The 57,309-nt window shown below is 46.8% G+C and overlaps 3 protein-coding genes across 4 annotated transcripts in view; 1 reads left to right on the top strand and 2 right to left on the bottom strand.

Annotated features, from left to right (window-relative positions):
• LOC129327993 (zinc finger protein 420-like) overlaps positions 1–9,524 on the bottom strand; it is an 11,970-nt gene extending 2,446 nt beyond the window's left edge. Inside the window, exons 1-4 of the mRNA XM_054976735.1 lie at positions 9,504–9,524; positions 5,171–5,297; positions 3,038–3,133; positions 2,761–2,949 (exon numbers count right to left, since the gene is read on the bottom strand). Of these exons, the coding sequence (XP_054832710.1) occupies positions 2,761–2,949; positions 3,038–3,133; positions 5,171–5,297; positions 9,504–9,524 (433 nt within the window). The remainder of the gene's footprint in view (positions 1–2,760; positions 2,950–3,037; positions 3,134–5,170; positions 5,298–9,503) is intronic.
• Positions 9,525–18,229: 8,705 nt separating this feature from the next.
• Positions 18,230–40,595, bottom strand: LOC129329126 (zinc finger protein 501-like). 2 transcript variants are annotated; one of them, XM_054978557.1, is made up of 7 exons: positions 40,407–40,595; positions 40,131–40,230; positions 36,504–36,586; positions 36,149–36,275; positions 35,223–35,315; positions 31,929–33,934; positions 18,230–19,506 (listed from the first exon to the last, which is right to left on the bottom strand). In XM_054978557.1, the coding sequence occupies exons 1-7, from the start codon at positions 40,500–40,502 to the stop codon at positions 18,502–18,504; spliced, it is 3,510 nt and encodes a 1,169-aa protein (XP_054834532.1). In that variant the 5' UTR covers positions 40,503–40,595; the 3' UTR covers positions 18,230–18,501. The 2 variants fall into 2 exon arrangements, with proteins under 2 accessions (XP_054834532.1, XP_054834531.1); XM_054978556.1 differs by lacking the exons at positions 31,929–33,934; positions 35,223–35,315; positions 36,149–36,275; ... (1 more) ...; positions 40,131–40,230; positions 40,407–40,595 and adding an exon at positions 21,006–21,253 and having other exon boundaries at positions 18,230–19,664.
• A 3,804-nt stretch (positions 40,596–44,399) lies between these two features.
• LOC129329120 (zinc finger protein 420-like) lies at positions 44,400–53,662 on the top strand. Its single transcript, XM_054978548.1, has 7 exons — positions 44,400–44,475; positions 45,160–45,286; positions 46,187–46,270; positions 48,017–48,099; positions 48,600–48,726; positions 49,586–49,672; positions 50,659–53,662. Exons 1-7 carry the CDS (start codon positions 44,461–44,463, stop codon positions 52,455–52,457), a joined length of 2,322 nt encoding a protein of 773 aa, XP_054834523.1. The 5' UTR covers positions 44,400–44,460; the 3' UTR covers positions 52,458–53,662.
• The last annotated feature ends 3,647 nt before the right edge of the window (positions 53,663–57,309 follow it).

Here is a 57,309-nt window from a genome sequence, read left to right as displayed (position 1 = left end):
TATACATCCCTACTATGTTGTAAGTGACCTCACAAGAATAAATACACATACACAGGAGGGATTGTTGTGCCATTGTTTCAGTGCACTGGCATAAAGCTGCAGTTTGGATGCTCTTGTATTCATGGCAACTGATTGCCTCTCTCGTTTCCTTCTCTGTGAAGCAGAGGCCTTTTAGTTCCATTGAGATCTCTGCTTTCCATTCCCTTCACATGAGGCCACTTATAGCATTCCACGTACCCCTCTAGGATCTTAACAGAAGCATGGCACCTTTTTTTTAAAAAAGAGCCATATTTGATCCTAAAGGCACAGAAAATTCCTGTGCAGCTTAAATACAGACCATTCATCCCATTATTATTACCTTCCTTTCTGGAATGACAAAGTCCGTTTAGCTGTTCTAAGCTCTCTCTCCAACCATTTAGCTACAATCACAACAGAATACTGTGAATTGTGTAAAGCTTGCTCCTCGTGTACCTTTTGAATTTCATGAAAACCAATCCAGGACATCAAATTGCAGAATCCAACCAGTAAGTAGGAACCCCCCTCCGCCACGTCCCACTCCACGTTTCCTCTTTCCACTTCCTTTTCATCTCTGATCTCTCTTCCTCACTCTCCCCTCCAACTGATGCTATTTTTACAATGAGTAGTTACAGGAGATATGATAGACAGACTCAGGATCCCTAAATAAATACGCAGGGAGGCCCCGATCTCAGAGCAAATTAGCTTCCGGGGGAAAGAACTACAAACTTCTCAAATGGAGGATGTCTTAACCAGCCTCCATTTTCAAAAGTTCCTTCAGGCTTATGTCCATTTCAGGGAAGGGAAGGTGAAGGAAATGCCTGTGAGGGTACAGCATTTTATTTCTTTTTATTAATTCTGTAATTCCCTATAGTTTTTTATATGACATAGGTAAAAGAGGGTTGACCAAGCCTGGTTAAGGCTGAGTAACGAAAGTTCAAGGGTTCTGCCCATGACAGCAGAGGGGGGAAGCTGCATTAGCAGTCCCAGTCAGGGTTACTGCCTGGCTCCAATTTCCTGCTGTACAGCTATTATTAAAGTGTAGGCTCTATTCAGCTTGCTTCAGCAAGACAGTTTTAATGCCATGTTATACATAATTTTGTATAACAACCAACAGCCACAAAAAGAGAAAAGGGTCCCAACAAAGCCAATTACCACCAAGGGCAAGATGCCCTAGGAACCCAATAAATCAATAAATTATTTACTCAAAATATTATTATTCGTGTCTTGCTCACCATGTGAATAAAAGATATACAATCAGTCAAATTTTTACACCTGCTGTAAATTAGCGTTGATTGGAATTGGAAAGTTTCTATCTGGAGAGTGTGACTAGGACTATTATGTGCATAGAGGAGGCCAGGATGAAGGGAAACCGAAACGAGCAACTCTAAGCTGGCGGGCTCGTTGCCACCTACCTGGAGATCCAGAGGGCTCATATCAGGCTCTTCTGACATTGCTGTTTTTGAACACTTACCTCATACTGACCATCCTGTTGGCATCACCACATATTTGGAGTGTGAGGACACGAGGAAGAATCATTCCAAGAACTGTCATTACTCCAGCAAATTTGTATAGGAAGTTATAGAATTATCATTGTCTCTTTGCAGCTATTATGGGACATATGTGTGTATTTATGTAATTGTATATGTACACATTGTAAATATTTGACTGATTGTATATCTTTTATTCACATGGTGAGCAAGACATGAATAATAATATTTTGAGTAAATAATTTATTGATTTATTGGGTTCCTAGGGCATCTTGGTAAAAAAATACATAATTTTGTGCCGGTCTTGTATGGGGGCCTGTATTAAAACACACATCTAGACAAAATGTATGGACATGAAAGGAGCCGGGGCTGGGCCTTGGTGCAGGCAAAAATCCAAGGTGAAGGACCTCACCCTAAGGGTCAGAAAGGCCCAAGAACCAGGAAGCCCAAAGGGGAAGGTCCCTTAGACAGGAGTCGCAGTTAGGAGTGTATGAACACAGGGTGTATGCTACATAGGACAGGGGTGGTAGCCCATCAGAAACAAACAGCCACCCGCCAAGGGTGCCTCAGGGACAGCCCTACATGGGTATTAGGTATGAGGTCAGCAAGAGCGTGGCAGAAATCTTCCCGAGCAGACTTCTTCTTTCCAGTCCTGGCCAGACACTTGGGGAACACTCAAGGCAAGTTTGCAAATGGCTTTGTTTTCGAAGGCACCCTGTTTCCCTTTCTCCTCCTTGGTACCAGCCCCAGTCGGAAGTTATTGCTGACAAGTGGGGCAAGCCCTCCCTCCCGCACGTGGATTCCCCTCCACCTCTTGAGCAAGGACAGCGAGAAGGAAGACAAGGAGGGAACGGATTCTTTAACAGCAGGACGTAGAGATCTGGAGGTGTTACTGAAGTCCTTTCCATGCCCCAGGCATTTCTCCCCATTCTGTGTTCTCCACCATCAGCCAAGGTTGGATTTACTAACTAATAATGTTTTGAGGAAGACGAGAATCCTATTGCTTCCTCCATTTACTCCCCTTTCAGCCCATAACAGTCTTTTGGCTGTCTACCTTCTCCATTCCTGCTTCTTCCTCCTCCCTCCCTCTCTCTCTCTCTCTCTCTCTCCCTTCCTTCTGCCCTCAGTTTGCCTTTCTCCTCCTTTTAACCTGCCCATCACCCCTTTTCACTCCCCCTCCCCCAGCTGATGCCCTGTCCTCCTCCTCTCCTGCTCCTGAGCTCTTCAGAGGCCTTTGCAGCCAGGGCTCACTCACGTCCGGTTTGGTGGCCAAAGACTCTGGCCAGACCTGAAGCAGCTCCTTCAGCCATGGTTCCTATTGGCATGTGCAGCCCATAATAACTGGAGTTTGGAGTGAGGGAATGGAAATAAGCAGCAGACTCCTGTTGGAACATGCTGCCTGGCTTCATGGCACAAATTTCATTGTCTGTGTTGAGCCAGGACTCTGCAAGGAGAGAAAGTGAGTCCCATCTGCCAGGAGAATTCATCACCTGATCTAAGAGAAAGAAGGACCCTCCCGCCACGTTCCTCACCGTCACCTGCTGCTCTCGCTCCTTGCTGAGAGTCCTGCCCAAACGGATCTTCTCCTTCTAGCCAGGAGGGGAAATCAGTGAAGGCAACCACAAGTCCTGCATTGGAAAGAAAGAAAAATATTGCAGAGACTCCCAAACAGCCTGAATGGCTTCTAAAAGGGAAAAGAGTTTTTTGGGTTTTTTTAAAGAAAACATTTTTAATGCTGCATCTGCAAACAAATTTGCTGGAGGGTATTTGCAAGATAAAACAATGCAAATGTTCGTTAAAAGAATAAACAACCCCACTATAAACATTGACCAAAGAACTCATCAGCACCATGGAATCGTCACAATAAAAATAGGCACAGAATTAGTTACCAAAGATGTAAGGCAGTTGTACATACACACACACACACACAAAAGGTAAGAAGTACAAATTAAAAAACTCAAGTTGAGTTGATTGTGCGAAGGCAACATGCTTTTTTTAAAAATCATTGTCAATATTTTTGTTGGTATTCAGATTTTTCTGCTAACATCTGTTTTGTTCCCAAGTGGCCCTGACTTCCTAATTTAAGAATCTGCACATTACAACCACTTGGGAATTAGCTATATGATTGACAACTGCCAGGGGAATTCATAACCTCATCAGGAACATCAGTTATTGCTTGCACTGTCTGGTGCTTTGAACCAGGAAAAAGAGAGAGAAGATTTCCCAACTCAGTAGCTACCTGCCAAGCTGCTTCCCTCCTTGGAAACCTCTCCGAATGGATCTTCTTCTTCTTCTTTCGGCCAAGAGGCACTCTCAGGTTTGGGAATCACAAGCCCTTATTTAAAGGAGCAAAAATACATGAACTATTTAATAACTGTGCTTATAAACTGCTCTTCTAAGCAGACTAGTGCCCCCTCAGCACAGTGAACAAAGTCAGTGTTATTATTATCCCCACAACAGAGCTGGAGAGCTGGGCTGAGAGAACTCCAACTAGCAGTGTGTGGATTCACACCCCAACCACTTCACCACTGTGCTACAGCTGCTCTGACGGAAAAAGCCACAACGAATGTTCAATTCTTGCAAACCAGCCAATAGGCACAACATCCTACCAGGGGACAGTGCACATCTGACCACTTGTGGACTTCACAGAGCAGGACTTTCCCCCTTCCCCTTCCTGCTGCAGTTTTGTCCTTGAGGAAAAGCACAAAGGGCAAGGATGAGCTGTGCAGTGGGATATGAGGAACCGGTGGAAATCACCGTGCTGTTGTCTGCAAGGAGAAAGCTCATTCTGGCAGAGGAATGAGATTTTTATATATATTTTTATAAATATTTTTATATATATTTTATATAATTTATATATATTTATATATTTATATATATATTATATATATATATATTATATAATTTTTTTATATATAAATTTTTTTGATATTTTTACGTTTTGTATTGTTCTTTAACTTCTTGTATTGTGATAGGGTTTTCCATTATTTGTCTATGATCTTCAGATAACTTTTTGATTCTTTGACTTTGTAAGAATTGTTTAATGTCTTTCATATTTGGTGAATTTGTTAAGTATAGTCACGACTAAAATTGCTTAAATGTTTGAGCTATATCCTTTGATTTAGTATATATCTGCCCAGTACAATTTTGAATAGATTTGATGTATCTGGTAGCCAATTTGTCTTTTATTTTCCATGAGATAATGCGGAGTGTTCTTGGGGTACTAAACAATATTTCTGTTTCAAAAATAAGAGGTTTTTTTTGTATTTGGTCTGTTTCAATGTTATCCAAACGTTTACGTTCATTTAAGAGCTGTTGATATATTTTCTTTCCTCCTCTTTCTTTATGTAGCTGTTCTGTGTTTTGAATTCTATTTATTATTTCTTGTTTGAGGGATTGTTTAGTTTTATTTATATAAGAAGTTAGTGATATGATTTGTCCCCTTAAAACTGTTTTTAGTGATCCCACCGTTCATGAACATTTCTAAATGGATTTAGCATTCTCGTTAGGGCTTCCCTTCAAATAACGAAAAAATTTTTTTACAGTTTGCTGGATAGAGATAAAGAAAGCCAGATGTTCTATTTTATATAGTTGGTGACTTCTCTAGCATTCAGTGACAGGCAATAGGAGCAATTTGACTAACGAACAGAAAGGGAGAGTCGTACCGAGAGAGGCCAGGTTCCCGTAATTCTCCTCCGTGACTTCCCTGTGCAGAGCCCTTTGGCCCGGATTCAGCAGGGCCCACTCCTCCTCCGAGAAATCCACAGACACATCCTCAAAGGTCACCAGACCCTGAAAGAAGAAGGAAATATTTTCTCTTCAGCAAGGATAAAGGCAATGAGCCAGGAGTTCTCTGACAGGAACCAAAGAAATTTCGTTTCTTGTGGCACTCACAGCCTTCCTTGTCAGCAGTTTCGATAGAAACAAAGGGAAGAGATTCCTTCAGACACAGGGGTTGTGAAGAGGAATGGGTACGTGGGGTCTCCCATCCCCTCTCCCCACTGTTCCCTACCTGATCTGGTTGCAAAGAGTGCATGTCTGTTCCATTATACTGAAGGGAAGGTCCAGAATATCCACTCGGCATCCTTCCAGGGCCTGCCAGGGAGACGAAGGAAGGGGGAAAGTGTTTAGCTCTCATTGTTAAAGCCCTCTATACACTTGGCCTTGGATGTCTCCAAGGTCTCTTTCTCTTGTACATATGCCGTTGCTCGGCAAAGACATCTAGAGGGGATAGATTTCATTGTGTTTGGAGAGGATGGGCTTTTTCTTGTTATGGCTGCCCCACTCTGTGGAACCCCCTCCCTATGAGATTAGATCAGCCCCTTCTCTATGTGGACTCCTTTCCCAGGTGAAAATAGATGATCTGCAGTCATTATTACTAGTATTTTATTATCCTACTATATAATTGAGTACGTGTGTTTCAGACGACTCACTCTATACCCTGGTGCACCAACAGAGGGTGCTGCTGGGGAGGGAAGCCCAGGCAAGGCACAATATCGCTCCAGAAACCATGCCATGGAGGGAAGCCAGACTGGGATCGGGATGGGAGCAGGTGGCAATACCAGCCCCCACTTCTCCGCACCCACCACCTTAACCCAGCTGGTATTAGGAACAGAGCAAGTGGCAATGCCCAACCCCCTTCAGCCAGCTGGGATCAAGAGCTGAGCAGGTGGCAATGCCCACCCCCGCCTTAACCCAGTTAGTGTTAGGAGTGGAGCACATGGCAGTGCCCACTCCCCACCATAATCGAGCTGGTATTAGGAGTGGAGGAGATGGTAATGCCCACCCCCCTTCACCCAGTTGAGATCAGGAATAGCAGATGGCAATGCCTGCCTCACTTCACCCAGCTGGGATCAGGAGGGGAGCAGGTGGCAATGCCCACCCCACCACCACACAGTTGGGATCAGGAGGGGAGCAGGTGGCAATGTTACACAGGATCATTTTATCATATGTGGTGGACATGTAAAGAAGTCCACAAATTCTGGATAATGGTGCATAACCTGTTACAACAAATTTTACAATGTACAATCCCTTTTAAACCTGAGATATTTTTGTTAAATTGCGTACCAGAAGAAATTGGAAAAAATCAGAAATATTTTATAATTCATGGAGTAACAGCAGCAAGAACTCTATTGGCATCCTTCTGGAAAAGAGCAATAATACCCCGAGAAGAAGAATTGATAGCGAAGATAATGGAAAATGCAGAAATGGACAAACTAACTGCATTAATGAAAGGACAAATAGAAGAAGATTTTGCAGCCCCATGGACACCATTTTATGAATGGATAAAAAACAAATATAGCGACTTGAATGTAGTAACTATATGAAGACACTACTGTAATGTATTATTAATAAGCACAGTTAAATGTCTGATGAAACATTATGATGAAAGAACATAGATAAGGAGAATTCTAACTCGAGCAGACTCTATGATATATATTGGATATTCCCTCCCTACCTTTTCCCTTGTCCTCCCCTATTCCTATATGAGAAAACTAACAAAAAGCTATTTTAAAAAAGGAACAGAGCAAGTGGCAATGCCCAACCCCCTTCAGCCAGCTGGGATCAAGAGCTGAGCAGGTGGCAATGCCCACCCTCGCCTTAACCCAGTTGGTGTTAGGAGTGGAGCACATGGCAGGGCCCATCCCCCGCCATAATGGAGCTGGTATTAGGAGTAGAGGAGATGGCAATGCCCACCCCCCTTCACCCAGCTGAGATCAGGAATAGCAGATGGCAATGCCTGCCCCACTTCACCCAGCTGGGATCAGGAGGGGAGCAGGTGGCAATGCCCACCCCCACCACCACACAGTTGGGATCAGGAGGGGAGCAGGTGGCAATGCCCGCCCCACCTTCACCCTTCCAGAATCAGGCTCCAAGTGGCAGCAATGCCTGTCCCCCTTCAACCTGCCAGAATCAGGAGCAGAGCAAGTGGCAATGCCTGCACACCCTTCACCCATCTGGTTTTAGGATGGGAGTAGGTGACAATGCCTACCCCTTGCCTTAATACAGCTGATATTAGGAGCGGGGCAGATGGCAATGACCACCCCCTGCCTTAACCTAGCTGGTATAAGGAGTAGAGCAGCTAGCAATGCCCATCCCCACTATAACCCAGCTGATAAAAGGAGCAGAGCAAGTGGCAATGCTTGCCTCCCCTTCACCCAGCTGGAATCAGGAGAAGAGAAGATGGAGATGCCCACCCCGGTCTTAACCCAGTGGGGATAGGCGCAGAGGAGGTGGAAATGCCCACACCCACCTGAATTTAGCTGGTATTAGCAGCGGAGCAGGTGGCAATGTCCACTGCCCGCCATAATCCAGCTGTTATTAGGAGCAGACCAAGTGGAAATGCCCACCCCCTCTCATCCAGATGGTATCAGGAGCAGAGTAGATGGCAATGCCCGCCTCCTTCACTTTGCTGGGATCAGAAGTGGAGCAGGTGGCAGTGCCCTCCCCATTCATCACTCAGTTGGGATCAGTAGTGGAGCAGGTGGCAATGCCCATGCCATGCTTTCACCTGGCTGGGATCAGGCGCAGAGCAAGAGGCCATGCTCTTCTTTCCTTCTCCCAGCCAGGATATGGAGCAGAGCAGGTGGCAATGCCCACCCCCTTCAATCTACCGGAATATGTCACTGAGCAGGCGGCTATGCCCACTGCTGCCTTTAGCCAGCTGGTAGTAGGAGTGGATCAGGTGGCAATGCCCATCCTCCACCTTAACACAGCTGGTATTAGGAGCAGAGCAGGTGGCACTGCCCACTCCCACCTTAACACAGCTAGTATTAGGAGTAGAATGAACTACATGTGAGGGGTATAGTAAGTATGCACATATTACAGGATAATGATTATAATGAAAGAATCAATGAATGTATTTACTTAGTGAAAAACTAGTTTATTATATTTCTAATCTGTTCTCTCCACGATGGGGCTCTGAGCAGAATACAACATATATAAAATACATAAACGTATTACTTTAAAATAGGTTTTCTAGGTCCCCTGATTCCGCCAGCAGTAGATTGGGAGCCTGGATCTTACCTTACAGCATTTGTGTGATTTTTTTTCTGCGTGTGATGGCATGCAAGCACCCCCATGTTCACCAAGGGGCTGAATGGGGCCACTGCAGGACGCAATTTAGCCTGAATTGGGCCAAGCAAGTGGAAGGGTTGGGGGGAGCAGGGGATCCTACTTTAAAATCAGTTGAAAACATCAATAAATATATAAAACAATTTCTAAAAGACAGCAGCGTAAAATAAATCTAGCTGTGAGATTCACAGAACACAGGGCCTCAAGACCAACATCAAAACGGAACTCATCAACATATAAAAGATTAGAGCCCCCTAATAGTTTCCAAAAGAGCTGCAACAACCCCCCTGTGAAAGGCAGAAAGGGAAGGAACTTTTCCAGGTTGGCAGGGAAGACGGTGGCATCATCTTAGAACCACCACCTTCAAGGCCCTGCTCCTTCCTCAAGGCAGTCCAGGGCCTGCAACAGCTATTATTGTGTCTGTATGTTTTCATTTCATTTTTGAACATTAATAAATACATTTTAAAGACAGCTTTAATGTTTTAAGTGTTTGTTGTACACCACCACGGGAAACATATTTGGGTGGAAAGCAGCATATAATTATTTTAAATGAATAAATAAAATAAACATGGGCTGTTCAAAATAAATGTGTGCTTTGGGGGGGGGTGTCCCAAGGGGGGAGAGTGCTCCCTGAGAGAACTGTTGGGAAGAAAGCACTAAAAAGAATAAATTATTCTTCCTACAGGTTTCACAATCTGCTCCTTTTAAGAAAGGCCTCTCTCTCCTACCCTGTCCTGGCTGGAATCCCAAGGGCTGGCCTGGGGCTACAAAATGGCTGATATTCCTTGCTAAATTGCAAGAGAAGCTCAAGGCAAGCAAGCATCCCCTCTCCACAGACTGCAGAGGCAGCCCTTGAATTTCAGGAATACTCAAGAGGAGGAAACTAAGCTCAAAGATGCCCCCTATTAAACCCACCCTCCTTACCCAGCGAAGGGGCACCTCCATCGCCCTCCTGCTTGACCTCCCCATGGAGTAACCTCTGCCACGGCACTGCTGGAGCCTCTTTTTCTTCTTCCAATGGGTCCTGAAACAGAAGGGAGAAGGAAAGGGGTCAGGAAAGGAAGGGGGCCAGGGAATGTTTGGGAAAGGGGGCCAAGTGGGCTCTTCTTTGGATGGTTTCCTGAAATCTGAAGCCCTGGGGAAGGAGGGGGGTCATGAGGACAGCCTCCCCCACATCTCTGGGGGTCCCTCACCTGCTCTTCCCGCTTCACGTCCCCCGCCTGGCTCTGGAGGAAGCCTTCTGCCTGGGCGCCGGTCTCTGGCTGGGACTCCCCGGCCCGGCTCTCCATCTCGGGGCTCAGCGGCCGGGACCCCCTGGATCTTCCGCCTCCTTCTTCATCCAGGTGAACAAGAGCAGAAGGGGGGGGGGGCTCAGAGCAGGCGGCAAAAGGCTGGGCGAGAACAAAGAAAGGGGGCTGAATCTTCGCGTGGGGGGGGCAGCAGGGCCTCCTCCGTCCACCGCCTGGGGGGGCCATTGGGTCCTGCCCCCTCCCCCCTTTCGCTCCCACATTCCCGCCTTGCATTGCGTTCCCTCCACCCAGAGCCATGCTTTTGCGGCTCACCCGATCCTAGCAGTGGAAGCAGATGCCGGCATCTGGGGTGGGGGGTCCCAATGTGCATTCCCGCTTGACCTGCTCCCCCGACCCCGCTGCAAAGTTTTTTGGTGAGAACCCGGACTTTTATTCCTGCTGCAGAATCCAGGCGGTAAAAATGCGCGGAGGGGGACGAGTGGAGGAAGCAAGAAAAAAGGGCTGGCGGCGACAAGAGGGTCTTGGCCGAGGGAAGAGACCCCCGAGACGAGGAAGGAGCAGGAGGGTCTTGCAGTGGGAGGCGGGAAAGGCGGCCGAGGGCAGCCGCTGGCCCAGGAGAGGAAGCGCCAGCCCCCCACCCCACCCCCAAGATCCCTGCCGCTGCCCACCCACCACCCGGGCTGCGTGTGTGTGTGCCTTACTCTCTGTAAAGCCGGGAGGTCCCTGCACCGCTCAGCAGCTTCCTCGGGGCAGAGAACCTTGAAGCCCCCCTTTTACGTGTGGATGGCCCGCCGAGACTGCCGTTTCCAACTTGTGAAATGGTGCAGTCCGAGGTTGGGGAAAGGGTGCGGGTCGCTCCGTCTTTGCATCCTCAGGGGCGGGCAGCGAAGGGACCCGCCTCTCCTCTCCTGCCCCTCCTGCAAAGCGGACTCGCTCGGCCAGCTGGATTTCCTGGTGGGATGTTGGGAGGGGGCAGAGAGTTAAGGGTGAAATATTGAGGACGTTAAATGGGGGAAATGGGAGGCGAGTCTAGGGCTTCCTCTTGCTTGTGGCCAATTTGGCACCCACCCCATCTTCCAGGAGGGCGGGAAGGCCACCCACTTGTGGATGGCAAGTGGATCCCACCTTGAAACAGCCCAACCGCTGGAGGAACGGGTCCTTTGGAGCCTCCCTGCAGTGTAGGCCTCAGGTCACTGATGCTAGGAAACCTGGCTCTTGGTTGAGGGACGTTAAGGCTATGGCGGGCTCAGGCCTTCCCATCCTGTTCAAACACAAAGTGGGACCCAAACCTCTTTGTTCTGTTCCACAATCCTCTTGCCAGAGCTGCTGAGCTCCCTCCTGCCTCCATGGGGTGCCTTAATGGGTGTGTGGATGGTTGGGCTGCTTCCATGCTTGGAGGTAGCTGGAGCCTTGACACTGCTGACCTGGCCACTTGGATACAGAGTCTCCTGCAGGGGCCAGGCTGCATACAGGTGAAGTCAGCAGCAGTCTGTACATGGGCTTTCTCTGTGGTGGCCCCTATCCTGTGGAATGACCTGCCTCAGGAAGTCAGAAGAGCCCCCACTCTCCTGGCTTTTCGTAAACAATGCAAAACCAAATTATTCAAATAGGCTTTTTACCAAAATGGGAGGGCTGTATTGTAGGGAGGGGGGGTCTCATATGGACCATAGACTTCGCCACTATATTGCCTTACATATTATCTGCTGCTTTAAATATGTGCTTCTATGTACCACCAGTGGTCCATGTTGTCTAATGTCAGTCCTAGAACTGATTATGTTCTGCTTTATTTATTTATTTTTATTTATGTTATTTATATTCCACCTTTCTCACTGAGACTCAAGACGGATTACATAGTGTGAGGTTAGTACACTTAGTGGCAAGGACAAGGGCAGGCATTTCATACAGTGTCAAGTTTACAAAGATATAGTATTAGCAAGGATCCAGTATGGGTTGAGGAACTGCTGAAATAGAACATAATCAATTCTAGGACTTACACCAAACAACATGGAGGATATAGGAGTACATATTTAAAGCAACAGATAACATGTAAGGCAACATAATGGTGAAATCTATGGTTCTCTAACTCATTAGCAAACATTTGGGATCCCTTTCCTACAATACCACCCTCTTAACTGAGAAAAAAGGCCTTTTTGAGTAATTCAGTTTTGCATTGTTTGTGGAAAGCTGTTGGAATCTGTGCAAGTGTCCTACGCTCAGTCGTGAAAGAGTTAAATTGTTGTTCTGTTTGTTTAGTCAGATTGCTAGTTAGCATAGGACCACTTAGGCCTGGAGAGAAGTTCCCTCCAGAGAAAGAGGGAGTCTTTAGTCTTGATGAGGGAATCCGGGATTGTCTATTGGATAAGCCAGTTTATTGGGGGGCAGGGGAAGGAGGGCAGGGTGGCATGCCCACCTCCGGGCCCCCTGCCCTCGCCCCCATTGTAGCTTGGGGGGAAGTGAGCGAGGTATGCCCACTGCCATGCCCCCCTTTGCCCTTGCGTGGCCCCCTCCCCTCCCCTCCCCTCTGGGACTTGTAGGGTTGCCAGCTCCAGATTGGGACATTCCTGGAGATGGGGGGGAGTGGAGCCTGGAGAGGGTGGGCTTTGAGAGGGGAGGGACCTCAGGTGGAAATAATGCCCGTTGAGCCTACCTTCCAAGGCAGCCATTTTCTCCAGGGGAACTGAACTCTGTCACCTGGAGATATGTTGTAATCCTGAGAGATCTCCAGCCGCCACCTGGAGACTGGCAATTCTAAGCTTTGGGGTGGGGGCAAGGCGGGCAAGTCTCCTCCCCCCCAACCCCAGCCTCTCCAGAATCTCCCCCCCCCCATCATAGCTTTGGGGCGGGAGCAGGTAAGCCATGCTTATCCACCTCTGTGCCCCACCGTTTCCCCCCCCCCCCAGAATCATGGCTTGGGGAGGGAGAGGAAGCCGGGGAGGCTTCCATGGCCACTCGGACGCCCGCCCCCCAGGATCGTGGCTTTGGTGGGGAGAGGAGGTCAGGGATTAGGGCACTGCTGGCAGGGAGCATGAGAGGGGGCTCCAGCCTCGTCCGCCCAGCAGCCACCCTGATCGGGGCACTGCGGGCGGGAGGCACACGGAGGCTGGCAGCTCCAGCCTCCTCCGCCCGGCAGTCATGGCGCTGCAAGAGGGAGGCGCATGGGGGCTGGCGGGTCCAGCCTCCTCCGCCCAGCCGTCACCCTGATCAGGGTGCTGTGGGCGAGAGGCGCACGGGGGCTGGCTGCTCCAGCCTCCTCCTCCCGGGCACGGAGGATGCTGCAAGCGGGAGACGCATGGGGGGCTGGCGGCTCCAGGCTCCTCCGTGCCCGGCCGCTACCTCGATTGGGGCGCTGCGGGTGGGAGGCGGAGGGGGGCCGGCTCCAGGCTCCTCTGCCAGCAGCCACCCCAATTGGGGCGCAAGAGGGCAGTGCTCCAGGCTCCTCCGCCTGGCAGCCACCCCGATCAGGGCGCTGCGGGAGTGAGGCAGCGGTGTGAGGCTCCTTCGCCGGGCAGCCACCCTCCCTATCCCCGCTGGGGGCGCACTTCCGCGCCTGCTCAGTAGAATCAATGTGAGTCGTCAGAAACCCGCTAACACAATTATGTTATAGGATCATCATCATCATCATCATCTCTCGTTGCTGCTGCAACAAAACAAAAACAAAAAAACCCTGAGAGGTTGAGAACAACCCAAATAATAGAAGCGATGCCTGTTGTTTTAAGAGATCAGTGCCTACTGTGGTCTCACAAAACTAAATTCACAGTGGCCATTTGGGTAGATGCTAAACAACCATGACAAATTTCTGAGGCTTCCAAATGTTTAGTCAGTCAAAGGTGGGGAAGGTTTGTCCCCCGTGTGGATTCTTAAATGGAAGGAAGTGATGAGGTAACTGAAAAGCTCTTTCCGTATTCTGAGCATTTATAAGATTTCTCTCCTATGTCGATTCTCTGATTGAAAGTAAAGCATGATAAGTGACTGAAGCTCTTTCCACATTCTGGGCATTTATACGATTTCTCTCCTGTGTGGATTTTTCGATGGTGAGTTGAGCTTAGTGATGAGTTGAGTTTAAAGCTCTTTCCACAATCCAAGCATTTCTATGGTTTCTCTCCGGTATGGATTCTTCAATGGCCATTAAGGCTTGAGCTGTACGTGAAAGCCTTCCCACATTCTGAGCATGTATATGGTTTCCCACCTGTATGGATTCTTTGATGGGAGGAAAGGGCTGAACTTATCCTAAAGCTCTTTCCACATTCAAAGCATTTATATAGTTTCTCCCTGGTATGGATTTTTCAACGGAAAACAAGATTTGAGCTCTGTATGAAAGTCTTCACATTCTGAGCATTTATATGGTTTGTTGCTTGTGTGGATTCTTTGATGGGTAGAAAGGTCTGAATTTTTATTAAAGCTCTTTCCACATTCTGAGCATTTACACAGTTTCTCTCCTGTGTGGATTCTTTGATGGCAGGTCTGAGTTGCATATGAAAGCCTTTCCACATTCTGAGCATTTAAATGGTTTCTCCCTGTGTATATTCTTTGTTGGAAAATTTGTGTGCAAATCTGAAGCCCTTTCTACATTCAGAGCATTTAAATAGGTGCTCCCCTGTGTGGATAGTTAGATGATAAGCCAGGGCAGAGTTGTCTCTGAAGATCTTTCCACACACAGAATTTTTTAAAAAAATTTTAAAATATTTTTTATTTTCTAAACAACAAAGGAGATAGAGAAAAAAATAAGGAAAAACAGAAATACCTATTACACAGGGAAGATTAAGATAATCTTTACACAGATTATCTAGAGCACCATCACTATATAACTTTTGAATATTATGTTCAAGTCCACAGCAACCATTCTCAGAGACATTTCCACTCTCTTCCACTGTGTCTTGCTATTAAACCAAAAATATTATCATAAAGTATTTAACAATATTTACTGCTATACCCCTTCCACTTCCAAATCAATAGCTCAGAACACACCATGATCTATATATATCATTACTATACCACAATGCACCATACTATACTAACTATACTAAACTAATTGCATTAAATAATATATGTTTCCATTTTGGAAAATCTGAGGCTTATAATAAATAATATTTCAATAACCTCTGTCAATCTGAGCTCCTATTTATATTTACTTTATTTACATTATTTATTTCTATCTTTTATTTCTCATCTTTATCTACAATAGGCAAAGTAATTTTCCCATTTCTTTTCAAATTCTCTGGTAGGTCTTCTATTTATATAATTTGTTAATTTTGCCATTGTCACATATTGTCATTTTATCTTTCCAGTTTTCTTTAGTTGGACATTCTTCGTCTTTCCATTTACTTGCAGTTACTAGCACCCTGGCTGCTGTTAGCATATAGCTCAAAGATTCATATAGTATTTTCTCAATATTATCTGGCATTATTCCCAACTTTCAAATCTGGGACCACAATGTAAATTTCCTAGTACTTTTTGTAAAAAAAAACCCATGAAAGATTATCAAGTGCCTTTTCAGTGTCTAAAAACATAAATGCCGCTTTGTATCTCTTCTTCTCCACAAATTCCATTGCATTTATCCCTCATCAATCTCTTAGGTACAACTCCCGTCTGATCTGGGTGTCTTATTTTTGCAATACATTTTCTTAGCCTTTCTGCCAGTATTGAAGTAAAAAGTTTGTAATCTACATTCAATAATGAAATGGGTCTATAAGAGTGGAGTAACATAGGGTCACTATCTTCTTTATGGCAAAGTGTCCAGTAGCACGTTTAAGACTAACCAACTTTACTGTAGCATAAGCTTTGAAGAACGACAGTTCTGTTCATCAAATGAGAATTTTCCGAAAGTATTTTATTTATTTGTCCTGTAGGATTTGTCTTAGAAAATTAAAGTCTTTCCTTTTTTCAGTAAGGTTTCTGGAAGGTCTTGATAAATCTGTATTTCAATATGAAATCTCTAGTTTTCTTATGTGCAAATTTAATCACTACATCTTGGGGTCTTTTGTTCCTAACTGCATATTTTGAGTTAACTCTCTATATTAAATCAATATTTATTTATTTATTAGATTAGATTTTTAGTCCGCCCTCTCTGTGCCGGTTGAGAAGGGGCAGGCAAGAGTTAGTTCACTTCCTAAGCTCTGCCTGGTGCGGGAATATCCACAGTGGTGCAAAAGAGCTATGCCACAGAAAAAGGTGATGTAGCCCATAGAGGCCCATTGCTGGGGAAAACTTGGCCCCTTCCCTGAGCGCCCAGCCTCACCCCCATGGCCTGAAGGAGCATAGGATGGGAACTACCATGGGGGCCAATCCGCATCTGCTTCTGGGGTGGATGAGCCCCCCTCCCTGCACCCAGTCACCTGCTCATGCACCCTACAAAACGTCCGGCTGCGCAGCTCATGACCTCAAGTAAGTGAGCACATGGCCAAAGGCTCTGCCCCTCGGACTTCTGGTGTGGGTACTTTTGAGCATGAGGTGGGAGAGAGGGTGCTCATGGTGGCAGGCACTGAGTGCACTTTGGGGACTTTGCGAGAAAAGTGGGAGAACTGTGCACTCACTCAAGGGAAGAAGGGCAAAGTCCGGAGTGTCTGGCTAACGAACAATAACCACTCACGTTTCCTTGCAGGTTATCTGACTCTGAAGTTCCAGCTCAGTAAGGAGCGAGGTAGAACTTACAGGTAAGAAGGAGATGAGGCGGTGACTAACCCGGCTCGCTGATTTGTGCTGGCTGCCCCATCACCTGAACTCTCCGGACCGCTAGCCTTGGAAGGGGAGAGGACGGTGGCGGCAGCCCTTGCCTGCCCTAGAGGCAGTTGCCCCGAAGACTGCTCTTGACCAGGTGCTTGTAACTACCTGCTCACCTTCTCCCTTAAAGGTAAAATCACCCCAAGGCAGGATGCTTCCTCGCCAGAGGGTCTTGCATCAGCTGGTCGCTAGCTGCACCTGTAGGGCTGCCAGGGCTGCTCTCTACTATGTGCATCTCAGATGTTGGAGTGTGGGCTTTGGCTCAGCCATGGGCTGGGTTACTTGCAACACGTGTATGTCTTTCTCTTGCAGGCATGTCGTGACTCCTCCTGGGAGATGACCTGCCTCAGCCCCCCCCCCCCGTTATCCTCTACAAGTGTCCGCATCTGAGCCTCACCCCTGGGAGCGCAGAATGAGGGCTGCGCAAAATGCCTCAGCTCCCTCACTTTGTCCCGTCTAATAAAACGCGTTGAACAACAAACTTCTGTTTGCATGCCTGATTAACACTGCGATAGCCTCTCTCTCAACTCCCTGTCACACATGTCCACTCACACTTCCCCGCAAATGTATCAAGTGGGGCCCCGTCCAGCCTCCCTGCCCCCTTCCTCCCCTCAATGTAACTTCGGGCAGTGCGGTGGAAATTGAAGTGTGGCCCATGAATGTCTGCGGAGTGGGGGGAGGCGCTGAGGACTTTCATTCTCTGATAGTCTGAGCGGCTGGCATCTGATAAGCCAGGAAGACGGTTGCTGCGCGTGGCAAGCTGCTGCCAGGGGGTGGGGGATCTGTTTGCAGAAGCAGGGATGGACTTGGCCTATCTGGCGTGGGGAGGGCCTGTCAGTCCACGCTGGGGGGGGGCATCTCCCCAGTACTGGGACATGGCTGTCAAGGTCCAGCCCCCGTTCTTGCATTGTGGAGATGCAGTGATGTGTTCAAGTGGTGATGCAGCAAGTGTGTGCGCACTTTTCATTCCCCTTGCTTCCAAACAGCCTCCTGGCCTCCCACGTGGTTCCCAATGGGCGTTCTTGTTACTCATTGAAGACCCCGCCTCCTCCCACCTGCTTCTCTGGAACCTGGGGACTACTTAGGGTTGCCAGTCTCCAGGTAGTAGCTGGAGATCTCCCAGAATTACAACTGATCTCCAGGCAACAGAGATCAGCTTCCTACTATCTGGACCTACTTTTCAGGAAGGGGGAACCTATTTCTTTTGGTAGTGGTGGCGGCGGTGGGTATTTGCAGGTGCACCAAGCTGCAGCCACCAGTCTGGCCCTCATCAGAAATGGGGGCTGGATGGGTGAGAGGGTGGGTGTTTGATCTGAACCTTCACTGTCACCTCTGTCCCCCTCCCTGGCAGGGATGCCTGCTCTCTGATGGGGGGGTGTCTATTGGTGGCAGTGGGGATCACAGCCTCCCCATTGGCTGCACCACTGCTTGCCCCTCACCTGGATGTCAGGGGAAGCGTGTGGCCATTGGCTGGCTTGAGCGGGGTTATCAGGGGAACAGCAGGTGGGCACTCCTCCCAGCAGCCGTGCCTCACTTTGTCATGCTCGGGCACCAGCGGAACTCTCCTGGAAAGTCCATAGGGAGCCGTGTAGCGGCACCCTGTTTACGCAGACGCATGAGCACCGATGCTGTCTTGGAGGTTAGGATTGCACTGTTAAAATGATCTTGTAATAAAGTACAAAATACCTCTTCCATTTTTATTCCCCCCAAATCATCTGGAATGGACCCAAAATGTAAGTTAGATTTTCGGGTTGGAACTTCTAGAGTTTCAGTCTTTTGATTTGATAATTCCAATTGTTGAAACCCAGCTTCTAGATGTACAATCATTGTATTGTTTTTTTAACTTTTTCAGTCTCCTTGGCATTTCTTTGAGTTGCCTTTTGGACCTCTATCAGTCCTGCTGTGAATTCATGCTTCAGGTCTGCTCCAGGTCTGCAATATCTTTTTTGATCTTATCATACACATTCGCTTTTGTGGATAGTAAGATGGGAAACTAGTGACCAGCTGACTGTGAAGCTCTTTCCACATTCAAAGCATTTAAATGGTTTCCCTCCTGTGTGAATTCTTTGATGGGTATTAAGTTCTGAACTTGTCCTAAAGCTCTTTCCACATTCTGAGCATTTATATGGTTTCTCTCCTGTGTGAATTCTTTGGTGGTTATTAAAATCTGAAGTTGTCCTAAAGCTTCTTTCACATTCTGAGCATTTATATGGTTTTTCTCCAGTATGGATTCTTCGATGGGAAGCAAGGGCTGAATTGTGCGTGAAAGACATTCCACATTCTGTGCATTTATATGGTTTCTCACCTCTGTGGATTCTTTGATGGCAAGAAAGGGCTGAACTTGTCCTAAAGCTCTTTCCACATTCTGAGCATTTATATGGTTTCTCTCCAGTATGGATTCTTTGATGGGAAGCAAGGTCTGAGCTGTGCATGAATGCCATTCCACATTCTGAGCATTTAAATGGTTTCCCATCTGTGTGGATGCTTCGATGAGAAATAAGGCGTGTGCTGGATCTGAAGCCCTTTCCACATTCAGAGCATTTAAATGGGCGCTCCCCTGTGTGGATAGTTTGATGGTAAGCCAGGGCGGAGCTCTGTCTGAAGCTCTTTCCACACTCAGAACATTTATAGGGTTTCTCCCCAGTGTGGATTCTTTGATGTAAAACTAGGGCTGAGTTGACTCTGACGCTCTTTCCACAAAACCTGCATGTATATGGTTTCTCTCCTGTGTGGATTCTCTGATGGGAAACAAGGCCTGAGTTGCTTGTGAAAGCCTTTCCACATTCTGAACATTTGTATGGCTTCTCCCCAGTGTGGATCCTTTTATGTAAAACTAGGCAGCTGCTGACTCTGAAGCACTTTCCACATTCTGAACATTTATATGGCTTCTCCCCTGTGTGGATCCTTTGATGGGAACTCAGGTTTTTTTTCCTACTGAAGCTCTTTCCACACTCAGAACAGCTATATGGTTTCTCCCCTGTGTGGATTTTGTCAGGGCCGATAAGGTCAATTTCACTGACATCTGATCTATCCAAAGAAACGGATTTTTTCTGCTGCTTCTGCTGTACTTTGATTTTCTTTCTGTGCTGTTGTTCTTTCTTGTGCTCCCTCATATCACCTGAAGAAATAAGGAAACAATTCCAATGAGAAAGAAAAGGAGACAGGAATTATTGTTATTGAATATACTCAATTCATCCCTTCAGGACAACTTACGCAACTCTCAGAGCCGTTTATGAAATGTGGGCCTCATGACAATCACCCTGTGAGGCGGAAGAGGCCAAGAGAGCTCCAAGAAGCTGTGACTGACCTTAAGTCACCCAGCTGGCTTCAAACAGAGGAGAGGAGAATCAAACCTGGTTCTCCAGATTAGAGTCCTGCCACTCTTAACCACTACACCAAACTGGCTCTCAGTTTCAATTAAAGAGCCAAGCTCTGTCAAATATTCAGAGTAAGAGATCAAAGAAGTAGCATATAAGAAAGCCCATTTGCATGTCTGAATATAAACATCCTAATATTATTAATAATTGACACGCTTAATAATCCATAAAGGTTTTGCAGCCCAAATACTGGCTGTTGTAAGTGACCTGACAAGAATAAATACACATACACAGGCGGGCTTGTTGTGCCATTGTTTCAGTGCACTGGCCTAAATCTGCACATTAATTCTGTAATTCTATGTGCTGTTATATACAAAACGTTTTAGTGCTTAATGCTCTAGTGAATTGAGTAGGGTTGCCATCCTCCAGGTGTGGTCTGGAGTTCTTCTGGAATTACAAGTGATCTCTGGACTAAAGAGATCAAGTCCTCTGGAGAAAATGGATGCTTTGGAGGGTGGGCTCCATGGCATTATACCCTGTCAGTATCTCTCCCCTCCCCGAACTCTGCCCTCTCCAGGCTCCACCCTCAAATCTCCAGAATTTCCCAACCCACAGTTGGCAACCCTGGGACAGAGAGTGTATTTTAGGGAATAAAGATCTTTTCTTTTTAAAGGATCTCAGACTGTGGTCAAAAGTATCTCACCTATGCACCTGACCGCTCAACCCATGCAAAGCAGAAACTTCAGACTTTGAACTTGCTGGGGGAGAGAGAGAGAACACGCACACACACACCCCAAACACACACCGCCCCTTTCAGTGACTCAGAGGAAGGGACGGATTCTTTAATAGGAAGGAGAGGTCTGGGGCTGCCCCTGAAGTCCTTTCCATGCCACAGGGATTTCTCCTCATTTTGTCTTCCCCAACATCAGCCAAGTTTGGATTTACTAACTAATAATGTTTTGGGGAAGACGAGAATCCTATTCCTTCCCCCGTTTACCCCCCTTCAGCTCACTGCAGCCTTCTGGCTGTCTTCTCCCTCCGTTCCCATTTCTTCTCTCTCCCCCCCCCACTTCCTCCCCTACTTTGCCTTTCTCCTCCTTTCAACCTGCGCATCACACTTTTTCATCCCCCCCCCACCTAACCTGATGCCATCTTCTTCTCCGCTCCTGCCAGCTTCACTGCTTTCTTTGTAGGCCTTTAGGGCGAGGGGTCACTCACGTCCGGTCGAGTGGCCAAAGATTCTGGCCAGGCCCCTAAGCAAATCCTCCAGCTGCAGGGCTCATGGGTGTGTGTAGCCCATCATAATCAGGCTTTTCAAAGGAGGGGTCTCAATAAACGGGAATCCTGAGCAGATCCCTGTTGGAAATTTTTGCCTGGCTCTGTTGTGCAAATTTCATTGTCTGTGCTGAGCCAGGACTCTGCAATGAGAAAAAGGGCCAGAGAGTTCATCACCCGATCTAAGAGAAAGGAGGACCCTCCTGCCACGGTACTCACCGTCACCTGCTGCTCTCGCTCCTTGCTGACAGTCCTGCACAAATGGGTCTTCCCCTTCTTCAAGGCAGGAGGGGAGGTCAGTGGGGGCAACCACGAGTCCTGCTTTGGAAAGGAAAAAATATTGCTGCGATTCCAAACCAGCCTGGATAGCCTCAGAAAGGGAATAGAGCTTTTTTAAAAAATAGAAAACATTTTTAATACTGCACCTGTAAACACATTTGCCGGAGGATGTTTGCAAAATAAAATTATGCAAACGTTCATTAACTACCCACTGTAAACATTTTCCTAAAAAGTTATCAGCACTATGAAATCATCACAATAAAAACGGCCACAGAATTAGTTACCAAAGGCATAAGGCAACTGTACTTGCAAACAAATGGCAAGAAGCACAGATTTAAAAAGTTAAATTGAGCTGATGAGAGATGAAGTTGTACATGTGAAGACTATTTGCTGTTGTTTTGTCTCTCTGTGTGTGTTTTTTAAGTCAATATATTTTTATTGATTGTCAACAAAATTAACAACAAATATTTTTGTTGGTTTTCAACAAATCCAACACTTGGGGGCTCCCCTGGGTTGGCAGAAACAACAGTTTTATTCTCAAGTGGCCCCAACTTGCCGATTTAAGTATCTGCACATTACGGCCACGTGGGAGTTAGATACAGGATTGAAGATTTCCAGGGGAACTCATAGCCTCATCAGAAACATCAGTTATTGCTTGTACTGTCTGGTACGTCCAACCAGGAAAAAGGGAGAGAAAATTTCCCATCACACAACTCAGTAGCTACCTGCCAAGCTGCTTCCCTCCTTGGAAACCCCTCCGAACTGATCTTCCTCTTCTTCAGCCCAGGAGAGACACTCAGGTTTGGGAATCACAAGCCCTTTTCGAGAGGAGTAAAATACATGAACAAATTAATAATCGTGCTTTTATAATAACTGCACTTATATACTACTTTTCTTCACAGATTAGTGCCTGCTTTAGCATGGTGAACAAAGTCAGTGTTATTATTGTCCCCATGATACAGCTGGGGAGCTGGGCTGAGAGGAGTGGCCGACTCAAGGCCACCTGCTGCACTCATCACTGCAGTGGGAGTCAAACCAGCAGAGAGCTGGTCCACATCCCAACCACTTCACTATGCTACAGCAGCTCTGGCACATGCAGCCATAACAAATTTTCAGGTCTTGCAAACCAGCCAGTATACATAACATCACCCCAGCCTATCAAAGGATGGCGTGTATCTGACCACCGGTGGACTTCACAGAGCAGGACTTGCCCACTTCCCCTTCCTGCTGCAGTTTTGTCCTTGAGGAACAGCACAGAGGGTACGGCTGAGTTGGCCAGTGGGACACAGGGAACTGGTGGAAATCACCGCACTCTCAGCTGCAAGCAGAAATCTCATTCCAGGAAAAGAATGGCATGTCTGGAGACATCCCACCGTTCTTGAACATTTCTAAACTGATTTTAGCATTCTCGTTAGGGCTTCCCTTCAAATAATGAAAAAAAAATAGATTTTACAGTTTGATAGAGAATAGTAAAGAAAGCCAAATCTTCTATTTTATATGTTTGGTGACTTCTGTGGCATCCATTGACAGACAACAGAAGAAATTCCTGGGTTTAGTATCGATTAACAGAAAGGGAGAGCCGTACCGAGAGAGGCCAGGTTCACATAATTCTCCTCTGTGACTTCCCTGTGCAGAGCCCTTTGGCCCGGATCCAGCAGCGCCCACTCCTCCTCCGAGAAATCCACAGACACATCCTCAAAGGTCACCAGAGCCTGAAAGATGGAGGAAACAATTTCTCTTCAGCCAGGATCCATAAAGACAACGAGCCAGGAGTTCTCTGACAGGAACCAAAGAAACGTCTTTTCTTGTGGCACTCACAGCCTTCCTTGTCAGCAGTTTTGATAGAAACGAAGGGAAGAGAATCCTTCAGACACAGGGGCTGTAAAGAGGACGGGGCCCCTGGGGTCTCCCATCCCTTCTCCCCACTGCTTCCTTCCCTACCTGATCTGGTTGCTCAGTTGTTGTGTCTGCTCCATCACACTGAAGGGAAGGCCCAGAATATCCACCCGGCATCCTCCCAGGGCCTGTGAGGGAGACAAAGGAAGGGGTTTAGCTCTCATTGTTAAACCCCTCTCTACCCTGGGCCTTCCATGTCTCAGATGTCTTGCACATATGTCCTCAGTCAGTAAAGACATGTAGAGAGGACAGATCTCATGGTGTTTGGAGGGAATGGGCCTTCCCTTGTTATGGCTCTCCCTGCTCTGTGGAACTCCTTCCCTGGGATATTAGATGAGCCCCTTCTCTATGTGGCTTCCCTTCCCAGGTAAAAACAGATGATCCACAGCAATTAAAATAAATCCAGCAGTGAGAATCACAAAACAGAGGGCCGAAAAACCAAGACCAGAACAAAACTGATCAGCTTAACTAGTAAAAGGGAGCCCCAACTAGTCTCCAAAAGAGATGCAACAACCCCCTTGTGAAAGGGAATGGACTTTTCTAGGTTGTCAGGGAAGACAGTGGCATCATCTTGGAATCACCACCTCCAAGGCCCTGCTCCTTCCTCAAGGCAGTCCAGGGTCAACGACTGCTATTATTATGTCTGTTTTCATTTGATTTTTAAATATTTATAAATACGTTTTAAAGACAGTTTTAATGTTTTAATCTTTGTTGTACACTGCTTTGGCAACTGCCATGGGGTGGAAAGCGGCACAAAATTATCTTACTATATAATAGAGTAAGCGTGTTTCAGACAACGCACTTTATAAACTGGTGCGCCACCAGAGGGCGCTGCTGCAGAGGAAAGCCCAGGCGACTCACCACATCGCTCCAGAAAACATGCCATAGTGGGAAGCCCAGGCCAGGAACAGGAGCGGAGCAGGTGGCAATGCCCTCCCCACGCCTTAACTCGGCTGGTATTAGTAGCATAGCAGGTGGCAATGCCCATCCCCCCAACTTAACCCAGCTGATATTAGAAGTGACAGAAGTGGGAACCACCCGGGAAAACGCACCAAAAATGTCTAAAATGCAAATAGTAATAATATATTCAAGCAACTCATACAATCCATACGCAGCCACTAAAGTGCAACGTGCTTTTTTACAATATTTGTGCAACTCTACAATTTTAACACAGCTATAATAGCGACAGCTCCAAAATGAATATTTATTAAATCCTTTTAATAGCTCAGATCCCCATCTTGGACGTACATAAGTCTCATCAATTGGGTATGGAACCTAAGAAAATGCAGCATGATATTTGCTAGTGCACACAAGGCTAATAATTGAAACGTCAGGAACTACAATGCCAAGACCACGGCAATACAGCCCGGAAAACCCACAACAACTAAGGCTAATAATTTTTGTTGGTGTAAACAAGGCTATTCATAAAGTCTAGATGTACGTTTCAGGTGGCTGAGAAGATATCAAAGCCCGTGTCTGCATTACCATCATTTGAAGGAGAGGGTTTGACGTGCTTGTTAAATTGTGGAATTGAAATACTTTGAATAGGACCAGTGTTTTTGCCATCTTTGAGAAAGAATCGAAACAGCTTCTTGCATAGGAACGGGTCCATCCGTCAGATGGCTTTTTGTTGATTGGACCCCTCCTCCTCGCTGTTACACCGCGTAGACCCGCCCACAGATTACTCATGGACTTGCATGCTCTTGTGTAAGAGCTCCACGATGATATGAACAGTTTTCTTGCTTAAACACCCAGCACTTCCAGTGTATGTTTGTTGTACATATTGTACCAGCTATCAATGATTTTTGAATTGTATGGTCATAGGCTTAAGCACTTAGCATTTTATATGAGTTTTCACAGTCCGTGTTAATGAATTGTAATGGTTTTACGTTGCTGGGGTCTCCTTTTGTGTGTGCTTATTAATACAGTGAATTACATAGTGAATATTCTTATAAATTGCACTTTAATATTACTGTTTAATTGTAGTATTTCTACTACTTACTATTACTGTTTAATTGTAGTATATCATTGTGTTAACTCTTGGTTCTAGTTAGTCTTCACGAGGTTCTCTGGTTATCGGGATAAGAAGTGGAGCAGGTGGCAATGCCCGTCCCCTTCAGCCTACTGGAATAAGGCACTGAGCAGGCGGCAATGCCCACCCCATCTTCACCCTGTCCGAATCAGGCGCCAAGGAGGCAGCAATCTTTGCTTCCCTTCAACCTGGCGGAATCAGGAGCAGAGAAGGTGGCAATGCTCGCACCCCCATTCAGCTAGGATCAGGCTTGGAAAAGGCAGCAATGCCTGCCCCCCTTGCACATAGCAAAGCCCACTGCCCGCCTTCATCTGTCAGGATCAGGTGAGGAGCAGGAAGTAATGCCTGCTCCCCACTTTAACCAGCAGGGAACAGGTGGCAATGCCCACTCCCCTTCACCCAGCTAGGATGAGGTGCAGAGCAGGCAGCAATGCCTGCCCCCTTTACCCAGCCATAATCAGGCACAGAGCAGAAGGCAATGCCCATTTCCCCTTTACCCAGCTGAGATCAGGAGCGGAGTAGGTGGCAATGCCTGCCCCCCTTTACCTGACCTGTATCAGGCATGCAGCAGATAGCAAAGCCCACCTCTCCTTCAGTTGCTGAGATCAGGTGTGGAGCAGGAGGCAATGTCCACCTCCTTCCTTCACCAGACAGGATCAGTGACAGAGCCCGTTGTATTTTCCCCCACAATGGGCTTTGTTTCTAGTTCTACATAAATAAATAAAATAAATATTATTTGGAGCCAGGTTGCATCTGCTGATCAAAATATGTGTGTGTGTGTGGGGGGGGGGTCTCAAGAGGAGAAAGTGCTCCATGAGAGAACTTGAGAAGGAAGAACTAAAAGGAATAGATTATTCTTCATTCACGTTTCACAATCTGCTCCTTCTATGAAAGCCCTCCCTCTCCTGCCGCCTCCTGGCTGGAATCCCAAGGGCTGGCCTGGACCTAGAAAACGGGATGCGCCTTATTGCATCGCAAGAGAAGCTCAAGGTAAACAAACATCCCTTCTCTACAGGCTGTAGAGGCAGCCCTTGAATTTCAGGAATACTCAAGAGAAGGAAACTAAGCTCAAAGATGCCCCCCCCATTAAATTCACCCTCCTTACCCAGCGAAGGGGCACCTCCATCGCCCTCCTGCTTGACCTCCCCATGGAATAATCTCTGCCATGGCACTGCTGGAGCCTCTTTAGCTTCTTCCGATGGCCCCTGAAACAGCAGAGAAGGGAGAGGGAAAGGGGTCAGGAAAGGAAGGGGGCCGGGGAATGTTTGGGAAAGTGGGCAGAATGGACTCTTCCTTGGGTGGTTTCCTGCAAAGTCCTGGGGAGGGGCCATGAGGACAGCCTCCCCCACATCTCTGGGGGTCCCTCACCTGCTTTTCGCGCTTCAGGGTCCCCGCCCGGCTCTGGGGGAAGGCTTCTGCCTGGGCGCCGGTCTCTGGCTGGGACTCCCCGGCCCGGCTCTCCATCTCGGGGGCTCAGCGGCCCGGACCCCCAGGATCTTCCGCCTCCTTCTCCGTCCAGCAAGAGCAGAAAGGGAGGCTCAGAGCGGGCGGCGAAGGGCTGGGCGAGAACAGAGATGGGGGGCTGAATCCACACGTGGGGGGGGGCAGCATGCCCTCCTCCGTCCACCTCTTGGGGGTGCCTTTGGATGCAGGTCTCCCTCCGGATGCTTCTCAGCCCCTCACCTTCGCCCCCCCCCCTTTTGCACCCACGTCCCTCCCTTGCATTCCCCCCCCCCGACGCATTTCCAGCTCACCCGATCCCAGCGAAGGAGGCTGTTGCCGGGAGCGAGACCACCTCCCTGGGTGGGTGGGTGGGTCTGGCAGGAAGTGACCGCCCGGTCCTCCAGCCCTTTCCCTCTCGGATCGTGCACACTCGCTGCCTTTAACCCTCGGAGGGCCTTTTTTGCAAGGAGCTGAGCGGACGGAGTGGGAAAGGTGTGTGTGTGTGTGTGGGGGGGTCTTCGACAGGGGACGCGCGTCCCCACCTGACCCGCGCCCCGCCCTGCTGCAAAGTTTTCTTGGCGAGAATCTGGACTTTCATTCCTGCTGCAGAATCAAGGAGAGTCGAGGAAGCAAAAGAAAAGGGCGGGGGCGACCAGAAGGGCTCGGCCGAAGGAAAAGCCCCCCAAGCCGAGGAAGGAGGATCTTGCAATGGGAGGCGGGAAAGGAGGCCGAGGGCAGCCGCTGGCCCAGGAGAGGAAGCGACGCAATCCTCTCGCAAGAGCTGCTGAGCTCCCTCCTGCCCCCATCGGGGTCTGGCTTGATGGGCGTGTGGGGAGGGATGTTTGAGCTGATTCCATGCCTTGCAGCTAGGCGAGAGCCGCCCGTCCTTGTCCCAAAGAGGCATTAACCAGTTTCCCTTCTGATGCCCCTGCGAGGGTGGGGGGCATCGGGGTGGGTGTGCCAAATGGCCGGGGCTCTCCTTTGCCTCCTGGAACCGGAGCTGCAGTGCATTCTCTTGACTTGCTGAGCTGGAAAGGGGACCACATCTGGCATCATCACGTGGCACAACTGGTGAGCCAAGCGTGATGGAGCCCCTTCTTCACACCACATCTGGTGCTCAAATGTGCAGCCTCCAAGCCGTCACTAATTTAAGGGGAGGGGCAGAGCATGGGGCAGAGGAGCTGGTGGGCCCGGCGTTCTGGTCCCACAGCTGGAGCCGGCGGCGTTTGCTTTGTGTGGAAAGGCCTGAGAGAATCTTTCTGTGTGGATGAGAAGAGAGTTTGGTGTAGAGAAAATCTGTGTGGAAAATTAGTCTGTGTGTCTGAATTTGTGACCATAGAATTATTTTTCGAGCCATCAAGCTTAAAAACTCTTCGAAAACCAATAAGCCTATCAAAACTCTGCAGCAGTGCTTATAAATAAATTCTTCGTTGGTTATGCAAGAAAGATCCCTTTGCCGTAAACTCTCAGCAAACCAATTTCCCCACCACTTTCTGGGCTTTTTCTGTTTCCCTTAGTTGGCTCTTTGTCCAATGCAGCAACTGTCCTCCTGTAGTTCTACCTTCATCCATGATACATAGACATGCATTTTCTCAAAAGGTATTCTTAAGAGTCTGTGAACTAGGAATATGAAGATTTGGCGGATTTATATGGAAATGTGTGCCATAGACCAGTTCCCTAATTCACCCAAGTTAACACAATTTATTAAACCAAATCACATCAATTATTGACCATTTAAAGATACTATTAATATACCTTCAGCAATAATGTGAATGGGACTTTTCCAAAACAAAAAAAATTAAATGTTTCAGTCTTACAAAGCCCAGTTTTCAAACTATCCCTGTTTCAGAAATTTTCCTTTGGCCAACATTAATCTCCGGGGGTTCTTTGCTTCACTTGTTTCCTGATCTTTCTTGCCCAGATTTCTTCATTGAAACATTAACTACCATCAAGCTTGCAGTCATTTCCCCCCCTCCAGCTGCTATTTGTCTTTAAACTGCTTAATCAATCCTGCACCAATACCCAAATGTCTCTTTTAAGATCCGAATCTCAGGTTTGCTTGCCTTATTCTATCAAAACTAACTAAAGAACATATTCATATGTTTAAAAGGTTCATATGTTTTAAAAAAGAGAGCATCTTCATCAGTCATTTCTTTTCCTCTTTCTGGGTTATTCCAAAACTCATTTTTTACCTTTTTGGACACATTAACACTGTCCAGAGTTAACAAGCTGCCTGGTACTGCTCAAACAAACTCTTATCAATATAATTTTGGCAGTCGAAGCGCAAGAATATTTCTCCTGTGTCAGTTTGAGAGCAGGCTTGAGGCTCAACCTTCCAGATCATAAGGACCACACATTAGAAAAACCGAGAGGATCATGTACATGTTGGCCTATACGTTAACAAGGGGGTAATAAGATTCTTCACACAGTTTCGCTTTTACCTTATAATCCCTGCTTCTTGTTCTTTCAAACATGAAACTGTTCCTACCCACCTGTTCTACAGCTATATCAAATTCCCAACCAGAGCCCTAGAGTGCAAATCAAAAAAATGACACAATGTGCCAGGAAACAGATGAGGGATTTTTCCATGGACCTGTGAGAAGCCTGAGGTTTGCTGACAAATCTGAAATCTTTAAACAAACAAAAATACTGAGACATTGAGAACAACCCAAATAATAGAAGCGATGTCTGTTGCTTTAAGAGATTAATGCCTACTGTGGTCTCAGAAGACTAAGTTCTCAGTGGCCATTTTAGAAGTTGCTAAACAACCATGACAATGGTTGTTGTGGGTTTTCCGGGCTGTATTGCCGTGGTCTTGGCATTGTAGTTTCTGATGTTTCGCCAGTAGCTGTGGCTGGCATCTTCAGAGGTGTAGCACCAAAAGACAGAGATCTCTCAGTGTCACAGTGTGGAAAAGATGTGGGCAGGTCATTTATATCTACTCAGGAGGGGTGGGGTTGAGCTGAGTCATCCTGTAAGAGTTTCCCAGGGTGTGGAATGCTAATGGAGGGAGGCTTCACATCCTGAGGAGGTTCTTTTGCAAATGGATTGGTGCTTGATGTGCTAATCTTCTCTGCAGGGCTATTGTCGGGTATAGAGTGTTTTGTTAGCCTGGTGTTTTTCAGAACTGGAAACCATGCTCTGTTCATTCTTAAGGTTTCTTCTTTCCTGTTGAAGTTTTGCTTGTGCTTGTGAATTTCAATGGCTTCCCTGTGCAGTCTGACAAAGTAGTTGGAAGTGTTGTCCAGTAATTTGGTGTCCTGGAATAAGATACTGTGCTCTGTTTGAGTTAGGCTATGTTCAGCCACTGCTGATTTTTCAGATTGTCCAAGTCTGCAGTGTCTTTCATGTTCTTTTATTCTCTCTGGATGCTACGCTTTGTGGTCCCGATGTAAACTTGTCCACAGCTGCAGGGTATACGGTATACTCCTGCAGAGGTGAGGGGGTCTCTACTGTTTTTTGCTGATCATAGCATCTGTTGTATTTTTTGGGTGGGTCTGAATACTGCTTGAAGGCTATGCTTTTTCATAAGCTTTCCCATCTGATCAGTAATTCCTTTGATATATGGCAAAAACACTTTTCCTGTAGGAGACTGTTTTTCCTTGGTTGTTTGGTTCATCCTGGGTTTGATTGCTCTTCGGATTTCATTTCTGGAGTAGCCATTTGCCTGAAGTGCGTGGTTTAGATGATTAATTTCCTCATTGAGAAAGTGGAAAACTAGGGAAGAGCTGTCTCTGAAGCCCTTTCCACATTCTGGGCATTTATATGGTTTCTCTCCTGTGTGGATTCTTTTATGGCAAGCTAATGATGAGTTGAGCATAAAGCTCTTTCCACATTCTGGGCATTTATTTGGTTTCTCTCCCGTATGGATTCTTAGATGTAAAACAAGGCTTGACCTCTTGTGTGAAAACCTTTCCACATTCTGAGTGTGTATATGGTTTGTCATCTGTGTAGTTTCTTTGTTCGTTAGAAAGGTCTGAAATTCTCCTAAAGCTCTTTCCTGATTCCAGCATTTATACAGTTTCTCTCTGATATGGGTTCTTTGATGGAAAGCAAGGTTTGAGTTGTGCGTGACAGTTTTAACATATTCTGAGCATTTATACGGTATCTCTCCCATGTGGATTCTTTGATGGCAAGCAAGGTCTGAGTTGCACATGTAAGCTTTCCCACATTCTAAGCATTTTTTTAAAAAAATATAAATTTGTATTGGTTTTTATTCCAACTTAGACTAATAACAGATGACTCAAGCTTTACATATGATACATGTAAATACTATACATTTCAGTCAATCTCTTCTATACAATCATAATTATATACTCCTTTCACTGCTATCCTCCTATTATTACTGTAGGTCTACTTTATTTAATTCTAATACTCATTTTCATTCTCATTCTATCAGTTTGTGTCCTGCTAAGTCATACTTGAGTTCTTGTTTTGTATTTTCGTTCCATCCATCTATAGAGCAGACTCCATCTTCCTTTCCAGTTATGTTTGTTTTATTTCTCCTTTTTATTTGTTCTGTTAGTGTATCCAGTTCTGTCAGTATATTTGTTAATTTTAATTCCAGCTTAATCCAGTACCTGGTCGATCAAACCTTACATAGTTAACACATATTTATTACTTTTAGTTCCAGCTTAATCTAGCCTCTGATCGATCAGATCTTACAAATTAATACATATTTCTGCAGTATATTTCCACCCATCCATCTCTACCATTCTCTTTCATTACTATCAACCTATTATTACTATAAGCCTATTTTGATTAGTTCTAGTATTTCTTTCCTTTTCCATCTGTCGGGTGGTGTGGGGTCCACCTTCTTTTCCAATTGTGTCTTTCTTTTTAAGTAATTGCATCATCGTTCAATAATGAGGAGAGGAAGTAATATTCTCTTCTTTTGCGTCATACTCCAAAGTGAATATCTTCACCTCATTACCTTTTGCATTTGCAAATTTATCTCTCATTTCCCTTGATGTTATTTCTCTTTTCCTTCTCTTTGTAAATCTCACATGTACCCCTCCTGGCAATTTAATCTTCCTTTTAGAATTTGGGTTCACTCTATAAGGAATGTCTGTTTTTTAAAAAAAGTTCTCCATTTCCCCTTTTCAATATTGGAGCGGTCACCTCAAAGGATGTCTCAGCATTTATATGGTTTCTCTCCTGTGTGAATTCTTTCATGGGAACGAAGGCCTGTGCTGGATCTGAAGCCCTTTCCACATTCAGAGCATTTAAAGGGGAGCTCCCCTGTGTGAATAGTTAGATGGTAAGCCAGGGAAGAGATGCCTCTATAGCTCTTTCCACACACAGAACATTTATATGGTTTCTCCCCTGTGTGGATTCTTTGATGGGAAACTAATGACGAGCTGAATGTGAAGCTCTTTCCACATTTTGAGCATTTATATGGTTTCTCTCCTGTGTGAATTCTTTGATGGGACTTAAGTTCTGTACTTGTCCTAAAGCTCTTTCCACATTCTGGGCACTTATATGGTTTCTCTCCTGTGTGAATTCTTTGATGGGACTTAAGTTCTTTACTCGTCCTAAAACTCTTACAACATTCTGGGCATTTATGTGGTTTCTCCCCTATGTGGATTCTTTGATGGGAGGTAAGATTTCCACTCATATTGAAGCTCTTTCCACATTCTGTGCATTTATATGGTTTCTCTCCAGTATGGATTCTTCGATGGGAAACAAGGGTTGAGTTCTGCCTGAAACCTTTTCCGCACTCTGAGCATTTATATGGTTTCTCTCCTGTGTGTATTCTTTGATGGTAAACCAGGGAGTTCTTGGCTCTGAAGCTCTTTCCACATTCAGAACATTTATATGGCTTCTGCTCTGTGTGGATTCTTTGATGGGAAGTAAGATTTTTTTTCTGATTGAAGTTCTTTCCACAATCAGAACAGCTATACGGTTTCTCTCCTGTGTGGATTCTTTGATGGGAAACTAGTTCTGACTTGGCTGTGAAGCTCTTTCCACATTCAGAACATTTATATGGCTTCTCCCCTGTGTGGATTCTCTGATGGGAAGACAGGTGAGAACTCTGAGTGAAGCTCCGTCCACACTCTAAACATTTATATGGTTTCTCTCCAGTATGGATTCTTCGATGGAAAGCAAGGGCTGAGATCTGCCTGAAATACTTCCCACATTCTGAGCATTTATATGGTTTCTCTCCGGTATGGATACTTTGATGGGAAGCAAGGCTTGAGTTCTGCCGGAAACCCTTTCCACACTCTGAGCATTTATATGGTTTCTCTCCTCTGTGGATTTTTTGATGGTAAAGCAGGGACTTCCTGGCTCTGAAGCTCTTTCCACACTCAGAGCATTTATATGGCTTCTGGTCTGTGTGGATTCTTTGATGGGAAGTCAGGTTTTTTTTCTGTGTGAAGTTCTTTCCACAATCAGAACAGCTATATGCTTTCTCCCCTGTGTGAATTCTTTGATGGGAAACTAGTTCTGACTTGACTGTGAAGCTCTTTCCACATTCAGAACATTTATATGGCTTCTCCCCTGTGTGGATTCTCTGATGGGAAGACAGGTGAGAATGCTGAGTAAAGCTCATTCTACATTCTGAGCATTTATATGGTTTCTGTCCAGTATGGATTCTTTGATGGAAAGCAAGAGCTGAACTCTGCCTGAAACACTTCCCACACTCTAAGCATTTATATGGTTTCTCTCCAGTATGGATTCTTTGATGGGAAGTAAGGGCTGAGATCTGCCTAAAACACTTTCCACACACTGAGCATTTATATGGTTTATCTCCAGTATGGATTCTTTGATGGGAACTAAGGGCTGAGATCTGCCTGAAACACTTTCCACATTCTGGGCATTGATGTGGTTTCTCTCCTGTGTGGATTCTCTGATGGGAAACAAGGTCTGATTTGTTCCTGAAAGCCTTTCCACATTCTGAACATTTATATGGTTTCTCCCCAATGTGGAGTCTTTTATGTAAAACTAGGGAGCTGTTGGCTCTGAAGCTCTTTCCACGTTCGGAACATTTATACCGTTTCTCCGCTGTGTGGATTCTCTCATGGCCGACAAGGCCAATTACACAGACATCCGCTCTGTCCAATGAAACAGATTTCTTCTGCTGCTTCTGCTGTACTTTGATTTTCCTTCTGTGCTGTTGTTCTTTCTTGTGCTCCCTCCCATCACCTGAAGAAATTAGGAGTAAAATCCAATGAGGAAGAATTGGACCCAGAAATTAATGAACATAATTAATACTTCAACTTAAACACCCGTTTTGGAAGACTGTTCCTGGGACCTGCAAGGGCAGCTTCTCCAAGAAAAAATTATTGGGTGAAAGAGAGATAGGTAAGTATTTACAGGGTCAATAGGGCCCAGCATTGCAACGAACTCAGAGTCCCCAGCCTTAAAAAAAAATACTCGATTTATATACTGCCCTTCAGGGAAACTTGTCACTCTCAGAGTGGCTTACAAAGCAAGTTATTATTATCCTCACTACCCCATGATGTGGGTGGGGCTGAGAGCGCTCCTAGAAGCTGTGACTGGCCCAAAGTCACCCAGCTGGCTTCAAGTGGAGGAGTGGGGAATCAAACCCGGCTCTCTAGACTGGAGCCCCGCGTTCTTAACCACTACACCAAATTGGCTCTCAGTTTTAATTAAGGAGCCAAACATCAAAGAAGATAACATATAAGAAATTCTGTTTGCATGTCTGAATATATAAATCCATAATATCTTACTAAATAATTGGGTAAGTGTGTCAGAGAAGACTCACCTCAATTTCACTGAGCAGGTGCGCTCTCGTTTGCCCCTAGCGGGGATAAGGGGTGAGTCTTCGGAAACAGCTTCCCCAGGCGGCTGGCGCAGCAGTTCAGCATGCTTCTTGCTCCCCTCTCCCCCTCTGCAGCCACATGGTTTGGCCCATAAAGGCCGAAACCAACGGCGGGCAGGCACAGGAGCATGCCCCAGTGCCAGCTTCTTTCCCCCCTGGCCACATTCCCCATGCCACCAGCCCACCTAGTCCAACCCCGAATGGATCCGCATTGGCAGGGCTCTGCCCGGCTGCTTCCTTCCCCCCACACTGACTCGACACCTGTCTCCAGCCCGCCCACCCTTTCCAACCCCAAACAGGGTGCACCAGGTGGCTGGCAGGGGCAGCAGCGCCCAGCTCCCTCCCCGAGCTGCCAACCCACCTGCTCAGTCTGACCCCAATTGGGGAGCACCAGGCAGCTGGCACGTGCAACAGCCTGGCTGGCTGCCTCCTTCCACCCCCCTCTCACCCTGCACCTCCAGCCCGCTCGCCCAGTCTGATCCCATACAGGGTACAATCAGATTTTTCTGCTAACCTCTTTGGTTCCCAAGGTGCCCCAACTTGCTAATTTAAGAATCTGCACATTACGGGCACTTGGCAGTTAGATAAAGGATTGAAGACTGCCAGGGGAACTCATAGCCTCATCACTCCACACAACTCAATAGCTACCTGCCAAGCTGTTTCCCTCCGTGGAGACCTCTCTGAATGGATCTTCCTCTTCTTCTGGCCAGGAGGCACAGTCAGGTTTGGGAATCACAAGCCCTTATTTGAGGAGCAAAAATACATGAAGTATTTAATCACTGTGCTTATGTAATAACTGCACTTATATACTGCTTTTCTAGACAGACTTGTGCCCCTCTCAGCACGGTGAACAAAGTCAGCGTTATTATTATCCCCACGACAGAGCTGGGGAGCTGGGCTGAGAGGAGTGCCTGACACAAGACCACCTGCAGAGTTCATAGCGGTCCTCGGAGTTGAACTAGCAGCATGCTGATTTGCATCCCAACCACTTCACCACTATGCTACAGCAGCTCTGGCTCATACAGCCTCCACAGATATTCAGGTCTTGCAAACCAGCCAGTAGGCACAACATCACCCCATCCTATCAGAGGAAAGTGTGCTTCTGACCACCAGTGGACTTCACAGAGCAGGACTTTCCCCCTTCCCCCTCCTGCTGCAGTTTTGTTCTTGAGGAAAAGCACAGAGGGCACGGCTGAGCTGTGCAGTGGGATATGAGCAGCCAGTGGAAATCACCGCGCTGTCGTCTGCAAGGAGAAATCTCATTCCGGCAGAGGAATTGCATGTTTGGAGACATACCGCTATTCTTGAACATATCTAAACAGATTTTCTTGCATCTGACAAAGAGAACCGGGGTTCTCGAAAGCTTATGCTACAGTAAAGTTGGTTAGTTTTAAAGATGCTACTGGACTCTTTTCTATTAAACAGATTTTAGTATTCTCATTAGGGCATCCCATGAAATAATGAAAAAAATAGATTTTACAATAAATATGGAACAGTAAAGAAAGCCCAATCTTCTATTTTACATGCTTGGTTACTTCCCTAGCATCCAGTGACAGACCACAGGAGAGCCGTACCGAGAGAGGCCAGGTTCCCGTAATTCTCCTCTGTGACTTCCCTGTGCAGAGCCCTTTGGCCCGGATCCAGCAGCGCCCACTCCTCCTCCGAGAAATCCACAGACACATCCTTAAAGGTCACCAGAACCTGAAAGAAGGAGGAAATATTTTCTCCTCAGCAAGGATCCATAAAGACAACAAGCCAGGAGTTCTCTGAGAGGAACTAAAGAAACTTTTTTCCTGTGGCATTCATGGCCTTTCTTGGCAGCAATTTTGAGAGAAGTGAAGGGAAGAGTTTCCTTCAGAAACAAGTGCTGTGAAGAGAATGGGGTACCTGATGTCTCCCATCTCTTGTCCACCCTGGTTCCTTCCCTACCTGATCTAGCTGCACAGAGGGTGTGTGTGCCCCATCACACTGAAGGGAAGGCCTAGAATATCCACCTGTCATTCTTCCCATGCCTGCAAAGGAGATAAAGGAAGGGGGGGGGAGATGTTTAGCCCGTTCACTGCCAGGCCCAGGCCCAGACGCTGGCCCTCACCTCCACGCTCTGGGCCTTGCATGCCTCAGAAGTCTCTTTCTCTTGCACACATGCTCTTTGCTCAGTAAAGACATCCAAATTGGATAGATGTCATTGTATTTGGAGGATATGGGCCATCTCTTGTTATGGCACTTCCTGCTCTGTGGATCCCCCTTCCTGGGAGATTAGAAAAGTGCCTTCTTTATACAGCTTCCCTTCCCAGATGAAAACAGATGATCCACAGTAATTAAAATAAACACAGAAGTGAGAATCACAGAACAGAGGGTGAAAAACCAAGATTGGAACAAAACTAATCAACGTAACTAATAAAAGATGAGAGGCCCAACTATTCTCCAAAAGAGAAGCAACACCCCACCCTGTGAAAAGCAGAAAGAGGATGAACTTTTCTACATTGTCAGGGAAGACAGTGGCGTTTTCATTTTATTTTTGAATATTTATAAATACATTTCAAAGACAGTTCTAACGTTTTAAATGCTCTAAGGTTTTTGTATACTGCCTTGGGGACCATATTTGGGTGGAAAGTGGTATATAATTATTCTACATCTGTATATATAAAGACAAGTGTCCTGACTGACTCATCAACGCCCAGCCCAAACCTCTGGACCTAAAAACATGAAATTTGGGGAGAAAATTCCTTTCATGATGTAAACAAAGGATTTTAAGAAATTCGCCCAAAGGGTGTAAAAAGAGGTAAAATGTGTTTTCCCAAAGGGATATATCTTTCCTGGGTGGCTGGCAGGCTGTTGCCTTCTTGTGCCCCCGCCCACTGCCAGCTCGGCCACTCTTCCCTGATTGGGCCAGCCTTTCAAGGTCATTTGCATCTGTGGGCTGATTGGGGCTCACAACATACCACACCTCTTTCCCCGCCCAGAGACAGCTGAAACACAGAGGTCATTTGCGTATGCAGCCTGATTGGTCCTCACCCCCCACATTCTAAACTGTATGAAGTTGCTATTGGGAGTCATTGAATGTGTCCTGAGGTAAAATGCACCTCTCAGTCTTCCTCTACTAGAGTTGCCAATCTCCCTGTGGGGCCTGGCTTTTCTGTGTGGCTGGCAGGCTCCTGCCTGTTCATGCCCCCTTTCCCTGATTGGTCGCCAGTGGAACTCTGTGTTCTGAGGTAAAAATCAGGTAATATAAACTGCAGACAGTTGAAAAAAAGATGCTACAAGACTCCTGAATATGGATTTTATATAAAAGTCAGTATGGCAACTGAGTTTTTAAATGTTCATGGGGACATGGTGCGTGACCCTTCTAGGGGTTTTATTCAACCACCTTTGTGAAGCTCAGGTATTATACTATAAAAACAACTCAACCCCCCCTCCACACACACACAAACAAATATTGTAGTGAAGCACAGGTATCAAGCTAGTAAATAAATAAACTAAACATTATCTGGAGCCAGGCAACATGGGCTGTTAAAATATCTGTGTGCTTAGAACAACAACATTCGATTTATATACCGCACACATATACCATATATATACCGATTTATATACCACAACAAAACAGCCTGTGAGGTGGGTGGGGCTGAGAGAGCTAGAAGCTGTGACTGACCACAGACCAAAAGCAAGTATGATGTGGTTCCCCCCCAGGTGACAGTGGATGGAGGTCAGATGAGTTGGGGGAGAATGCCTAATGTCTGGAGGGGGCGGGGTGGAAATCTCCTCTGCAGGAACCCCCTAACACCATTTTTGAAATTGTAATTCTTGAGCTTCCCAATCAATTTTCAGTCATAGTAAATACAACTCTGAGGTTCATCTGCTCCCTCCACTGAAAGAAATGGGAAAGCCCTGGCTGCTAGCCATAAGATTTCTATGTATGCATGAGAATTCCTGCATGTACAAAGAATTTCTGGTTCAGGGTGATGGGATTTAGGAATTCTAGAAACTGCACTGAATTTCAAATGCTGCCTTATTTATAACAAGTTTCACGATTCATGGTAATACACCCTAAAAACATTTACAGATATAGTCTTTAGATGACCTAGAGCATGCATAGGGATAGCTGAGGGGGGGGGGGGAGAAGAAAAAACATGGTTTGCAGGAAAAATAAAGAAACCACAAGATGGAATGGTTCACACCTCAAATCAATAACCTTAAATTGCTTTCTTAAAAACAAACATGCAAAGCTTTAGAGACTAATTCCCACCATACCCTACTCAGGCTATAAAGAAAGGAATTCTGAATTGTTACAACCAGCCAGCCTGTAACAATGTGTGATAATTGTCCAATGAGTCACGCAGAAAGCCTTTTGCAGATCACAGTACAATGGTGAATGCCAACTGGAGACCGTGAGCTAGACAGAGCTCCATTTCCTTGGAAAGCACCTTTGTGCCATGACAAGCAGTGGGGCAGTCTTGTAAAAACTCTCCAAACTTTATGGTGTATGTACCCAAGTACTGAAGCTACACTCCATATACATCAAGGATGTGTACAACACACAGATGGAGAACTCATCACCATGTCCCAGTGAACATATTTGCATTTTTAAAAAGTCTTTGGGTTTGTACAGTTTCATGTATGCTTTTTTTCTCTACACAAACAGTCATGGCAAGTTAAAAACCCCCCCCTGAAACTCGAAATACTAGCTGCCAGGTAGATTCCTACACGCTAGGCAGAACACAATGTTCAAATGATGGGGCATCCGGACAGAAAGTGATAAGATGTGCAGGTTTTTAAAGACTCCCCAGATCCAACTCAGATTCCCCGCATCCACACAGCACCTGCGAGGAATAGCTGTTAAAAATAAAGGAGAGCCCAAATGGCCTCAGAATGGCACCTATTTTGGAAAATAGCTTGAGCGGGGAGGCAGGAGCCCTTCCTCCCCCCCAGCGACGGCATTCAGAAGCAGTTTGGGATCTCTCCTTCCTGGCTGGAATTCTAAAGGCTGGCCTGGACCTAGAAAATGGCTGATGAACCTTAAACGATGCAGAACCAAAGTATTCAAAAAGGCTTTTGTATTGTAAGGAGAGGCTTCTCAGATGCTTCGCTAATGAGTAAAGGACCATAGACTTCATCACTATGTTGCCTTACGTACTACCTGTTGTCTTAAATATGTGCTCCTATGAGGTACTTGTGCTTCATGCAGTCTAATTTGCATATAAATAATAACAACAACAACAATAATGTCAACCCTAGAATTGCTTATGTTTTCTTCCAGCATTTCTTCAACTCTGTATTGGATTCTTGCTAATGCTATGTCTTTGTAAAATTGTGTTTATTTTCCCTATGGCATTGTTTATGGAAATGTCCTTGAAATTGACTGTACTAATCTCACACTGTGTAATCCGCCTTGAGTCTCAGGGAGAAAGGTGGACTACAAATGACGTAAATTAAATAAAATAAAAAATGCAAACAAGCATCCCTTCTCCAGAGACTGTAGGCAGCCCTTGAATTTCAGTTATACTCTGGAGGAGTATGCCCCCCATTAAAGATGCCCCCCATTAAATTCATCCTCCTTACCCAGGGAAGGGGCACCTCCATCGCCCTCCTGCTTGTCCTCCCCAAAGAGGAATCTCTGCCATGGCACTGCTGGAGCCTCTTTTTCTTCTTCTGATGGGTCCTGAAACAGCAGAGAAAGAGGAGGGAAAGGGGTTAGGAAAGGAAGGGTGCCGGGGAATGCCTGGGAAAGTGGTCAGAGTGGGCTCTTCCTTGGATGGTTTCTTGCAAAGTCCTGGGGAGGGGGCCATGCGGACAGCCTCCCCCACATCTCTGGGGGTCCCAGAAGGAGTCCCTCACCTGCTTCTCCTGCTTCACATCCCCCGCCTGGCTCTGGGGGAAGCCTTCTGCCCGGGCGCCGGTCTCTGGCTGGGACTCCCCGGCCCGGCTCTCCATCTCGGGGCTCAGCGGCCGGGACCCCCTGGATCTTCCGCCTCCTTCTTTGTCCAGGTGAGCGAGAGCAGAAGGGGAGGCTCAGAGCAGGCGGCGAAGGGCTGGGCAAGAGCAAAGAACGAGGCCTGAATCCACGCATGGAGGGGGTGATGTTTGTGTATTTCTCCTCCACCCACCGCCTGGGGGCGCCTTTGGGTCCAGCCCCATCCATGGATGCTTCTCAGGCCCCCACCTTCGCCCCCCTTTTGCTCCCAGGTTCCTGCCTTGCATTGCATTTCCTCCTCCTCCACCCCCCCCCAATGCATTTTGCAGCTCACCCGATCCTGGGGTTCGAGGCTGATCCTGGGAGCAAATCCACCTTCCGAGGGGGGAGGGGGTCTGGCAGGAAGTGAGTGTCCAGTCCTCCAGCCTCCCCCTAGTCTCTAGGAATGCACACTCGCTCCCTTTAACCCTTGGGGGGCCTTTCTGCAAGGAGCTGAGCGGACGGGGCGAGAAAGGGGGGCTTTGATGGGCGATGCGCGCCCCCGCCTGACCTCCGCGCCTCTGCAGTTTTCTTTGCGAGAATCTGGACTTTCATTCCTGCTGCAGAATCAAGGCGGTAAAAATGCACTGAGGGAGGAGAGTTGTGGAAGCAAGAAAAAAGGGCGGGGGGGGGGGCAGAAGGGCTCGGCTGAAGGAAGAGACCCCCGAGCCGAGGAAGGTGCAGGAGGGTCTTAGAATTGGAGGCCGGGAAAGGAGGCTTCAGAATTTAGGGCAGGTCAGGGCTGTGTCCCCCAAGGCCGAGGGCAGCCGCTGGCCCAGGAGAGGAAGCGACAGCCCCCCCCCCAAGTTCCCTGCCGCTGCCCACCCACGACCCGGTGTGTGTGTGTGTGTGTGTGTGTTCCTTCCTCTCTCCAAAGCGAGGAGGTCCCTGCAGCACTCAGCAGCTTCGTCGGGGCAGAGAACTCTAAAGCCCCCCTCCCTTTGCGTGTGGATGCCCCAACACGTGTTCCGTTTCCAACCTGGGAAATGGTGCAGTTTCAGGTTGTGGAAAGGGTGCGGGTCTCCTCTTTCTTTGCATCCTCTGAGGCAGGCATTGGAGGGACCCTCCTCGCCGGTCCCTCCTGCAAAAGCGAACTCGGCCAGCTGGATTTCCTTGTGGGATGTTGGGAAGCCGCAGAGGGTTAAGGGTGCAACATTGAGGGGGGGGGTTAAATGGGGGAAATGGGTGGCGAGTCCAGGGCTTTTTCTTGCTGGCAAAATAATGTTCGCCTGATTTGGCACCCGCCCCATGCTCCAGGAGGGTGGGCAAGGCCTTGCCCCACAGGGTTTGTGGTTGGCAAGCAGATCCCACCTTGAAACAGCCCAACCGCTGGAGGAAGGGGTCCTTTGGAGCCTCCCTGCAGTGCAGGCCTCATGCCCTTGAGGCCAGGAAACGTGGCCCTTGCTGGAGGGCCATTGAGAACGGGGCCCTCTGTGAGCTGTGGACCGAGTCTCGGTCGGCTGGAGCCTTCCCATCCCATCCAGCCGCAAAGCGGGACCCAAACCACTTTCTTCTGTTCCTCAATCCTCTTGCCAGAGCTGCTGAGCTCCCTCCTGCCTCCATGGGGTGCCTTAATGGGCATGTGGAGAGGGATGGTTGGGCGGTTTCCGTGCCTTGGAGCGAGGTGAGAGCCCCCCCCATCCTTGTCCCAAGAGGCATTGATTGCCCATTCCCCTTCTGATGCCCCTGCGAGGGTGGGGGGCATCGGGGTGTGGGTGCCAAATGGCCGGGGCTCTCCTTTGCCTCCTGGAACCGGAGCTGCAATGCATTCTCTTGACTTGCTGAGCTGGAAAGGGGACCACATCTGGCATCATCACGTAGCACAACTGGAGAGCCAAGCGTGATGGAGCCCCTTCTTCACACCACATCTGGTGCTCAAATGTGCAGCCTCCAAGCCGTCACTAATTTAAGGGGAGGGGCAGAGCATGGGGCAGAGGAGCTGGTGGGCCCGGCGTTCTGGTCCCACAGCGGGAGCCGGCGGCGTTTGCTTTGTGTGGAAAGGCCTGAGAGAATCTTTCTGTGTGGATGAGAAGAGAGTTTGGTGTAGAGAAAATCTGTGTGGAAAATTAGTCTGTGTGTCTGAATTTGTGACCATAGAATTATTTTTCAAGCCACCAAGCTTAAGAACTCTTCGAAAACCAATAAGCCTATCAAAACTCTGCAGCAGTGCTTATAAATAAATTCTTCGTTGGTTATGCAAGAAAGATCCCTTTGCCGTAAACTCTCAGCAAACCAATTTCCCCATCACTTTCTGGGCTTTTTCTGTTTCCCTTAGTTGGCTCTCAGCTTCTCTCAACGATCTTTGCCTCCTGGAGCACGCAGAGTCACGTACCACCAAGTTTGTTTGGGGAGGGTGGCGTGGATGGAGAGGGGGAGGGGGGCTGCTTAAACTTAGCCTTACTTTGAGTAGGGAATGAGGATGAAGAAATGGTGCCAAGGGCTTGGTGAGAAAGGAGGGCTGTGAGGAAGAGTTAGGAAGAAACAAGAATTTATTATTTTTTTTTAATAAAATTTTTATTAGTGAGTGGTAAAACAAAGAAAATTTTGCAATTTTGACACAAATAATCCCATTTTACCCCTTGCTCTATCCCCCACCCTTTTCCTCCCCCCTCCCTATTGACTTCCAACAGCTTTCCAACCCCTAACCCTTCTTATTACTTAAATCTATTTCATTTATATTTCCCTACCAACTTTAATTTGTAATATCTCTTATTCTAAGCACATTCTTATTTTTACATAACCTCTATCAAACCTACTATCAATATAGTATATCTCAAATCAATATAACATACTAATATAATATAATATATAGCAAGGATCGCCCTATCTCTTACTTTAAACTTATTCTATTTCTTTTCTTTTAAGCATATACTCCGTCAAATACACTATCAATATAGTATATATCACAATAATATATTATATATATGTTGTATGCTATGCCACCAATGTAGCATAGCACACATCACCACACAACACAACCACATATTATGTTATAATGTAGAGTCTGATCTACTAACCCATTGTTTTATGTCATATATCATATATAGTATACCTCATTGAGATATCTGTTTACCGGGAATTTATTATTATTATTTATAACATTTTTACCCTGCCATTCCTCAAAGCCGTTTAAATCAGTAGCCAAAAACATTTACAGTTAAAAGCCAAACTGAAATAACCCCCAAATCCTACTCCCTCCCTGTTTAAAAAATGCCTGCCATTCAACCCCCCTGAAGAGCCCTGACAAACAAACAGGCCTTGCAGTGCCTCATGACGATCTTCAGGGCACCACCCTCCACACACACGCATCCTCAGGGAGCTCAGTCTACAAAACAGGGGCCATGATGGGGGAGGCCCCGGGCTCTGGTCTATGTCATAGAAAACATAAACAGAATTCCATATGGATGCCAAAGAGTATAATTCTGTATGCTAATTTCTAAATGACGCATTCCACGTTGCTAGGAAAATGAGTATTGCATATATGTAGTGGTTAAGAGCGTGGGACTCTAATCCAGAGAACCGGGTTTGATTCCTCTGCTTGAAGCCAGCTGGGTGACCTTGGGTCAGTCACAGCTTCTCGGAGCTCTCTCAGCCCCACCCACCTCACAGGGTGTTTTGTTGTGGGGATAATAATAACATACTTTGTAAATCGCTCTGGGTGGGTGTTAAGTTGTCCTGAAGGGCAGTCTATAAATTGAATGTTGCTGTTATTTCCAGGGGGGCTGGCAGAAAAGATATTAACACACACACACAGCTGTGGCTTCAACATTTCTGGAAATTTCACACCTCAAGTTGAGAGGGAGGCAAGACTTCCCAGTAAAACCCAGTACAAAGGATCAAAGTTCCTCCATCTTGTTTCTTTCCCTTACAGAGAGTGGAAAAGCATCTGTGCCACAATCTGGATCGTGCCCTCGTTATGACAGGGTGGAAACAGCCACTATGCAGTCTACTCAGGTAAGGGGGAGGGTCCTCCAGGAGAGATGCAGGGGGCAGCTTGCAGGGGCTCTTTATTTGCTGTGGGGCCAGAAGGGGTTTCGCTCTGCTGTGTCGCTTCCAGGGCTGCAGAACATTCAAGCTGGCCCCTCAGGAGGCCATGAAGTCCACCGATCTTCTGGCACAAAGAGACGGTTGAGAGGCTGTTCCATTGACCAGTCTGTTGCTATCAATTGGGTCCCCTGTTATCTGACACTGATCACGTATTGCCTTATATTCACGAGTTCTGTTGTCTGAGTTGCCAAGGAACAAATTGAATATGACATTCAGGGCATCTGGGATGCAACACCAAGATCACAAGGGAGCTGTTGCAATATGACCAAAAAACGTGGAAAAACAACAGGAAACCCATAAGACATGTTTAAAAATACTCCAAGCATGGAGAAACATATTTTAATTGCTACAAGCCCACGGGGTCCTCCAGGTTCCTTGGCCAATCTCCAGACTTCCGGGATCCAGCCTGGGATGGCGTCTTCACCTCCTTCCCTCTTTCTCCCCCTTCCGGTGTGTAGCTTGCCATTTATGGGACTGGACCGAGACCAGCCCGGCTTGAAGCCTCAGGCCCCCCCTTCCTGCTCCTTCCTGTCCCGTTTGAGGTTGTCAGCACGTGCGAGGGGGGATATTGGTATCTTCTTTTTCTTGCAGAGGCTGGTGACCTTCGAGGAGGTGGCCGTGCATTTCTCCAAGGCCGAATGGGCCCTGCTGGATCCGGGCCAAAGAGCCCTGTACAGGGAAGTCATGCTGGAGAATTATGGGATGGCGGCCTTTCTGAGTAAGGCGGCTTCTTTGTTCTTGATTGCCTCGTCTTTGGAATTACTCCCTTCAGCACCTGCTTGTTAAGGGTGGAAATATCCTGGGGTGGAAATATGCCCTGGTGGGCTGGAGTTTGCACAAGTATTTTGGAAATTGGAATCTGGGAGGATTCCAATAGTCAGGGAGAAGTTGTTGCTTTCATATTAACAATATTCAGGGAGAAGTTGTTGCTTTACCCACTTGTTGTGAACCCCGCGTCACGGCTGTTCCTATCAATGCTGGTTCCCAACTGAAGGCGCGGTTCTCATGCTCTTTGCCCTGCTAAGAACTGTGTTCATTTGGGAGCCACCAGTGTCAGAAGAGGTTCACTGAATCTCTGAATCTATGGGCCAAGCTACACATGACGAATGACACTTGAACGGCAAGTGTATTTCTCCCTGTTCACTTGCCCTCTACTCAATCCACTTGCCAGGCAAGTGTCTTTTGTCATGTGTAGCTTGGCCCTATGACTCTGTGCTCTGGAGATGTAAGAGGGATCTTGAGTGGCTCCAGCCAATCAACGCTCCCCACAGCCAAGTTCTGATGGCAGGCTTGGTGCTGGAGGTGGGAAGGTGTGTGTGTGAACTGGAGGCGGTTCAATGCAACCCCCAAATTCTCTCCCGTCTTATCTTCGGAGGAGGGGGAGGGAGAGGAGGAATGGCCTCCCGCTGAAGCCTCCCTTGGATTTGCAGGCTTTGCTTCCAGAGTGACGTTCCCAACAGGCCCCTGACTCTGCGATTGAAGAGCACATGGTTGGTTACGTGCCGGAATGAGAAGTGCTTGCCGTTCTCTTCCCTTTCCAAGAGCACCGAAAGAGTGGCTTTGGGATGCTTGAATATTGTGGGGTCTGAAGTAACGGCTTTGTCTGCTTTCTTGAAAGGAACTCTTAAACCTGACCTGATCTCCTGGTTAGAAGAAGAAGATCTATTTATCAACCATCTGAAAGAAGGGGAGAGGTCACCAGGTGGGTAGGGGGACACCGTGATGTGGGAAGGGTGGCTGTTGAGTGAGAAATCAGTGTATTTTCAGATTCACTGACTCCCTGAGACCTGCTTACCCTACAGGCTGTGGGTTCTCCTGGTGGGCATCTCTTGAGGTTTTAAGATTCTGGTTCCTAATTCCTTTGCGCTGTTTTTGTGCTCTTATAAAAGGAAGAGAACAGAATGGCAAGACCATTGAATTCAAAGGGCTCAGACTGGGGTAACTCTGGTTAGGATCTCATTGTTAGTCTGCACTCCACCCAAAATGTGAATCTTTTCATACTTGGTCTGTTCATATCCCTTATTTTTAAGGTTTGCTCTCTCTGTTTCCTGCCAGGTTCATTTCTTACTATCTAGTTCTGATCCATTTATTTATTGGATAGGGTTTTTTTTTTCAGTTGTCACACACCCTAGAGACATTTATAACATTTAGCGCTTACAATAAGTGAAATACTCGAAACGATTCAAGAAATAATGAAATGTATAAAAAAAATTAAAATGGATAAAGAATTGGCCAGGAAATTTATATGGAAATGGTATAGAACACTGGCTCAGATATCGTATATAGTTAAAGGAATGAGCCCTAAATGCTGGCATTGAGGTCAAGAAGTTGGCATCTATGCGCATATGTGGTGGGAGTGTAATGTGGTCAAGGAATACTGGCAAAAGATTATAAGGGTAATGTCGGGTTTATTTCTAGTTAATATTGAGGTTAATAAGGATCTGCTTATCTCCGGAATATTGGGAAATAAAAGAGTAGATGGAAATAAGCAAGATCTATATAAAATTATGATTTTAGCCGGAATGGCTGTAATAGCACAGGGATGGAAGGACAAGCATAAATGGACAATGGAAAAATGGAACAATTATGTCTTTGAACGTGTACAATCGGATATATTTGTACAGATAACTGCTGATGAGAAAAGGGAGGATAAGCGTCAACAGATTACAAGCAAATGGTCGTGTTATAGGCACTGGGTGGAAAGGGGAGAAGCCAACCCAAGCATTCAAGCCCGAATGAAGAATCTGTGCACATGGTTAAAGATATGAAGATATAATGGGTGTGGGGTGGGAGGGAAGGGGTAAAAATAGATGTATATGGCTCAATGTATGATTATGTACATATGTTATGATAATAATTTTTTTTTTAAAAAAGTGAAATACTCCACAATCCCCTCTGCCTTAGAACACCTTCTCAGTCCCGACTCAAATATTTCCTGACTGCAGGGTGGGGGCTGCCTTCATTTTCTGTGGGTGGGAGGAGCCCCCTCCCTGAAAGTGAGACTCCCCCCTTCCCACTGCAGCAGCTCGAAATGCCCCTCTGAAATGCTTCTGCTGGGGGAATGGAGGACCCCCCCCCGGAATTAGCTTTGGGGGATTCAGAGATATGCCCCAGAAAAAAGAAACAGCAAAAGAGCTATTTTGGTGTCGTTTGGTGTAGTGGTTAAGAGTGCGGGACTCTAATCTGGAGAACTGAGTTTGATTCCCCACTCCTCCACTTGAAGCCAGCTGGGTGACCTTGGGTCAGTCACAGCTCTCTCAGAGCTCTCTCAGCCCCACCCACCTCACAGGGTGATTGTTGTTGTGGAGATAATAATGACATACTTTGTAAACCGCTCTGAGTGGGCGTTAAGTCTTCCTGATGAGCAGTTGTTATTACTATTTTTGTTAAAAATAACCCATGCATGGTACAGATCAAAGTTTCCCTGTCCCCTTTCTTTCTCTTCTAGGCAGTGGGAAAGCATCGGTGTCACGTTCAGGATCATGCCCTCTTTGGGGCACAGAGGAAACAGCAACTATGCAGGTGTCTCAGGTAAGGGGAAGATCCTCCAGGAGAGAAACAGGGGGCAGCTTGGATACCTCCTTCTTTGGGGTAGGGTTGGAAAGCATTTGCATGCTCCACCTAGCTCCTGGATCTCTCAAAGATGATAGAAGGGGGGACACTCGATGTTCTCTGGGGAGTGGATTACATAGGCAGTGAGTTACCGGGGCATAGCACCCACCCTCGGGGCCAGCAGCCTATATACAAAAACGTTGCGATCTCATAACATAAGAGATCCAGTAAGATATGCAACAGCCATAGGATTACATCGTAAGAAGGCAGCGCAAACCAAAAATGGAATACAAACGTAGAAAACCAGGCAGCAGAAGGAAGGGAAACACTGCCGTGGGCTGCAGTCCAGTTCCTTCGTAATGCCGCCCTCCTGATCCATCCTGTTATCCTGCACCCCCGTACCTTCACCAAAGCACCCTCCAGGACATTTCTGTGGGTGTGTTTGGCGGGGGCAGGAGTTATTTCTCCCCTTCTTCCAGGGATTTGTGGCCTTTGAGGAGATTGCCGTCTATTTCACCGAGAGCGAATGGGCCCTGCTGGACCCAACCCAAAGAGCCCTGTACAAGGAGGTCATGCTGGAGAATTATGGGATCGTGGCCTCTCTGGGTAAGGCTTCCTCTTTGCCCTTGGCCGATAGGGGCTGAAGGTCGAAATTGCTATCCTGATGTTCCCACAGAGGTTGTCACTTCCCTTACTGGCTTCACAACTGACACAGCCAGTGTGCAAATGTTGGTTCAGGCTAAGGGGGTTACGCAGTTTATGAAGTTTTAGAACACCTCTGGTTCCCAATCAAGCGTGGCTGTGCAGAGATTCCCATTCTCCCTAGTGATCCTGCCCTGTAAATGTCCTGCTCCTTCGGGATCCAGAAGTGTCCTGAGAGCTTCACTGAGGCTGTGCAAAACTGCTGGGGGTGGGGGGTGGGGTGGGAGGAGGCCCCAGAGGGAGCTGCAGCCCCTCAATGCTGTCCAGCCCCAGGTTTCTGCTGTCAACTTGTTCAGGGCTCGGTAGAGAAGTAAATGGGGACTGGACGTGGAGAACGTGATCCACAGGTCGCCTTGATGGCCTCCTCTGAAGGAGGAGGATGGAGATCACGCAGGTGGAGTTCATTTTTATCTGTTGAGAAGATGTGGCCGAAATCCCAACATCTGGCCTTGCTTTCCCACTGCCCTTCCCAACAGGCATGTGAACCCAAGCGTCCTCAGCAGTGGGCACGAGAGTCGTGAAGGCCAAGCAGATCCTCCTGGGGCCGCACAGCCCCATCGTACTTTTGGGCAGGAAACGATCCGTTTTTGTCTCTCTGTCCTCTTGGCGTTTGGGATGATCGTTTTATTTAATTTATATTCTTTATTTATAGTCCGCCTGTTTCATCAAGACTCAAGGTGGATTCAGTCGCACTAACAAATAATTTGTTCAGGAATGCCTAAACATTTTATAGCTATAAGAAATTATTTGTTTTTCTTGAAAGGGGTTCCCAAACCAGAACTGATCTCCAGGTTGGAAGAAGAGGAAGATCCGTTTGTCCACAGTGCTGAGGAGAAGGAGAGATCATCTAGTAGGTGCTCCTGTGTTTTGCTTACAGAACTGGTGGATTTTATCATTTGTTTTCATTTCACCCAAAAATCATCAATTTCCCCGGATGCTGAGAGTTCTCCTGGCGAGCGTCTTAGATGCCTTGCAAGAACTTTGCATATCCTCTTGGAAGCGCATCAAAGATCCCCCACCCCAGATTTCCGTTCTTTTCTGGAGAGTTTAGATGGCCTGTGACGGCTGAGATGGGCCCGTCCCATAGTGCCAGACGCACTTTCTGTGAGAGAAATGCTTGAATGACGGGTTGCTTTTCTCTCTACGGTGGGGGAAATATTCTGTCACTGGTAGGTGTCTGAAAACATAGCAAGATAAGAATCTGCCCTGGAACTGTGTGTGTCGTTGTTGTCTCCTGTGACTGGAAATGGCCCCCCATCATCGGATGTAGAGTTCTGGGTATCCCAGGCATCCAAAACAAGCTCTCAGTCTCTGTCCTGGTCTAACTGCAACCCTTTATATGCTGCATTTTCTGTGTGTCTCCTCCATTGCAAGGTGGCTATGACATACTGACTGCAATACATTTCAGTCATAGATCCAGAGGAGTTAGCCGTGTTAGCCTGTAGTAGCAAAATAGTAAAGAGTCCAGTAGCACCTTTAAGATTAAGCAACTTTACTGTAGCATAAACTTTCGAGAACCACAGCTCTCTTCGTCAGATGGCTCTCGAAAGCTTATGCTACAATAAAGTTGGTCAGTTTTAAAGGTGCTGCTGGACTCTTTACTATTATACGTTTCAGTGGCGTTCAAAGAATCCTGCTAGCTGCTTGTTTGTTTCCAGCCCCCCTCCAAGTTACTCTGTTTTTGAATAGTTAAAGCTGTAAAGGGTCTGGGACCAGGACAGCAGGCTGTTTCTTAAAATTTTGGCAGGTGTGTTAATGAGTAGCTTGTATTGTTGGTGCTTGCTGATTTGTGGTTCTGTTTCTTGCTCATTGTGTTTCTCTTTCTTATTTCTTCAGGTGAAGTGAGGGAAAGAGAAGAACAGCCAAGAAGGAAAACTGAAGGAAGGTGGAAGCAGCAGAAGAAATCCATTGCTTCTGATGGAGTCGACTTCCCTTCAGCCTCAATCCAAGAAGGTTGCAAAGGCAAGAAAAGGAGAGTATTGCACCTGCGTTCCAAAAATGTAATAACTAAAATGATCTACAGTCTTCGTAAGAAAACACAGGAAGGGGATAAACGGTTAGAGCATTCAAAAAACTTACATCAGAGTAAAACTCATTTTTCCTGCCAGAGAATCCACTCAGGAGAGAAACCGTATAAATGCTGTGTGTGTGGAAAGGGGTTCAGTCGGAATAATTCCCTTACTTTGCATAGCAGATTACACACAAAAGAGATTCAGTGCTCTGAGTGTGGGAAAAGCTTTAGTAGCAGCTCATATCTTGTTTCGCATGAAAAAATCCATACAGGAGTGAAACCCTATAAATGTTCAGTGTGTGGAAAGAGCTTCAGTCAGAGCAATAAACTTGTTTCCCATCAAAGGATCCACACAGGGGAGAAACCCTATAAATGCTCAGTGTGTGAAAAGAGCTTTAGTCGTCATGATATCCTTACTGTACATAACAGGACCCACACAGGGGAGAAACCCTATAAATGCTCAGTGTGTGGAAAGGACTTTAGTCAGAGTGACAGTCTTACTTCCCATCAAAGAATCCACTTGAGTGAGAAACCATATAAATGCTCTGACTGCGGAAAGGGCTTCGGGCACCATAGAAGTCTTACTTCCCATCAAAGAATCCACATGGGAGAGAAACCATATAAATGCTCAGTGTGTGGAAAGAGCTTTGGTAACATCTCAGGCCTTTCTTCCCATCAAAGGATCCACACAGGGGAGAAACCATATAAATGCTCCAAGTGTGGAAAGAAGTTCAGTCGGAATAATTCCCTTACTTTGCATAGCAGATTACACACAAAAGAGATTCAGTGCTCTGAGTGTGGGAAAAGCTTTAGTAGCAGCTCATATCTTGTTTCTCATGAAAAAATCCATACAGGGGAGAAACCCTATAAATGTTCAGTGTGTGGAAAGAGCTTTAGTCAGAGCAATAAACTTGTTTCCCATCAAAGGATCCACACAGGGGAGAAACCCTATAAATGCTCAGTGTGTGGAAAGAGCTTCAGTCGTCATGATATCCTTACTGTACATAACAGGATCCACACAGGGGAGAAACCCTATACATGCTCAGTGTGTGGAATGAGCTTCAGTCGTCATGATACCCTTACTGTACATAACAGAATCCACACAGTGGAGAAACCCCATACATGGTCTGAGTGTGGGAAGAGCTTCAGTTCCAGCTCGTACCTTGCTTCCCATGAAAGAATCCATACAGGGGAAAAACCATTCAAATGCTCAGAGTGTGGAAAGAGCTTCAAGTATAGCACACGCCTTATTTCTCATGAAACAGTCCACACCGGGGTGAAACCCTATAAATGCTCAGTGTGTGGAAAGGGCTTCAGTCGACAGCATTCTCTTGCTCTCCATAACAGAAACCACACAGGGGAGAAACCCTATAAATGCTCAGTATGTGGAAAGAGCTTTAATCGACGTGATGCCCTTACTCTGCATCACAGAATTCACACTGGAGAGGAACCATACAAATGTAATGAGTGTGGAAAGACCTTCAAGACACGCCCAAACCTTATTTCCCATCAAAGATTCCACACTGGGGAAAAACCGTTTAAATGTTTTGAATGTGGAAAGAGCTTCAAAAAAAGTTCAGAGCTCTCTTCCCATCTGCACATCCACACAAGGGGAAAGCTCTGAATGCACACCAGGAGAAATGTTATTACTATTTTCAGTGTGCTGTTTGATTTCTTTATACCTTTTACAAAATCCAAGCATATGGCTTATCTTTGATATGTTTAGAGAGTTGTTATAATAGTCTAGCAATACATTTGTTCAAAGGCTAAGCGTCTATGCACGTCCTTATCTTTAACCCAGAGAAGTCTATATAGCACATTGGCTTTTAGACAAAAAGAAAGATTAAAATACCAAGGAAAAGAACATCATTCCTGATTTAGAAGAACAACGAACATGAATTTTAAAAGCATAAATTAAAATAGCAGTGTCATGAAATGAGGCAGGGCAGAAACATCTGGGGGAGATTGCTGTAGTAGCATTGCGCAAGAATATTGTATATCGAGGAGTTAGTTGGTGTATCAGATCTTGCCCTGTTCATGCCAGGGCCTGAATATGATTTCTTGCTTGTGTATGCCTTGCTAAGCTGTACTGTTTTCTGCTGACGTAAGCTCTGGCATTGCTGGTGTTTTGAGTACAAGGATACATCGATTCCCAAAGAGGTCAAGCAAACTGGCCGCAAGGATGCTAAATTAACACACCTGACAGAAAGGGAGGCAAGAAATCATTTCTTGAACTGGCGCCAGCACCTCCTTTATCGGCGTTGGCCTGGGACACAGAGAGCATGTTTTGGTCTTCAACCTTCCCTGTGTGACAATCTATCAATTTGTCTTTAATCATCCCTCTTTTGAGGAGGATTAATGTATGGGTGGCATATATAATTTTAATCTATATAAGTCTTAGTAAATTCTCAAACTGAACTCCAGCACAGTCGGACCCACAAAGTACAGTGCAAAATTGGCCAAAGAGGGGTCTGCCCACTGTTGGAAGTGGAGTTCCCAACAGCTGGAGTTGGCACTGTAATCATCAGGTGGTGCCTTTCCTCTGTTCTGCTATGCTATTGAGCTGAAATGATGTATGTTTCCCCTGTTATTTCTTTGTATGTATGCTCCGTTTGGGTTTTGCATTTATGTCTCTCTTGTATTTTACTTGCTTTGTTTAATAAATTGCTTTCCTTCCACACCTGTATGCTTATTACTGTCAAATCCTAAAGAACCTCTTGCTGCTTGGCAAGACAATTGCATTTGGCAGATATGGCAACTGAGGACCAGATGGCTACTCTTGACACAACCCAGTCTGGAAACACCTCCATCTCTTTGATTTGGTAACACCTTTTGTAAGGAGCAGGCCCTGTTCCACCATATACAGAGTAAAAACTTTGGTTCAGGCTTCATGCCTGTAAGAAATCTTACCAGGCCTGTTTGCTGAGACTGGCACAGCCTCTGCTGATTACCTGCTCTTGGGCTCTCTCTTGCTTTGAGAGTGTGACCTTGGAGAGGCCTGGAGCCTAGCGCTGCTCTCAGCTCTAGCTGTTCTCCCTAAACTTTCACACTGAGGTAATGTCCAATTAAGTAATGAGCTCTGATTGGTTTCTTTCAGTGGACTGATGCCCCCACCACTTGGAAGGAGCCTCACTGATTCTAGGCAGTTTATCTCTTTACACCATTCTAGTCCTGACCAACTATGCTGCCTTGTAGCCACTGCCCGCTATCAGTTATGGAAGAAGAGAGCTTCCAGCTCCACGCCTCGACTGAGCTAGCATGGATGGACTTTGGTCAGACCAACCATCTTTGGAACCAACTCAGAGAATCCTTAGACAGCTAGCCAGTGAGTAGTATTTTAGCTAGATAGAACATAGATAGGTGAGCAAGCTAATCACAGAATCACAGAGTTGGAAGGGGCCTTACAGACCTTCTAGTCCAACCCCCTGCCCAATGCTGTTTTTTGTTTTTGACTTGCCTAAATGCTTTTGTGAGCGGGTTTCTGCTTAGCACATGCTCCTATGTTCTCTTTCTAATAAATTCCTTTATATTTTACCAGCCTGTCTCCAGTGTTGCTTGCTAAGGAGGTGCACACACTCAAAAAAGAACCCAGAAACAAAGGCTCTTCAAACTAACAAACAGAGCTCTTAGACACTCCTAGGGGTCTTGTGAAGTCTGGAGAACTGGCAGGGACGGGGGATGAGAGGCTCTGGGCCGATACACCTTTCTATTGGACCAGTGGACTGGCTGGCTTTGGGGGGGGGGGGTTACAGAACCACAAACCCACATTAGTTTACCTACTTTGGGGGGTACGTGGGCTGGATGCCAAAAAAGATCTGTTGTCTTTGTGTGTGTGTGCATGTCAACATGGGCTGGAATGTGGCTACTATACACCAACCCCTCCGCGTCCACGCTGTAGCTGACATGAAAAGTCTGTAAGATCCTCTTAGCTAATAACCATTTTTGTTCCTTTGTACTCTAGTCCTATTTCTCTTTTATCATAGAGGTGTGCTTTGTATTAATAAATAAATCTTGTTTATATATTTTCTGCTACCATCCCCTATTGCAGCGATGGCGAACCTATGGCCCACGTGCCACAGCTGGCACACGGAGCCCTCTCTGTGGGCACTTGAGCCATGTCGCCGGATCACTAAGTCCAGGGCTCATTTGGAGGGGGAACGTGCTGGAACAGCGTTCCGGTAGCTCTGAACAGAGATCACTTGGGTTTTGGCCCTGCCCACTTGATTCCTTTTCCTCAATGCTGACTCCCTGCTGCCCGTCTCTTTAGCAGCAGGAAGCAGAGGTAGCAGCCGAGCTGCTGGGCCTGGCTTTCTAAAGGAGGGCAAGCAGCTTTCACTTAACTTGCTTTATTTCTATTTGTGACTCCCGAGTGAGAGAGAGAGTGCTTGCAAGACGCTGCTGGTCTAAAGCAAGGCAAGCAGCTTCCATTTAACTTGCTTTACTTCCATTCGTGACTCCCGAGTGAGTAAGAGAGAGAGAGAGTGCTTGCAAGACGCTGCTGGTCTAAAGAAAGGCAAGCAGCTTTAATTTAACTTGCTTTATTTTCATTCGTGGCTCGTGAGTGAGTGAGTGAGAGAGAAAGAGAGAGATGTTAATTAGTTCGGACAACTGTATGAGTTGTTTTTTCTAAACTAAAACCTCAGTATTCAGGTTTAATTGCAGTGTTGGCACTTTGAAATAAATAAGTTGGGTTTGAGTTGCAGTTTGGGCACTCAGGCTCAAAAAGGTTCGCCATCACTGCCCTATTGTATCTATTTCTCTGAATGTCCTAACAGTTGTTCGTTATTGTACTTTGCTCAGTGAATGTCCTAGATGTCAATTATATTGTATTTTCACGTATATTGTTGGAATCCACCTTGGATTTCAGTGAGAAAGGCGGATAATAATAATCAGCATTGCCACAATTCCTTTTTCATGCTTCAACCACTGGTTAGTGCTGCTACACACCCCTTGGGGCAGCTGTACCCCTGGGCAGCTGCTCAGTCCAAAAGGGATGTCCCTAGATATGGTGGGGGCAAATATCCAGGGGGGTGGCATGTGATAAAGGGAGACTCCAGTGTCCTGCTTCGCAGAGGTGTTGGAGGGGGAAAAGCCATGTGGTTCATATTGACAGGGCAATGCAGCAGTGAGAAAGAGGGTCTTTCTGGTGGACTGAGGTGAGGAAGAGCATGACATGTATCAGTGGAAGCACACTGAAAACCATCCAGTAATCCCAGCTGTGTTTTTAATCAAAGGGCTAGCTCTCCTGAGCCCTAACTCAGTCAAGCCTGGAATAGAGAGACTGAGTTCTACAGTTTGGGAGTCTGTTAGCTGGTTCCAACGACGAACAAAAGCATAGCCAGAGCAAAAAAGGAAGGGAAATATTCTGAGAAATGGACATTGTAAGACTAGTCCAGGTTTTTATGGCAGGCACATCCTGATTTTGCAGTTCTTCTACCGAACCGCCGCGATGGGAGCAGCATATGTGCTGTAAAATTCAGAAATTATGCCCCTGGCAAGTCACTCTTGGAGATGCTTACACACACACTCCGTTGCGGAGAGCTGTCTTTCGTGAACACTCAGTACGGAACTACAAGTGACAAAAGACACAGGTTGGACACTTGTCAGCTTCCCTCAAGTTTTGATGGGAAACGTAGGCAGTTTGGCGGAATGTGGGACGAGTGACAGCTGAAAAGTCCGTTGGACAGCAGTCAGAGAGCCAAGCTGCAAGACCAGGACGCCTACATTTCCCATCAAAACTTGAGGGAAGCTGACAAGTGTCCAACCTGTGCCTTTTGTCACTTGTAGCTTGGCCACAAGAGTCATGGAGTCTGATGTTATGGGCCACTCCCTTCATAGACCCCTACATCCCATCCATGCAGCTGCTCTGAGGAATCACTCTGCAAGGGGATGGGGCCTCATGGCTTGGTCTATTTGCAGAGGCCATGCCTTTGTGAGGGAGGGGCAAAAGGGGCCTGATACCAGCAGAGGGGAGGGAGCAGGCAGATTAGAGTTGTCAGCTTCCAGGTGTGGGCTGCAGACGTCCCAGAATCACAGCTGATCTCCAGACTATAGAGATCAGGTACCCTGGAGAGCACGGCGGCTGGGGAGGGTGGGCTGTATAGCATCCCATACCCACTGAGCTCCCCCCTCCCCCCTCCCCCTCTTTATGCTCCAGCCTCAGATCTCCGGGGATCAGCTGTAGCTCTGCTTCCTGCCCAAAGCGTCTCAGCAATACCAGCTGGAGCAAAAGCCTGAGATCGTCTTTTCCTGGCAAACTGTAGGCAAACTAACAGATGTCAAACCCAACTTTCCTCCCTGATGGGGATCTAAACTGGCTGATGTTGTTCTCTCCTCACAACAACCCTGTGAGGTAGATTAGGCTGAAAAGGTTTGCCTAGCCCAAGGTCAGCCACCAGGCACCCTTAGATCCAGGACAGGGGACCCTGAGAGCCAAGCTACAAGTGACGCCTTACACAGGTTGGACGCTTGTCAGC

The sequence above is a fragment of the Eublepharis macularius genome, chromosome 4, assembly GCF_028583425.1.
Source record: "Eublepharis macularius isolate TG4126 chromosome 4, MPM_Emac_v1.0, whole genome shotgun sequence".
NCBI classification, from domain to species: Eukaryota; Metazoa; Chordata; class Lepidosauria; order Squamata; family Eublepharidae; genus Eublepharis; species Eublepharis macularius.
The sequence above is the reverse complement of the archived record's forward strand: the minus strand, read 5'-3'. Positions and strand labels throughout refer to the sequence as shown.

Bases quoted from the DNA above. Each gene is read 5' to 3' on its own strand.
- LOC129329120 (XM_054978548.1), top strand. The intron at 48,100-48,599 runs GTAAGGGGAAGA...CCCTTCTTCCAG, and splicing joins CAACTATGCAGGTGTCTCAG to GGATTTGTGGCCTTTGAGGA. The intron at 49,673-50,658 runs GTAGGTGCTCCT...TTATTTCTTCAG, and splicing joins GGAGAAGGAGAGATCATCTA to GTGAAGTGAGGGAAAGAGAA.
- LOC129329126 (XM_054978557.1), bottom strand. From the start codon at position 40,502: ATGGAGAGCCGGGCCGGGGAGTCCCAGCCAGAGACCGGCGCCCGGGCA. The intron at 40,231-40,406 runs GTGAGGGACTCC...CTGCTGTTTCAG, and splicing joins ATGTGAAGCAGGAGAAGCAG to GACCCATCAGAAGAAGAAAA. The intron at 36,276-36,503 runs GTAGGGAAGGAA...TCCTTCTTTCAG, and splicing joins CCTCTGTGCAGCTAGATCAG to GTTCTGGTGACCTTTAAGGA.